General features: G+C 34.5%; 10 protein-coding genes across 13 annotated transcripts in view; 8 read left to right on the top strand and 2 right to left on the bottom strand.

Annotated features, from left to right (window-relative positions):
• LOC133305053 (nuclear pore complex protein NUP133) overlaps positions 1 to 7,539 on the top strand; it is a 7,587-nt gene extending 48 nt beyond the window's left edge. Inside the window, exons 1-8 of one of the 2 annotated variants that reach the window (XM_061505175.1) lie at positions 1 to 201; positions 279 to 391; positions 485 to 2,311; positions 3,151 to 3,869; positions 3,952 to 4,104; positions 5,357 to 5,693; positions 6,375 to 6,445; positions 6,747 to 7,539. The exon at positions 1 to 201 is cut by the window's left edge and continues 48 nt beyond it. In XM_061505175.1, coding sequence (XP_061361159.1) covers positions 20 to 201; positions 279 to 391; positions 485 to 2,311; positions 3,151 to 3,869; positions 3,952 to 4,104; positions 5,357 to 5,693; positions 6,375 to 6,445; positions 6,747 to 7,298 — 3,954 coding nt within the window. In that variant the 5' untranslated portion in view covers positions 1 to 19 and the 3' untranslated portion in view covers positions 7,299 to 7,539. Of the gene's footprint in view, positions 232 to 278; positions 392 to 484; positions 2,312 to 3,150; positions 3,870 to 3,951; positions 4,105 to 5,356; positions 5,694 to 6,374; positions 6,446 to 6,746 lie in introns of both variants that reach the window. The other variant, XM_061505176.1, reaches the window with a different exon arrangement.
• A 7,164-nt stretch (positions 7,540 to 14,703) lies between these two features.
• LOC133305055 (putative calcium-transporting ATPase 13, plasma membrane-type) lies at positions 14,704 to 18,181 on the top strand. 2 transcript variants are annotated; one of them, XM_061505180.1, is made up of 3 exons: positions 14,704 to 15,347; positions 15,523 to 17,880; positions 17,957 to 18,181. In XM_061505180.1, the coding sequence occupies exons 1-3, from the start codon at positions 15,048 to 15,050 to the stop codon at positions 17,960 to 17,962; spliced, it is 2,664 nt and encodes an 887-aa protein (XP_061361164.1). In that variant the 5' UTR covers positions 14,704 to 15,047; the 3' UTR covers positions 17,963 to 18,181. The 2 variants fall into 2 exon arrangements, with proteins under 2 accessions (XP_061361164.1, XP_061361163.1); XM_061505179.1 differs by having other exon boundaries at positions 15,523 to 18,181.
• A 1,765-nt stretch (positions 18,182 to 19,946) lies between these two features.
• LOC133305062 (chlorophyll a-b binding protein 151, chloroplastic) lies at positions 19,947 to 21,321 on the top strand. The gene is made up of 2 exons (XM_061505186.1): positions 19,947 to 20,160; positions 20,519 to 21,321. Exons 1-2 carry the CDS (start codon positions 20,015 to 20,017, stop codon positions 21,168 to 21,170), a joined length of 798 nt encoding a protein of 265 aa, XP_061361170.1. The 5' UTR covers positions 19,947 to 20,014; the 3' UTR covers positions 21,171 to 21,321.
• A 27-nt stretch (positions 21,322 to 21,348) lies between these two features.
• LOC133305061 (pentatricopeptide repeat-containing protein At1g08070, chloroplastic-like) lies at positions 21,349 to 23,963 on the bottom strand. Its single transcript, XM_061505185.1, has 3 exons — positions 21,798 to 23,963; positions 21,517 to 21,592; positions 21,349 to 21,434 (listed from the first exon to the last, which is right to left on the bottom strand). Exon 1 carries the CDS (start codon positions 23,917 to 23,919, stop codon positions 21,886 to 21,888), a length of 2,034 nt encoding a protein of 677 aa, XP_061361169.1. The 5' UTR covers positions 23,920 to 23,963; the 3' UTR covers positions 21,349 to 21,434; positions 21,517 to 21,592; positions 21,798 to 21,885.
• A 2,246-nt stretch (positions 23,964 to 26,209) lies between these two features.
• Positions 26,210 to 26,841, top strand: LOC133305041 (uncharacterized). Its single transcript, XM_061505149.1, has one exon. It carries the CDS (start codon positions 26,286 to 26,288, stop codon positions 26,640 to 26,642), a length of 357 nt encoding a protein of 118 aa, XP_061361133.1. The 5' UTR covers positions 26,210 to 26,285; the 3' UTR covers positions 26,643 to 26,841.
• A 4,968-nt stretch (positions 26,842 to 31,809) lies between these two features.
• LOC133305040 (heat shock protein 90-6, mitochondrial) lies at positions 31,810 to 37,646 on the top strand. Of its 2 annotated transcripts, none has more exons than XM_061505148.1 (20): positions 31,810 to 32,059; positions 32,540 to 32,731; positions 32,826 to 32,899; positions 33,330 to 33,455; positions 33,533 to 33,626; positions 33,726 to 33,809; positions 33,888 to 34,031; positions 34,133 to 34,246; positions 34,398 to 34,457; positions 34,568 to 34,642; positions 34,728 to 34,832; positions 35,038 to 35,178; positions 35,268 to 35,360; positions 35,483 to 35,560; positions 35,773 to 36,027; positions 36,129 to 36,231; positions 36,448 to 36,622; positions 36,708 to 36,813; positions 36,918 to 37,007; positions 37,222 to 37,646. In XM_061505148.1, the coding sequence occupies exons 1-20, from the start codon at positions 31,952 to 31,954 to the stop codon at positions 37,387 to 37,389; spliced, it is 2,385 nt and encodes a 794-aa protein (XP_061361132.1). In that variant the 5' UTR covers positions 31,810 to 31,951; the 3' UTR covers positions 37,390 to 37,646. The 2 variants fall into 2 exon arrangements, with proteins under 2 accessions (XP_061361132.1, XP_061361131.1); XM_061505147.1 differs by having other exon boundaries at positions 31,811 to 32,059; positions 32,543 to 32,731.
• A 1,840-nt stretch (positions 37,647 to 39,486) lies between these two features.
• Positions 39,487 to 42,746, top strand: LOC133305045 (OBERON-like protein). Its single transcript, XM_061505156.1, has 3 exons — positions 39,487 to 39,613; positions 40,304 to 41,426; positions 41,869 to 42,746. The coding sequence occupies exons 2-3, from the start codon at positions 40,340 to 40,342 to the stop codon at positions 42,483 to 42,485; spliced, it is 1,704 nt and encodes a 567-aa protein (XP_061361140.1). The 5' UTR covers positions 39,487 to 39,613; positions 40,304 to 40,339; the 3' UTR covers positions 42,486 to 42,746.
• A 42-nt stretch (positions 42,747 to 42,788) lies between these two features.
• Positions 42,789 to 43,708, bottom strand: LOC133305046 (uncharacterized). Its single transcript, XM_061505157.1, has one exon. The coding sequence runs from the start codon at positions 43,482 to 43,484 to the stop codon at positions 42,900 to 42,902; it is 585 nt and encodes a 194-aa protein (XP_061361141.1). The 5' UTR covers positions 43,485 to 43,708; the 3' UTR covers positions 42,789 to 42,899.
• Positions 43,709 to 54,356: 10,648 nt separating this feature from the next.
• LOC133305037 (histidine kinase 2) lies at positions 54,357 to 64,335 on the top strand. Its single transcript, XM_061505144.1, has 14 exons — positions 54,357 to 55,283; positions 55,717 to 55,992; positions 56,683 to 57,153; positions 58,228 to 58,503; positions 59,040 to 59,209; positions 59,335 to 59,547; positions 59,636 to 59,822; positions 60,044 to 60,095; positions 60,185 to 60,414; positions 60,517 to 60,615; positions 60,857 to 61,521; positions 61,823 to 62,320; positions 62,871 to 63,385; positions 63,803 to 64,335. The coding sequence occupies exons 1-13, from the start codon at positions 54,993 to 54,995 to the stop codon at positions 63,121 to 63,123; spliced, it is 3,681 nt and encodes a 1,226-aa protein (XP_061361128.1). The 5' UTR covers positions 54,357 to 54,992; the 3' UTR covers positions 63,124 to 63,385; positions 63,803 to 64,335.
• A 788-nt stretch (positions 64,336 to 65,123) lies between these two features.
• LOC133305038 (glucan endo-1,3-beta-glucosidase 12) lies at positions 65,124 to 66,468 on the top strand. Its single transcript, XM_061505145.1, has 3 exons — positions 65,124 to 65,225; positions 65,357 to 65,611; positions 66,380 to 66,468. The coding sequence occupies exons 1-3, from the start codon at positions 65,159 to 65,161 to the stop codon at positions 66,412 to 66,414; spliced, it is 357 nt and encodes a 118-aa protein (XP_061361129.1). The 5' UTR covers positions 65,124 to 65,158; the 3' UTR covers positions 66,415 to 66,468.
• The last annotated feature ends 2,387 nt before the right edge of the window (positions 66,469 to 68,855 follow it).

Genomic DNA, 68,855 nt, shown 5'->3' with positions numbered 1-68,855 from the left:
CTGGCGATTCTGAACGATCATGTTTTCTTCTGGAAAGAAGAAGAGCAACGCGAGCTCTTGGAGAGAGCAAGGTCACGGTCCCACACCGCTGGATTCTCCGATCACTCCTCTTCGAACCTCCGTCATCGGAAACGCCATCCCTAACCGCCCAAGCACCGGAACACCCGCTCCTTGGGCTCCTCGCTTATCTGTCCTTGCCAGGTACTCGCTATTCACTCCTTCATCGAACGTGCTTTTGGTCAACATATTTCAACGTTATCTATTTCCCCATTGCGTAGGGTTCGAAGTGGAAAAGGTGACAATACAGATCCAATTAAACCTGTTTTTGTTGCGGAGTTTCCTCAAGTGGTTCGTGATGAGCAAGCCACGTTGCTGCATAAACGAGTTCCTGGTGAGAACAATTGGATGTATTAGTTGATTTCATTAGCATAGCATGTGTATTCGGAGTTCGATTATTTTTGAGATATGATGTAATGCAATGCAGTTGAATATTGCGCGTCTGGTGGGATCGACAAGAGTACATCCCTTGCTTGGATTATTTGTGGAAACAGGGTCTATCTTTGGAGTTACTTGTCTCCTGTGTCTTCTACGAAATGTGTTGTTCTTGAAATTCCTTTGAACGATGGAGACATTGGCGAAAATGATGTTGTTGGTAATTGGTTGTTTTGTGTGGTTAATTGTGATGCTGCGTCTGCGGGGACGAATAAAGTTGCAAAACATTGTAACTCTGTTGCTGTTGTTTTGTGTAATCGAAAAACTCGGGCTGTTGTATACTGGCCTGACATCTATTCTCAATCACACAATGCTCCGGTTACCAGTCTTGCTTCTTCTGATGAGTTGGAGGCTATTTTGACTCCTGATGGGAAAACATCATCCTTCCACAGGCAGCGGCGGCAAAGTAAGCTGGGAAGTAGTTTGAATGGATTGCACACATTTAACTCTTTGATTGCTTCTGCAGTTCCTGGTTGTGAGTTTGTATGCATTGCCCTTGCATGTAGCTCAAGTGGTGAACTTTGGCAGTTTCAGTGCGGTCCTTCTGGCATTCGTCGAACGAAAGTAAATGAAAATATTATTCATTTCCTTCCCCAAGGTGGTGATTCAGGTCAACCCATTAGCAAAAAAGGGTACCCGAGGTCGCTGACATGGTGTTTTCCGCACCATTCTTCTAAGGAGTCAAATTGGCAATTTTTGGTATTGACTGACCATGAGATACAGTGTTTCAGGGTAGAGTTTGGTTCTGATATACATGTTTCAAAGCTTTGGTCTCAGGAAATTGTTGGAACAGATGCTGAGGTTGGCATTAAGAAGGATTTGGCTGGTCAAAGGGGAATCTGGCCTCTTGATGTGCAGGTAGATGATCATGGTAAAGTGATTACCATTCTTGTTGCAACCCTTTGTAAGGACCGGATTAGCAGTTCAAGCTACTTGCAGTATTCTCTTCTGACCATGCAATATAAATCATGGTTGGGTGTAGAGACTACAAATGACAGGATTTTGGAGAAAAAAGCCCCGATTGAGGTGATAATCCCTAAAGCTAGAGTTGAAGATGAAGACTTCTTGTTTTCCATGAGGCTTCGGATAGGGGGGAAGCCTTCAGGATCTACAGTCATAATATCTGGGGATGGAACAGCAACTGTCTCCCATTATTATAGAAACTCTACACGACTCTATCAATTTGATTTACCCTATGATGCTGGAAAAGTACTAGATGCTTCAATCCTTCCTTCTGCAGATGATTATGAAGAAGGTGCATGGGTTGTATTAACAGAGAAAGCTGGAATATGGGCAATACCCGAGAAGGCTGTCATACTTGGAGGGGTTGAACCACCTGAGCGAAGCTTATCTCGCAAAGGCAGCTCAAATGAAAGATCTGCACAAGAAGAGATAAGAAATCTTACGTTTGTAGGTAATTTTGCTCCTAGAAGGGCTAGCTCTGAAGCATGGGGTACTGGAGATAAACAAAGGGCGGTTTTGAGTGGGATTGCACGTCGAACTGCGCAAGATGAAGAATCAGAAGCTTTATTGAATCATCTTTTCAATGAATTTTTATCATCTGGGCAAGTTGACAGGTCTCTTGAAAAGCTAGAAGCTTCAGGTTCATTTGAAAGGGATGGAGAAACCAATGTTTGTGTGCGGATGAGCAAATCAATCATTGACACCTTAGCTAAACACTGGACAACAACTAGAGGTGCAGAGATTTTGGCCATGGCTGTTGTTTCCACCCAACTCTTGGAAAAACAGCAGAAGCATCAACAGTTCCTTCACTTTCTTGCCTTATCCAAATGTCACGAGGAGCTGTGTTCTAGGCAGAGTATGAAATTTGTAGTCTATTCACCAAAAGTGCATTTGTTTTGGTTTGAGCTTCAAACCATCCCTTTTACAATACTACCATATCCAACTAACTTGTTTGCTATGTGTTAAGTTGGTTGTTATATGATGTGGGGGTTATATGAGTACAAGTGTTTATTTATCTACCAACCTTATTTTATTTAAAAATAAATAAACCAGCTACCTCATAATAATGTTTAGATGATCAATTTAATTCAAATTGTGCAGATGGAAATAATCATACATCATAGCATGATTTCATATGAAGTATATCTAAAATAACTTTAGCTGAGTGTTTTTTCACTAATAGGATTTTGAGGTTTATAAATTGGATAAAACGAAGATAAGCTCAATCATCACCTATCTGCTCCTCTGCCTCAGCATGTGTGAATGAGTGAAAGGTAGGAGGTTTATACTGTGACTAAATGAATAGGTGCTTAATTATCTTCTTTCTTTCCCTTTGCCTCACATGTGAGATTTAAACATAATATAAGCTTAATTATAGAGGGAAGGAGTGAATAAATCAATCAAGCAGCTTTGAAAGTTGTTGTTAGATATTTATATTTTTTATATTTTAGATTTGCACGAGGATTGTTAATTCTAGTTGTCATTAGACTTCTTAGGATGGGATTTTTTGTAATGATGTGTTTGGTTTATTTAGCTAATAATTGTGTTTTCCCAGCCATTTTTGTAAAAAATTGATTAAATAAAGTAAGGCAGTAAAATAAATAATTATAGGTTTAGGAAAATGGTAGAAAATAAAACACACGGGGAACAACAGGTAGACATTCCATGACTATATTATTTTTTCCCGATTTCCAGGACATGCATTGCAAATTATCTTGGAGCATGGGGAAAAGTTATCTGCAATGATTCAGCTGAGGGAACTGCAAAATATGATTAGCCAGAATCGTTCAACTAGTGTTGCCTCCTCAAATTCTAGTTTGGATATTCAGATGTCAGGCGCCCTTTGGGACATGATACAATTAGTTGGTGAGAGAGCTCGTCGGAATACTGTCCTTCTGATGGATAGAGATAACGCTGAAGTGTTCTACAGCAAGGTTTCAGATCTTGAAGATTTCTTTTACTGCTTAGATGTAGAGTTGGAATATTTTATAAAACCAGAGCACCCATTTGGAATCCAGATACAGAGGGCATGTGAACTCTCTACTGCATGTGTTACCATAATTAAGACATGCTTCAACTATAAGAATGAGAACCGTTTATGGTATCCACCTCCTGAAGGTTTAACACCTTGGTATTGTCAACCTGTGGTACGCAAAGGGATTTGGAGTGTTGCTTCCGTCCTACTTCAGTTGTTAAATGAAATATCTGGGCTTGATAAAAAAGCAAAATTAGATTTGTATAATCATTTAGAAGCACTAGCTGAAGTGCTACTCGAGGCATATTCAGGTGCTGTTACAGCTAAAATTGAGTGTGGAGAAGAACACAAAGGTCTATTAAATGAATATTGGGAGAGGCGAGATGCTCTTCTTGAATCTCTTTATCAACAAGTCAAAAAATTTGAAGCTACCCATAAGGTTATTATTCTATTTTGGTTACCTTATCCTTGCAATCCTGGTGTGGAATACGATTACATTGTTCAATTGGTTACTTCTGCAGGATTCAATTGAAGGAGCTGATGAGCTGAGTGAAGAAGCCATTATGAAGGTTACTTCACATCTGCTATCAATTGCCAAACGTCATGGATGCTACGAAGTTATGTGGACAATATGTTGTGATGTAAATGACTCAGAAGTACTGAGAAATATAATGGTATGTGTATGATTTTTTTCCTTTGTTATCCCACCCGTATTGCTTCTATTCCCTTTTATTTCTAGATATTTGATATGATGATTTTGTTAGCATAGCAAACCAAATATTCTGTTATGGATAGGACTTTAAGGCAGAATTGAAGTCCACTGAGAAGCAATATTTGCAGTCCTAAAACTGAAGGCCATATCTTTTCCATAGCTAGAGTTTAGAGTTGGGAACTCCTTAGGGGGCGTTTGGTAGAAGAGAAATTTCTTTTACCCGGGAATCATGATTTCCAGAAATATAATAGAAAAATGAGTTTTTCCTGGAATGTTACCAAAAAGTTGTTTGGTGGGCCAAAATATCCCGGGAATTTTGGGTTAATTTTCTTGATGTTATGTTTGGTTGTGTTAAATTTTTCCTTGCCATGGGAATCCTAGAATACCATCCTCTGGGAGGTATTCTTGGATGGTCTTTTCAGAAAATTTTACACAATAAAATTCTGGTAAAATCAGGTTCCCGGAAATTTTTTAGAAATTTCGTACCAAACGTGGGTAAATAAGATTATCAACCTCAGTTTCTCGGGAATCCTAAAAAAAATCTTCTACCAAACACCCCCTAAAGATCTCTTCATTATGATCCAACCACAAACCCCACAGCTCAACCAAAGTTACAGAACTCCACATATCTATTCCATAGCTAGAGTTTAGTGTTGGGAACTCCTTAAAGATCTCTTCATTACGAACCTACCACAAACTCCACAGCTCAACCAAAGTTACAGAACTCCACATAATTTTTTCTCCCTTCTTCCATTTTAAACCTTTTTAATGTTGTTGGAAGGAACTTCTAAAGAAAGACTGTGCAAACGAATGTGCATGAGGTATACCATGCATTCCTCGCGGTTGCACAATGCAACATTATTGTTTTGTGAGCTCTGAGAGCACAATACATATTCCAAAAAGGTGCCGTATTTTCGATGCAGCACCTGAAATGAGTCACTAGTATTCATCTAAATAAGTGGTTTACACTTCCTACACCTGCAATGTTGAATAGAACATCAGCCTTCCACACAAATTTGGCTAGTTGGAAATGATCATTTATGGTTACTATTGGTATCATTTAATCTTAAAGATTCTATATGTACTTTGTGTTGCGTGTTTTGTAGAAACTGTATTCTTGCTTATTCTTGGTAGTATTGATATTTTACTCTCGGTTGTGCTTTCATCAAATGTTTTTTTCCCTTCAATAATGTCTCTGTGGTTTGTGTGCACAGCATGAAAGCTTGGGACCTAATGGGGGATTTAGTTACTATGTCTTCAAGAAGCTTTATGAAAGAAGACAATTTTCGGAGCTTTTAAGGCTAGGGGAAGAATTTCCAGAAGAGCTATCCATTTTCCTGAAGGAGCATCCAGATCTACTTTGGCTTCATGATTTGTTCCTTCATCAATTTTCCTCTGCTTCAGAAACACTTCATGCACTGGCTCTCACTCAAAACATGCAGTCTAACTCAGTTGCTGAAGAGGAAGAAGAACAGGTGTCTATGAAGTTGAAACTAAAATTGTCTGACAGAAAGAATCTTTTATATCTCTCTAAGATAGCTGCCTTTGCAGGTATTGCTGCTGGGTTGTTTTTCATTCCTTATGCATATTATTTCCTTTCTCTTCATGCTATTTTATATTTCTTTAGATGTTTTCCTTCTAACTGTGATAGCTACTAATGTGCGAGATTTTGAACTCATTTTTGTTCACCTTGCAAATTGAAGTTAAACTTGCTCTGTTTAATTGAAGTTAAACCCTACTTTTAATATTCAGTTATCTGATAAAAAGTGAGTTTTTTGGTCATATGATAATATCATTTACCAAGTTGTCTTAATGGCAGCAGCTTTGCTGTTGCACTTTTGCTTATGGTAGGGAATTGATGGATCACAATCTAGACGCATGGAAATTTTTTATTTGCTTCTACCATAAATGTGTTCCTGTGCTGACTGTGTGTTAAAATCACAGCCAATGCCTCTTAACATAGATAAAGCAAAAATTGTCACATTGCTTAAGCATTGACTGTACCCATTTACATGTGACCCATTGCCTTTTATCTTGTACTGCTTTGGGTCTGGTTTTGAAATCACTGGAAAATATTGGTGTTGTTCTCAGACGTGCCTTTTTTTATCTATATGTAATGTTTCAGTTGGATACTGGTTGTTTAATAAGTTAAATGCCTTCTTTTTTCCTGGTAAATAGATGCCTGATAAATTGCAGTTATGATAATTACTATTGCCTTTTCTTGTCCAACAGCTGGTAAAGATGCTGGTACTCAGGTGAAGGTGGATCGCCTTGAGGCTGATTTGAAGATTCTAAAATTACAGGTAGATTTGAATTGTCAACTTGAACATGAAGTTGATGATTTTTTCCTCAATCACATTTATCGTTATTCTTCATGAATATTAGGCATCAATGAAAATTGGGGACCTCATAAAACCGAAGTTTGAGAGGCAACTTGCTATGTTAAGAGCCAACAGAAAGCCTGATGCTAAAATGCTATGATTTTTCAATTCTAGTAATGAGTATGCTTATAAAGTTGTTTAGGGGTTGGACACTAATAGATGAGGCTTGTCACACCTTTTAGAGTCCTTTTTATCCATTTGCACTTAAACATTTGACCTGCAGGTGGAAGTAATGAAACGTCTACCTTCCATTGGAGATAAGCAACTTGTTGAAGATGAGCTGCTTCATCCAGAAGACTTGATTAATTTGTGTCTGGAAGGTGAAGAGCGAGAACTGTCATTGTGGGCCTTTGATGTGTTTGCATGGACCAGTTCCTCATTTCGCAAAATCCACAAAAAACTTTTGGAGGATTGCTGGAAGAAGGCTGCCAGTCAGGATGATTGGAGTAAATTCCATGATTCATACATAGTTGAAGGGTGGAGTGATGAGGAAACCCTGCAAAACTTGAAAAATACTATTCTTTTCCAGGCTTCAAGCAGGTGTTATGGACCCCGAAGTGAAACCTTTGAAGAAGGATTTGACCAAGTATTGTCCTTGAGACAAGAAAATATGGAGACTTCTTTTATGGGGGATATGAGTTCTTCAGTTGAAACAATATTGATGCAGCACAAGGATTTCTCAGTTGCAGGCAAGCTTATGCTAATGGCAATCATGTTGGGGAGTGAGCATGGTGGTGATATCAGAATCGAAGAATGGCCTTCCCCTATGGAATAGTAGGGCCATAGATCGTTCCTATCCGTAATACAAATTAAGTTGGTGTGGTTTTGTACTAGCATGACTTGTGGAATGCATTTATTGTGTTCATTCCTCTTTTATAAGCATGCATTGTATTCACACCTTGACCGTGGATGATATTGATGATTCTGCTGAATAGAAGTAACATATAGTACAAATACACCAATATTAAAACTTAAAAGAAGAGAAATCTTAATGTACTCCACAGACAATTCTTTAACATCACATTTGGTAAATAAAAAGTAGTGTTAAAATGTGTTTCTTTATTTTATTATCCAATGTAGAAGTTTTGTAAGTATATTATATAATTAAAATGCCATGCAAATAACATCGATATTAAAATAACTTAAACTAATTAGACTAGGTCAGTATTTCTAAATAATATCAAATGTTTGCTGCACAAATCATCATAGATCAATTTGTGAAAAAAAAAAGGTTAAAAAAAGATGGATTTTTTTTGTAATTATAGTACAAATATATTATCTATGAAAACGAATAAAACATCCTTGATATCTGCAAATCAACTGTTTTTCAAATTTATTTTTTTTAAAAGAGGAATAAACTGTATTTTTTTGGCATTGTATCGTCCTTTTAGATCCGGATATCTTTTGACTTTTTTGTTTTGTTTTGGTTAGATAGTAACCTGTGTCCGAAATGCAAACTTCATTAATTCAGTTGCGCATTTGAATCTCTTTTTCAGGAGTTACGATTCTTAAGAATCGAGTTCATTATCTTTGAATAGGTCAAATCTCAATTTATAACTGAGACGTCAGTAAACTAATAACTTTTGAGTGATTGATTTTTAACTATACAAGTTCCAATCTTAAAACAGCGTAAGAGCATGCTTCCATTCCCAATTATTAATCATCAATTCAAGGGTTCAAAAATTACCATATATTATGAATAACTGTTTTTAAGAGTAACAAAAGACTTCGTAAGGTTTTTTATCAAACAACATTGACTTATGTTATTTTTTGTTAACTCAATTATTGATTTTATTTTTTATTTTTTTACACGACCCAAATTATATCTTTAAAGCGGCTATTAATATCAAGTTTGGATTTAGACACACTTAAATCGCCCTTTTTCCAAAAATGTATTTAATGGAAATCAAATTTAAATTCTCTCTACTTACTCAGCTTATATTACCAATTAAACTGTATCCATTGAATTTCAATTATCAGTCTATATTACCAATTGAATTACAATTATTGGATTTCAGTTATTGCATCCTACAGTTAGTATGTCATGTCTAACATTAATTAATCACTATCACTGTACATAAGAAGCGGCTCCATAATCCCTAAAATAATATTGGTAATTCATGGCATTGCTTCTTGTGATCCTAAAGCTTTCGTTGCTTTATTAGGAATAGTAGGGCCATAGATCGTTCCTATCCGTAATACAAATTAAGTTGGTGACTTGGTGTAGGTTTTGTACTAGCGTGGCTTTTGAAATGCATTTATTGTGTTCTGTTGGTGTTTCAAGGTTGCTGTTGATGTCCTATTTTTTAGGAGTTAATTAGTTGTTTTTTAAATTGATTAGTCTTTTGTTTAGGAGTTTGTTTACTGCATTTTACTGTTATTGCTTTGTTAGTTTGTTGCTGATTTTGTGGACCAACAAAATCAGCTGGTTAGTAGCAACCGCATGAGCTCAGTTTTGTATTTAAAAATAAGTTCATTAGTCAAAATAAAATAAGCTGTTGCACAATATTGTTTCTGATGTTTGTTTTTCTCATAAAAGATCAACATTGGTATCAAGAGCCTTCTTGATCTTAAGGGGCTGTGAGTGACTTGAGAAATTAATGGAGGGAGGATCGAGTGGTTTTTCAGCAATGGCTCCACCAATATTCGATGGAGAAAATTATCAAGCATGGGCAGTGAGAATGCAAGCCTATCTAGAGGGTTGCGATTTTTGGGAAGCTGTAGAACAAGATTATGAAGTTGCTCCCCTTCCTGATAATCCAACCATCAATCAGATCAAGTTTCATAAGGAGAGGATAACAAGAAAAGCAAAGGCAAAGTCTTGTTTATATGCTGCTGTCTCACCTGCCATTTTTAGCAGAATTATGGCTTGTGAATCAGCTCAAGCTATTTGGGACTTCCTCAAAGATGAGTATAAAGGAGATGAGAGGATTAGAAGCATGAAGGGGCTGAATCTAATCACACAATTTGAGAGATTGCAGATGAAGGAGTCTGAAACAATTAAGGAGTATTCTGATAAGTTGGTAAATATTGCAAATCAAGCAAGAGCTCTAGGCACTGACCTCTCTCATAATAGGCTAGTGCAAAAGGTTCTTGTCTCCTTGCCCGAAAGGTTTGAAGCAACCATTGCATCTTTGGAGAATACCAAGGATTTGTCTCAAATCAAGTTGGTAGAATTGCTAAGTGCTCTGCAAGCACAAGAGCAGAGAAGGTTAATGAGGCTTGAAGGAAGTACAGAAGGAGCTTTGCAGGCTAAAGAACAACATAATGTAAGATGGAAGAAAGGAGATGACAGTAGTGGTTCAGAAGCTGCTGCAGGAGAGAACAATGCAGTCAACTCTAAGAACAATTGGGGCGGGCATTCCTCATGTAAGCATTGTGGAAAGCAGAATCACCCACACTTCAGATGTTGGAAGAGGCCAGATGTGAAGTGCAGAAAGTGTCATAGGCTTGGACACATTGAAAGGTTCTGCAAAGAAAAAGGAGATCAGCAGCAAGGTGAGGCACATGTTGCAGACCAGCATGAGGCAGATCAATTATTTGCTGCCTCTTGTTTCTCCTCTAGTGCTCCATGTGATAGTTGGCTTGTTGATAGTGGTTGCACAAACCACATGACAAGTGATGAAAAGCTATTTAGAGACCTTGACAAGTCATTGCAGTCAAGAGTGAGAATTGGAAATGGAGAATATCTAGAAGTGAAAAGTAAAGGGACTGTAGCAATAGAGAGCTATGCTGGAACTAAGCTGGTTTCTGGTGTGATGTACGTGCCTGATATTGATCAGAATTTGCTGAGTGTGGGGCAGTTGGTAGAAAAGGGATTTAAAGTGATATTTGAAGAAGGGAAGTGTTTGATCTTTGACTCAAATGGTCAGGAGCTGTTCATAATAAAGATGCAACAGAAGAGTTTTTCTCTAAATCCCCTTGAGAAGGAGCAAGCGGCATTCAAGTGTCAGGCTAGTGATTCAGAAATATGGCACAAAAGGTTGGGGCATTTTCATTACAAAGGCTTACTATTCATGCAGAAGAATGAAATGGCAACTGGGTTACCAATCCTGGAGGAGCAGATCACAAGGTGCAAAGCTTGTTCTTTGGGCAAACAGACAAGACTTCCTTTCAAAGAATCCACCTGGAGAGCTACAAAGAAGCTACAACTAATTCATACAGATCTTTGTGGTCCTCACGTGACTCCTTCACTAAATGGCAGCAGGTATTTTCTTATCTTCATTGATGATTATACTAGAATGTGCTGGATTTATTTTATGAAGCAAAAGTCAGAAGTTGCTGAGATATTTCTGAAGTTTAAGAGATGGGTTGAGACTCAAAGTGGCTGCAAAATTCAAGTCATCAGATCTGATAATGGAACAGAATACACTTCACAAAGGTTTAACACTTTCTGTGAGGAAGCTGGAATTGAGCATCAACTTACTGTTCCTTATTCTCCACAGCAAAATGGAGTTAGTGAAAGAAAGAATAGAACCATTATGGAAATGACTAGGTGTCTGCTGCATGAGAAGAATCTACCAAAAGAATTTTGGGCAGAAGCAGCAAACACAGCTGTTTTTTTGTTAAATAGACTGTCTACAAGGGTACTGGAAAAGAATACACCTTTCGAAGCTTGGTTTGGTTTCAAGCCATTTCTAAAAAATTTGAAAGTGTTTAGTTGTCTGTGTTTTTCTCACATTCCACAGGTCAAGAGAGACAAGCTGGGAGAAAAAGCTGAACCTGGAATTTTCATTGGCTATAGTCTGGTGTCAAAAGCCTACAAGATCTATCAACCACAGACAAAGAAGGTGATCAATAGCAGGGATGTTCAGTTCCTAGAAGATGAGCAGTGGGACTGGAGAGATGAGCCACAAGCAAAGCATAAGGAGGTCTCACTGGATTATGATGAGCTAGTAGATGATGATCCAATTAGAGGTACCAGATCTCTGACTGATATATATCAGAGGTGTAGTGTGGCTGTTTTGGAACCTTCAAGTTATGAGGAAGCTAAAAGTGATCAGAGGTGGATGAATGCTATGAAGGAAGAGTTGGCTATGATAGAAAAAAATCAGACATGAGAGCTAATAGAAAGACCTGAGGACAGGAAAATGATTGGAGTAAAATGGGTTTTCAGGACCAAACTCAATCCTGATGGCTCAGTGAATAAGCATAAAGCCAGGTTAGTGGTGAAGGGATATGCACAGGTTTGGGGAGTTGATTTCTCAGAAACCTTTGCTCCGGTTGCAAGACTAGATACAATTAGAATGATTCTTGCCTTGGCAGCTCAACAAGGATGGAAAGTGTATCAGTTAGATGTGAAATCTGCTTTTTTGAATGGAGAGTTGCAAGAGGAGATTTATGTTGAGCAGCCAGAAGGCTTTGTCACACCAGATCAGGAGGAGAAGGTTTATTTGCTGAGAAAAGCTCTCTATGGTTTGAAGCAAGCTCCTAGAGCATGGTACAGCAAGATGGATGAGCACTTGCTGGGTTTGGGTTTCATAAAAAGTCTTAGTGAATCCACTTTATATGTCAAGAAGTTAGCATCTGACTTAGTGGTGGTGTCTCTTTACGTGGATGATATGCTGGTAACAGGGAGTAATAATTCTCAAATTACTGCATTCAAAAGGGAAATGATGAAAACGTTTGAAATGACTGATCTTGGTGAGATGTCATATTTTTTGGGGATGGAGGTTAGACAAACTGAAAATGAAATTTTTATCTATCAAAAGAAGCACTTGAAGGAGATTCTGAAAAGATTCAACATGGAGGAGTGCAAGAGTGTAAGTACTCCAATGGGTCAAAAGGAAAAGTTTCAAAAGAAAGATGAATCGGAATCTGCAGATGAAAGAGTTTATAGGAGTTTAATTGGCTGCCTTATGTATCTCACTGCAACTAGGCCAGACATTATGTTTACCGTAAGTATCTTGTCTAGGTTTCTTAATTGTCCAAGTGAACTGCATATGGTAGCTGCAAAAAGGGTGTTAAGGTACTTGAAAGGTACTCTTTTATATGGAATCAAATTCTGCAGAATTCAGAAGTTTAAGTTGCAAGGGTATTCTGACAGTGACTGGGCTGGATCAGTGGATGATATGAAAAGTACTTCGGGTTATTGTTTTACATTTGGGTCAGCTTGTTTTTCTTGGTGTTCAAAGAAGCAGGAAATAGTGGCCCAATCAACTGCAGAAGCTGAGTTCATTGCAGCTACTGCAGCTGTAAACCAAGCATTATGGTTGAAGAAGCTGATGGATGACCTGCATTTGGAGCAAAAAGAAGGCATAGAAGTATTTGTGGATAATCAAGCTGCTATAGCTATTTCACAGAATCCAGTATTTCATGGAAGAACAAAGCATTTTAAGATCAAGTATTATTTTTTGAGAGAAGTGCAGAAGGCTGGAGAAGTGAAGCTAATGTACTGCAGTTCAGAAAACCAAATTGCAGATATATTCACCAAGTCATTTCATGTTAGTCGATTTGAATTTCTCAGGGAGAAGCTAGGAGTGTGCAGCACTTGATCCAGGAGGAGAATGTTGGTGTTTCAAGGCTGCTGTTGATGTCCTATTTTTTAGGAGTTAATTAGTTGTTTTTTAAATTGATTAGTCTTTTGTTTAGGAGTTTGTTTACTGCATTTTACTGTTATTGCTTTGTTAGTTTGTTGCTGATTTTGTGGACCAACAAAATCAGCTGGTTAGTAGCAACCGCATGAGCTCAGTTTGTATTTAAAAACAAGTTCATTAATCAGAATAAAATAAGCTGTTGCACAATATTGTTTCTTATGTTTGTTTTTCTCATAAAAGATCAACATGTTCATTCTACTTTTCTATGCATGCATTGTGTTGTTCACACCTTGATCCTGGATGATAGTGCTGGATAGAAGTAACATACAGTACAAATACGCTAATATCAAAAGATAAGGGAAATGTTTAATGTATTCCGCACAACAGCACAATTGGTAAAAAAAAAAATGTGTTGAAATGTGTTTCTTTATTTTATATCCACAGTAGTTGTGTAAGAATGATATAATTAAAATGCCATGCAAATAACATTGATAGTAATAAAACTTAAACTACGTAAAAAAAAAAACCTTAAACTAATTAGACTAGTTCAGTATCTCTAAATAACATCAAATGTTTGCTGCGCAATCATCATAGACAAAGCTGTAAAAAAGAAGTTAGAAAATAAGATGGTATTTTTTGTCATTATAGTAAAAATATATTATCTTAAAAAAAAAAACATGAAAACAAATAAAGCATTCTTGATATCTGCAAATCAACTGTTTTTCAAAATTATTTTTTATGGGAAAATAAACTGTATAATATATTGATGATTCATGGGAATGCTTCTTGAAATCATACTTAAGGCTTTCGTTGCTTTATTAGGAATTTTCTCCAATAATGGTGCTTGCACGAGCCTTCATTTATTTGTGATAGTCTAATAGAAGACACTAGTATGAAGTTCAAGTGGAGCCATTTAGTTTTAACCATGTTTGTAATTGCGTTTGGATTAGATATAAACCTAAAAATAAAATGAGCTTTTCTGAATCTTTAAAATTTTGAGGATTTTGAAGGGATGCTGAATGATAACACTCTACACTCCCTAGGTGCATGGGTTCAAAATTCAAATCATACCTAAAGTGCATACTTCAATGTCTCACAGAAAACTATATGATTAGATTGATAAAGATTATAATATATAGTTCCTTTTTAAAATTCTGTTTAGTGTTAACTTTGCAATGTTTCCCCTTGCAATATACATAGTGCAAGATAAATGAAGAAAGATGTGTAAGGAAAATTGGTGTCTGTAAATTGCTATATTGTTTCCTTGGCATCTCAAAATTGTGGCCACATATTTTCATTGACAAAAAATTTGTGTATATGTAAATATATGGTAGCACTAGCAGCCCCTTTTTTCCACACTCTCCGCGTCTAAACCGCGTCAGAGTTTTAAACCACATTTGTAACAAAAATTTTAGTGTTAAATATGAGAATCTACTGTTACACCACTTATATTATAACATATGGACTTGTCATTATAAATAAATAAATACATATTAAGAAAATGAATGTAAATATAATTAGGTGAGTTACTAAATTTTTTCCACTTTTGTCCCAGTTGAGTCCTATAAATATAATGACCACCCTTTGCTTCGTACTCACATAAAAAAGTTTTGAGATATGTTTAAGCTTTTAAATCACTCTCATTTGAGCTTAAGCCCCTTCTTCTCATCTTATTTGAGCTGGTAATTTTCCACAAATTCTCATTCATCTCAATCACTGAGTTTGAGGAAAGAGTTACCTTCCTTGTTAAACCCCATTGGTGTATATAACCAAGGTGGACTTCTCAACCTCCTCCTTAGAACACTAAAGCCATTTGGTCACATAGTAAGATGGGTGTCTGAAAAACCATTTCTTGAGAACTGAGTGTTTACAAGAAATGTTGAGTTGTTCAGTTTGAATCATTAAAAGGGCTGTCCAACCATTTTGGTTCTTCCCAACTTTCCTGAGCATTGTACAAAACTACAAATTAACTGTCACAACTCACAAACATGTCCGAAGCAAGCAAGTCCTCAGCTTGTGCTGATGGTGCCAATATTGATCTTGGTGCTAGCTTACTCCTCACAAGCAAGTACACCAAGATATGGCGTAAAAGCTTATACATAGGATTCCTCATCTCTCTGAAGAAGCCAACAACTTCCAGTGGCAGCCATGAATCTCCACTTTCTTCAGTACCATACACATCATTGCCTCCATCGGAGCCTCCTGCTAGAACCTCCTCTGCCAAATCTTTTGTTGCAATTGAAATAGTCTCTGATGCCGAAGAGGAGAAAGAAGAAGCTGTAGAACATGTAGGATGTTATGTTTTTTTATAAATCCTTTTTGGTTTTGGTATATTTGGGGTATCATTACTCTGAGCTGAATTATCTAAATGCTTGAAAGTGTTAAGGATGGATCTACTAACTGTTGTTTTTAGATGCTTGAGAAAGATGTATTTTGTTGATGGAATTTTCGTTTTATGAACAGGAGAGCTCTACTGATAATGGGAATCTTAGTATCAACAAGACCCCTTTTGCAATTCATGGAAGAAGCTTGTCTAGCTTTTTATTGAATAGCTGCAAACGCAATTGTTACACAATTTTAATGCTGTTGATCTCAGCAGGATTGTCCTTTGCCACAGAGTTCAAGCAGGAGGGAACTAGATATGGTTGGCATGATGGTGTTGCCATAGTTTTTGCTGTTTTCCTGCTGATTGCATTCTCTTCAATAGCAAACTTCTGGCGTGAAAGACAAATTGTGAAATTGGCAAAGGGAAAGGACAAGTCTGAGATGCAAAGCGCAATGAGTTATAATCCTGAAAAGATAGACCTATTGGAGGGACTAATTGAGAAGCCAATTTCTTACATTGACAAGTCTGCTCTTTTTATCTCTGTGCTGGTTGCACTTGTGGTGTTCATTCGCCTAATTTGTAAAAAAGATGCGGACAGTGGTGAGTTGCCAGAAATCAAGGGGAAGGTCACAATTGGTTTGCTGATGGAAGCCCTTGAAAGAATTTTTTGGAGACCACAAGGAAGGATTTCCATTTTGACAGGTTTTGTTACTGTTGCCATACTATGTGTGCAACATGGAATGCCACTTATGGTTACAATTTCTCTCAATTACCAGATTGATAAGGTAGAGCAAAACCATGATGCAGTTCTTAACGATTTATCAGCTTGTACAACAATGGGGTTGGTAACTGTCATCTGCATTGATGTGTCAGGTGGGCTCATATCAATGGAGGTTAGCAGAATCTGGATGGGGGAGAAAGATATCAGCAAGGTTGAAGGATCAGAAATAGATCAAACAGTACTTGACTTGCTTAAACAAGGAGTTTCTCTTTCTCACATGTCCAATTCACTTATTTCTTGGCCAGAAAAAACATTGGAAGTGAACATGCAATCTTTCACAGAAAAATTTGACATTCTAAAGCAGAAATTTGACAAAGAGGGCAGCGGAGTTTTGGTGAGAGAAGTTGGTGACAATAAACAAGTTCTGCACTTGCACTGGAGTGGGGCCGCATCCACAATATTGGAAATGTGTTCACTATACTATGATAGTAAAGGGGAACGCCATGCCATGGAAAATCAGAAAATCAAATTTGGGCAGGTGATTAAAGAGATGGAGGATAGTGGCCTCAAGCCTATTGCATTTGCTTATAGACAACCAAATGAGGGAGAACTTAAGCAAGATGAGGGAGAAATTAAGCAAGATGAACTGATCTTGTTAGGACTGATAGGTATCAAAGAAGAATCGACAAAATTAGATTTGGATGATCTCAGAAATACTGGAATAAAGATCAAATTGGTCTCGGAGGATGACATCATGGTAGTGAGAGACAAAGCTTGTGAACTAGGACTAGAAGTACCAGAAGATGTTCTTGTGCTTGAAGGAAAAGAACTTCAAGATTCGAATACCAGTGCTAGATTAGATAAGGTGGGTAAAGCCCTTGTAATGGTGAGTTTCAGTCCTGAAGACAAGCTTCTCATGGTACAATGCCTGAAACAAAAAGGTGATGTGGTTGCATTTGTTGGAAGAAGGTTGATGACTAGTCATCCTGCAATTCTAAAGGTAGCGGATGTTGGGATTGTTCATGATCCTCTGAGCAGTACAGTGGATAGAGAGAGTTCCAGTATATCTATCAAAAGTTTCAGTGCATTGATGCCAATTGTGAGGGCTGGCAGAAGTAAATATCACAATATTCAGAAGTTCATTCAACTACAGCAGACATCTATCATATCAGGGTTACTCATAACCTTGATTACAACAGTAACTACTGGAAAATCTCCCCTTACAGCAATCCAATTGATTTGGGTGAATGTGCTAATGTGCCTTCTGGGTGGCCTAATGATGGTAATGGAGTTAAATAGCGCGGAAGAGCTTGCCAATCCACCATCTGATAGGAATCAGCCAATTATAACCAAAGAAATCTGGAAGAACATAGTTATTCAGGTCTTATATCAGGCTTCTGTATCCATGATACTTGAATTTGGGGGACAAGTTACTGGGAGCGAAAAAGAAGTTAGGAAAACCATGATCTTCAACACATTCCTATTGTGCCAGCTCTTCAATCAGCTCAACACCATGCAAATGTTGAAAACGGAAGTTTTGAAGGTTGTTCTTCAGAGCTACTGTTTCTTGGTGGCTTTAGGTTTTTGTTTTCTTGTGCAGGTGCTGGTGATTGAGTATTTAAAAGGCCTAGCAAATTGCATGCGGCTGAATGCTACTCAATGGGCTATCTGTGTCCTGGTTGGTGCTCTTTCATGGGTGTTTGAATTGGCCCTGAAGATTCTTCTATATATTCTCAGCACTAATTCTGCTTCAGAACCAAATACTTTTCCCTTTGTACTCTCCAGTCATCCACCTTGGTTCTATGTTTCTCGGGGTTTTCCAATTCTGATGCTCCTTTTGTTCCCTGTAGGACTAATATTTAACCAAATGGGCATGACATTTCGTTTGTGGCAGATCAACTAGACACGCATTGGGAATATCGGGGGAACTCTACTAGATAGGTAGTCTCTTGTAGGGGGAGCTAGAGGGTAAATCTTTTCTGGGTATTCTTTTATTTGTATTCTAATTTTCTGAAGTCCGTAACTCGAGTCATGTAATCTCTAATTCCTTAATGTTGCAGTTAATAGTTGTTTGTTACACTGAATTGGTTGAATATTGAAGGAGCTGTCTCCCACATTTGTGATTAATAATTCAATAGTTGATTTTGTTTCTGTAAAATTGGTACCATCGGTCATCTTCATGTCATATACCACTTTGGTCAGTGCATACTGCTGCTGCATATGCATATAATCATTTTTGGTTAATACCTTTAATTTGTTTATAGTCTCCAAGTAGGATAATCATTTGTTTGCATACTACCTATGTATATATATAAACTTCATTCAGCCATCACTTCACTGCAGTGAATGTGTGAAGGTAAGCACTTACAGTTTTAAGCTCATGAATTTCAGTAGAACTTCTTGCTTCTGCCCATTAGCTCCATATCTCTCACTCATTAAACTACTTCAGGATTTGAATACCAATTGGGTTCGTAGAGAAGCTAATTACCTTCATGATGCTATAGGCAATCGTGCTCATATCTTCAGTTTTGAAAAATGTTCGAACGAAACTTCATATTTTATGTTAAAAATACCATCTATTAAGCAAATCATCAAGCATCTCATGGTCGAATTGTGTTTTTATATACTCTTAATAAAGATTAATTCTATATGCCTAACAAAAAATGAACTATTTTTAAAAGATAATTTAAAACTATTACTAGAGTTACATATTATAAAAATTCTATAGTAAATATGTAACCACGTGTAGAGTATATCAAAAGCTTGAGTTTATATTACAAAAAAAAAAAAAAAAAAGCTTGAGTTTATAATCACACGACTCTTTATGGAATTTTGACGTACGTGACAACAAATAAAATTAATGAAACTATTATAAATAAGGTCTGAATCGAATATTTAATATCTTTCATATTTTTTAGCTACTAATAAGAGTATAATTAAGAAACTTTCATATTTAAGTAAAATAAATAAGTATACTTAAGAAAAAAATTGATAAATTTTGTTTTGATAAATTTTCTCTAATTAATTATGTCCTTTGTTCACTTAAATTTAATTTATTTTCTTAACTATTGTGTTACAGGAGGTTGAAATAGAATTTTTTTCCCAACTATTTTGGTGTTTTTAACTGTATTGAATTTTTTTTTCATATTAATCATGCTAATTTTTCATTTAAATATACTTTTTTCTTAATTATGATTTATTGAGGGTTGAAAAACTAATACTGTTATACTTAAAAAAAAAACAGTATATTAAAACTTCATTTTCACACTTTTTTTTTTTTTTTACTGTTTGCTTAACGAGAGTGTTTTTAACACCAAGGAGGTCATCTATCTCTTCTCAAACCCTAATTCCCACACAAGTCTAATTTGTAATTTAGCGACAATGAGCTGCCACCTTGTATTCTTGAGGTTGAGGTGCCGGCAGCAGTCTTTGCCAGTTTGTGTTCTGCACCCTGATTTATATGTGGTTCCAGTGCTGTTTTTTATTTATTTATTTAACTAACAGTAGCAGCCGGTAAAAAAGAAAAAAAGATGTGAGGGGCTGTAGCCTCAACCCAATCCAAACACTCTCCCAAGTTTTAATTTTTCTTTCTGAACTTTGGTGGACCTGATTTCTGTGGCTTACATTCACCCTCTCCAAAACATCTCTGAGCAAGTAAGTAGATCTTTGTATCCACATGGCAGAAGGAGAGCATCTTTATGATTACAAAATATCAGGTTGGGAATCCACATCCAAATCCACCACCAATGAGAAGTTGCTGAGTTGTGCATATCCTCATCCACAATATCATAGGATTTCCACCGTGGCCTCTCCCCACACTTCTATAAACCTTTGTAGGCTTCTTTCATTCTGCACAACACTATCTATCACCAAAGGGAATACCAAAGTGCAAGAAGCCTAACATTATCATGGCTACCTCTGCTATCCAGCAATCAGCATTCACTGGTCAGACTGCTTTGAAGCAGGCAAATGAGCTCGTCCGGAAGACCGGTGGCTTTGGCAAAGGTCGCATTACCATGCGCCGTACCGTGAAGAGTGCTCCTCAGAGCATTTGGTAAGTAGTTCAAATTTGCAATAAACGTTAGCCTTCCCAGTAGTTAAACTACAAAATATTATAAACTTCTTTTTATTTGATATTAGTAGTTATGGATTTTAATATCCTCTATCTCATGTCTCTGGAGAACATAATTACTAATTCTCAGCAAGATGAGGCTAACTAACCAGAAAGCCAGTGATTTATTTTACAAGTATAATAGATTATATAAAAGGTTAATAGCTCATGATACAGCCAAATATAGTCATTACCTTGTCTTGTAAAGGTCTGTAATAACATCCTCTGTAAATATTTGAAGTGAGAACCTGACAATTTGTTTCAGAATCTGACTTTGCATGAATTGTTGTCAAAAAAACAGGTATGGCCCTGACCGTCCCAAGTATTTGGGTCCCTTCTCCGACCAAATTCCATCATACCTGACTGGTGAATTTCCTGGTGACTACGGATGGGACACAGCTGGATTATCAGCTGACCCTGAAACCTTTGCCAGGAACCGGGAGCTTGAGGTAATTCACTGCAGATGGGCCATGCTCGGTGCACTGGGATGTATCTTCCCAGAAATCCTTGAAAAGAATGGTGTGAAATTTGGTGAGGCAGTCTGGTTCAAGGCTGGTGCCCAGATCTTCTCTGAGGGTGGCCTTGACTACTTAGGCAACCCAAATCTGATTCATGCTCAGAGCATCCTTGCAATCTGGGCTTGTCAGGTTGTGCTCATGGGATTTGTTGAAGGATACAGGGTTGGTGGAGGACCACTTGGTGAAGGACTTGACCCAATTTACCCCGGCGGTGCCTTTGATCCACTTGGTCTGGCTGATGACCCTGATGCATTTGCTGAGTTGAAGGTGAAGGAAATCAAGAACGGCCGTTTAGCAATGTTCTCCATGTTTGGTTTCTTTGTTCAGGCCATTGTTACTGGAAAGGGACCTATCCAGAACCTTTTCGACCATGTTGCTGATCCCGTCGCCAACAATGCTTGGGCTTATGCCACTAACTTTGTCCCTGGACAATGAGGATACCAAGATATACCCTTTCAGTTGCCATCTTGTGCTACCATTTGCAGTTCCGCTGTGTTTAACTCCATTTTCACTGATGTAACTACCTGAGCAGAAGAATCTGTATGAGAGCGATTATATATTAGAAATATCAACTCTTATGCATGAATTCAGAATATTTATTGGGTTGTGTTACCTGGTTTTCTAGTTTTCGCATAAGCTGAGCCACCCTTCCTCAAATGTTAATTTGTTCAAACATTGCAACCAAGTTCAAGGCCTCCACTAAAAACAAAAATTCCTAACTATATGAAGGTAAATTACAAAAAAAAAAACCAACCAAATGCACAAATTTAAACTTTTGAACCTCTGTTATCACGTGTTTGACAATCAATGTTAGATCGTTTGCTTAAACTTCAAGATCAGTCTCAAAATGCAGAAACCTTCAAAAGAATAGATGCCTATTAAAACTGAAAGACCGTAATTGTCACTTTGGGATTATAATAATTCTAAACAAAGAAAATGACAGGTGGGAGCATAATATAAAACGATCATAGCACATGTTCATGAAGTTTATCATCTTTATCAACTGAAAAAAGGCCATAATGAATTTCAATTACATAACTATAACCATTCTAAAACCAATACCTCGGCGGGGAGGTTGGGAAGCTCTATAGATGTGTGTCAAAAGCTGCACAAGGATCCATGACATGCGAATGTAGTAATGGAAAGGCAGTCACCAAAAGTCATTGCAAGAGCATAATCCATTTTTGAAATGATGGAAGCGCCTATTATCTCTCACTATAATTTCCCGATCGTATATAGCAGAGAGGAGTTTAGTTACTACATGGCAATCATTACAGACTCGAAGGTTTTTTATAATGCGAATAGGGGTTCTGCCTTCCATATTGCTGAGACCAAAAGAGATGGCCAACCTCTCACTATGGTTCTCTAATTCAGATTCTTTTTCTTTCTCCCCTTCAATATTTAGCAGAACTTGGCTTGTGTCAGGAACATGTCCCGCCAGTTTCAGTTTCTCTCTCATCTCCCTCAACTTAGCATATATACCCTCGGTTTCGGGATGTGATTTATCACCCACAATAAACCGATGAAGTTGACCTTTGTGCTCAATGAAGCTGCATCCAGCATCCTTTATTACTCCTCTCTTCTTCATTATTTCTCTTACATGTGAAACTTTATCCCACTTACCAGCTGCAGCATACATGTTAGAAAGTACAGTATAGCATCCAGTAGCATCTGGATCCGCCTCGATCAAATTATGGGCTGCATATTCACCAATTTCCAAGTTTCCATGGTTCCTAGAACCACCAAGTAAGCTCATCCAAATGAATTTGTTAGGTCTCACTGGCATGCTCTCAATGATATTTTTAGCCTGTTCAAGATACCCAGCTCTGGATAAAATGTCAGTATAGCAACCATAATGTTCAACTGTGGGCTCAATTTTATATTCATTTATCATCATATGAAAAATTCGGCTTCCCTCATCTACCAAGCCTGCATGACTACAAGCATTTAACAACCCAATGAAAGTTATAGCATGTGGTTTCATTCCAATTCTGCGCATTTCCAGAAAAAGTTCAAGAGCTTCATCAGCCAAACCATGCATTCCTAAGCCCACAATTATAGCTGTCCAATGCCCCAATTTCTTGTTGGCTATTGCATTGAAAACGGCCATAGCACTCTCAATGCTGCCACACTTAGAATACATTTCTATCAGCGATGTACCAAGTAAACCATCTAATTCAAAGCCATGCTTAACCATAAACGAATGAATCCATCTTCCATTACCAATAACAGCTAAACCAGAAACTGCGGAAAGAGCACTGAGTAATGTAACATGGGTGGGCATGAGTCCCTCTTTCAACAATTCTTCAAACAATTCTAAAGCTTGGAAAAACCACCCATTGAGCTGGTATCCGGCTATCATGGAATTCCAACTTATTAGATTCCTCATTGGCATCTGGTGAAACAATTGAATGGCCAAATTGATTTCACCAGACTTCATATACCCGTTAATCATGGCATTCCAAGAAACCAAACTCTTATTAGGCATTTGATCAAATATCTGTCTTGCAGCCTCAACCTTGCCACATTTGGATAACCCATCAACCAAAGCAGTCCAGGTAAAAGCATCCCTGCTGGGAATTTCATCGAACAGCATCATTGCCACTTCAACATCTCCATTTCTCGCATAACCATCAATCAAAGAATTCCATGACACTATATCTTTATCAACCACGCGATCAAACACTTTTCTAGCCAAACCCATCTCACCCCATTTAGCATACATACTGACCAAACTACTCTGCACAAACTTATCCGAACCAAACCCAGTTTTCAAAACCAACCCATGAACCTGGTTTCCTTCGTGAATGGCGTTCAAGCGAGCACAACCCTTGATCACGCATGGCAGCGTGAAACCATCCGGAAGGAGGTCGTGAACCATTTCGCGAAACAGAACAAGGGCATCGTTTGAACGATGGTTGTCAACGTAGCACTTGATGATCAAGTTCCATGAAATCAAAGTGGGTCGTTGCATGCTGTCGAAGACGGAACGAGCAAGTTGGAGGTCGTTCATTTTGGGGTCAGCGTAGAGAGCTAAAAGGCGAGAAGATACATCAGGGTGGTTCAAAATGCCTCTTTTGATATACAGAGCGTGAAGTTGGTGTGGTTCTTGTTGTGGTGTTTTGCAGTGATTTTGAGGAAGCAAAATTGGATGCAAAGCGGAACAATGAACCAGTGCCTGCATTGCAATTGCAATTAGCTCACAATCACAACCTTGTAAGCCTTATCGTACCTGCATTCTATGTACTTAAATGTTCTAAATATTGTTATTGAAAGACTTTATTTATTTCTTTTCTTTTTTTGGTAATCTGAGTTTATTTATTTCTATTTGCAAAGTAAGGAGAACGGAGTTGTATTGTAAATTAGGAAAATATTTTCGGTAATCCTGAGTACTTTTATATTACTCGGTACAGAAGTAATATTTTTATACAATCCTTATCTTTATAATTATTTTCACTCATATTTTTTCTTTTTTCTTTTTTGAAAAAGATGTATATACTCCTGATGGAGCTTGCAAATTAGACCACTAATCATTCTCAATTTCTAATATTGTAAATTATAAGCCTCGCTTAATTTATATTTTAAAACAAAAGGCATGATCTAGGCTTATTAAATTGTTTAAGCCATTTAAGAATTAAAAAAAAACTAAAATAATATTATTTAAAATAAATAATATAATATAAGAAAAATCTTGTAAAAAAAACTTATTGCTTGTTTTCTAAGTAAACTTTTTCTTTTAGGGGGTGTTTGGTAGAGGATAATTTTTTTTTTACTAGAGAAATATAATAACCGAGAAAATGGTAAGAAAGTCAGTTTGATGGGAAAGTTTAAAAAAAGATGTTTGGTTGACCGAAATATTACCAGAAAAATTTATTTAAATTGGCAAAATCTATATTCGGGAGAAACTTCGCACCTGTTTTTTCACTTCTCTAGTTATCTCAAAATACCACATCTCAAGTGATATTTTGTAACAGTGAATTTCATCCAAAAATAAACACAAAAGTCATTTCCCCATCCATCCTACTTGCATAGTATTTTTTTCAAAAACCTGAACCAAACATGATATTTTCCAATATCCACTTACACTTTCTCATCAATCCCAAAATAAAACTTTTACCATACACTACCTTAAGATTTTAACCCGTTCTATTTTAATTGATATAATAATTTAAATCTGGCATGAACCGGGAGATAAGCCTTTTGCCCCATTTACATCTTAGTTTATTGGTTCTTGATGGCATAAATGACTTTTCCATGGTGAAAAGTGTTTCCTGTAGTTATGGGCTTGCACCCAAAAAAATAAAAAATGTTTGAGGAGCAGTTATATTGTTCTACATTCCATTTCAATCTGATCAGAGTGATTTAGAATTTTAATGGATCTTCAAGCATATTAAACAATAAAATAAAGTAGGAAAGTACTACCTTGTATGCAAAGTTATTGTAAAAGATTTCTTTTGTGAATATGATATGGTTGGCCAAGAAAATAAGATGGATGTGTGTAGTTATTTTCAAAAACCATCCCCCAATTTTTATTTTTTATTTTTTTGAATTCTAACACAATGTCATGCATTTCCTACACTGAAGGAAGAAAAATTTATGTTCATCTGATTGGGGGGAACTTCAAAGAGATGCACCGGGGAAGGAGTCATCACCATCGTCCTTGTTTTGGCATTCTTTTTTGTTTACAAAAATCATGATTGGATTCTTATAGTTATAATTTATATGAGTGATGTCAATATAAGAACTATTTGACTACAGAAGGCACGCTATTGGTCAGTCTATACGATTATGCGTGTTCTGTGGCTTTAACATCACTTTAACTATAGTTTTAAAAGCATTTACTGTATATACCAAACCATATGTTTATAGTTTATACAGTATAGTTAGTTCTCTCTCTTTCCTTCATAGACACAGTGACTAATTAATCATTGATGGCAAACACCAAAAATATTCCTTCTCAATTCCTTTTGTCTCTTGTGCACAACACGACCCTCCCTCTTAAGCTCCAAAACAAGAATGGCTCCATCAACAGTTGAAAACATATAAAATAAAAAGAAATATTATTCCACCAAGACCAAACAAAGATGTACCATCTTCTCCGAAGCAAACAGTGGCTAAAATTGACAAGCCCAGATAAGCATTACCTAACCATTTATTCTCCAAAATACTCCCTTCCAAATGCTACTATGCATCATCAATTTGGACTCTACCTCTTACCATTTTCCTCCTTGAAAAAGTCCCTTTGGCCACACATCTAGCAACCCTGCCTTCCCCCCTATACTAACTTTTTAACAATTATCTCTTTGTCTTGTTGTCAAACAGCAGTCGATTCTAATCTCTGTTGCTATCATCAGGAATCAATTATAAGGACCCAAATGCAAAAAATAATGCTCAACAGCTAAAATATGATGATCTCCTATATATGCACTTCCTTGTATTATATACCACTTCCAAACCACTACATTCCAAACCCACCAAAATATAGATCCCCTCCTCCACTCCAGTCCCCAAATAAAGAAGACCCAAGATTGAAATTTTTCTCATTGCCAAATGGGTAGGCAAGATAATGATCCTACCATGGTGAACTCCTCCATTGCTCTTCTTCAAGAAAGGTTTAGACAGTTGGAAAAGGTGAAAGAAAGGAGAGAGGGGAAAGAACTTCTTAACTTGTTGTCTTCAGAGAATCAGAGGAACACCTCATCATCAATGAACTCTCTACAACCAAGGTTGGTGGTTCCACATAGGCCAACTCTTCATGATTCTCTTTCTCTTGGACTCAACTTGACAAGCAAGCAAGGTGATCACAACAACATGAAATCACCGCCATCTTTGAATTTATGGTCACAGGGTGCATCAACATCAAGAAATTTTGACAGCTCTGACGTTGATACTTCGCTTCATCTGTAAATATATTTACTTTTGCTTCCCTTATTCCCTATATATATATGTATGTATAATAAACCTATGTTCTCCATCATTTTGTAGCAGTAATCAAGGAGGATTTGTATCAGTTATGCTTCTTCTTCTTCTTTTTTCCCCCTCGAAAGTATGTGTATGATAAATTGTATTTAAAATAAACAATACATATTACGAAAGGTAGAAAAAAATGCCATTGATGGTATCCCATTTTTTTATTTTTTATTTTGTTGAACATATTACAACATTTTGAACTTAAAAAATAAACTTATGACTACCTGCTTCCAGAAACTATTTGTGACTTCTACATAATTTTTTTTTTTTTTTCAAAAGTCAGGATAAAATGCGTATAAATATTTATTTATGATAATTTCTTTTACAAACAATGCTAAATCAAGCGTATTTTTACAATAATTTTTTTACCATTGAAACACTTTAAAATTATGAGTTTTAATATTAATGAATTAAGAACTGGTTTCAAAATTATTAAGTGAAACAAAATTAAAATCTATACCAAGCCTTTTATACAAAGGTTTTTACATGATTGTTTGGTTATCGGAAACAATTTATTTAAAAACCCTGTTTCAATTGATAAAACTTGTCCTACTCCTACCTATAATGTTGATATATAACACTTGTCGCGCATTTACCAGTCAGAATGGGGGAGGGGATTTATGAGGTTTATATTAACATTGTGGGGCATTTGGTAGGGAAAAAAAATTATTCAGGAATTATGAATTTTCTGAAATATGATGAAAAAATAAGTTTTTTGATAATGTTACTAAAAAATTATTTGATAAGTTAAAATATTTCTGTGAATATTGAATTAATTTTCCTATGTTATGTTTGATTAATTATAAAATATTGGCAGGAACGTGTACTAAATTTACAAAATTAACTCCTTACCACCAAAGCCAGACAACTTCAACTTTATTTTATCCTCTCGCCATATTTTACCTTTGCCAACCATAGCTAGTTCTTGCTGCTAAACAAGTCCTGGAGGCCACCAATTTGAAGCCATCAAACACAGTTTCTGCATATTTTATTTTAGAGAGAAAAAAGGTTTTGCAAACTGAAATTCCCCTCCTTTGGTTGTTCTGTCACACCAACATCGACTTATCCCTTCCTGAACCTCAAATCCTAAAGACTTTCCACGGCATGAAATTTTTGTTGGCACTAAAAAATTTAAAATAAACCCAATTCAGAAGTGGGTTTGCCCGGTTTGGGAAAAGTCTCAGAAGGAGAGTCATTTCGTCGAACAGGTCGACGACAAGTTTGAGTGAGGTCAGAGTTGACTAGACGGTTGATGATCATATCGTACTGAAGCGAATAACGGGTGGGATTTGTGGAGAGAAAACACAAGCACAAAGGTTGTTGCGCCTTCTCTGAATGAAATGTGATTTGAATGTTGTGTGCACAAATGCTCAATTAAATCATACATAACCAAAAAAAAATTTGTTGGCTATTATCTCAATGGAGTTGTTGCAAGTCTCTCGTGCCTACTGGTGCATGGAGCAAACTGGCTTGAGGAGCAAACGAAGAACAAAAGAATAAGAAGATATTAGTCATACAAAATTGTTAATCCTGGGAAAATAAAAATACCATGGGTGAGATGGTATTTTGGTTTGGGAAAATATAATGTAAAATAAAATCAAATGATAGAAAAAAAAATTCGATTTTTTTTTTCAATTTTTCTCATACTAAACTTGGGAAACTATTTCCCCCAACACTTTCCCAAGATTTCAAAAAAAATCTCCATACCAAACATCCCTATAGGTAATTGCAATTTGAAAAAGTGGAATTTATAACTTGCCTTTTATACATTTGGATAACTTGTATAACTTACCTTTTACATTTGGATTAATTTATTTATTTTACTATAACTTACTCTTTTAGTAGGTAAAAGTACTAAAAGGCAAGTTATGCAAGCTAAACTGGCTTATAGTTATAGCATTTGAGATGGAAAAAAAATTAATATATTATTATTTTAATAAAAAATTATGAAAATATAGTTATTTTGAACCAATTTACGAATCTATTACACTTAGTCATCTCTTACACAGGCATAACAAGTCGCACCTTACATAGGCATAACCTGTGCAAAGTTGCGCCCCACACAGGCGCTACTCGTCCGGTAATGACACGTAACACAAAAAGTTAATAGTTTAACTGTAAAACTTCGAAAGGCCATAACTGTTGGCTCGAGTGTCCGAATCAGGTTTTTTTTATTTCACATAATATTTTGAGATTTACGCAATAACATCTCATTGAAGGAGATTTAGTAAAAAAAATTAAAAATGTGATTGATGACACAATCTATTTATATTAATGGGAAAAACATCTATCCTTTTAAAGGATATAACCTTATATCATCTTAGATCCTAACCGTTGATTTTTGTCCATCAACGGTTATAATCTATTGGGTCAAACTTAATGAGCTAAATTTATTATTAATTAATTAATAATTTTGATCCAATAAATTATATTCGTTGATGGACAGAAATCAACGGTTAGAATCTAAAATGATATAAGCTTATATCATTTAAAATGACCGATGTTATTCCCTATATTTATATTGAGAAAAAATACATTTAATAAATAATGTATATTTAATTATAATAAATTATTATTATACTATGTCAAGAAGAAAGGAAAAAAAATTATCTATTTTTTCTAGCTATGTTGCACCGACACTGACACGAGACACGGGATACGACACGACACTTCAACACGTTAATTCTAAAAAATGTTAGATTTCGACACGTTTTGATATTAAATAATATTTTTAATTTATGTAGTGTATATTATATTTAATATTCAACAATTTAATAAAAAAATGAAGTTAAACTTATAATACCCACCAATTTTGCAAAGATACATAAAATATTTCAAATATTTATATTAAATTTAATAAAATGGTAATCGTAATCAAATGAATCTAATTATAGTTTGAACAAAAAACGCAACATAATACAAAATTTGATCTCTTTTTTGAATCTCTGCAACGCATGTTGGAGTGTCGAACACGACACGTCACAGTTTTTGAAATGTCGGTGCTTCATAGTTTTCTAAAGTATAAAATTAAACCGATCTCCAACATATTTTGTTTCATTGACCAGAAGTCAACAAATAACAAAAACTTTAAAATTTGAATTGTTTCAAGTCCCATTAATCAATTACACATAATTTTCCCCTCGGAGTGCACAGATTTTTGCCAATTATTATCACAAGCGGTACACCATAACCTAAAAATGTTAAAATTGGCAAATCACAAACTTGTTCTAGTTTTGGAAAGCATTATTAAATTCTTCAGTTATCCTTGGGTTTCAGGAGATAGTAAAAGAAAATAATAACTTCTAAAACCAACATATATTGCATTCACATATGATCTGTGTACCTGATTCTGCTTCTTATTTTATTTATTTTTTAGCTTATTCCTTGGTGGCTTGTACAAAGGTGCTGCAACTACTAAGATGGGTACTTGGTGAATAAATTCGGAGAACCGTAACTATATAAAGTAGGGGTGGCATATCGTGTTCGTGGGTCGGGTTTGGGTCGACCTGTGTCTGACACGAATACGAACAGATTCAACCCGAACATGACCCAATTAATTATTCGTGTCAAAATTCTCAACCTGAACACGACCCATTTTTTTTGCGGGTTGACACGACACGACCCGAAAAATCTTATAAGTGTGATCCATTTATTACACGACTCGCCCAAAAAAAATGCAGCAAATCTGATTGCAATATAACAAAAAAAAAATTCTTCATAACATGGTTATTGGTAGGTAATCTGGAGGTTCCAGTACATTTTGAAACACCGAAAAAAATAATTTTTTCTTCATAACTATGCAAAAGTATCAAAATTACAAGATTCTAAATGCTAAAACAAAAATAAAAAAACAAAAAAGCTTGCACAGACTTTCTCTGCGTTCTTCATGGCAGCATATGATTTGGCATGATCTCTAGTATTGAAAGCTTGCAAAGAAAATTTTGCAAGTGAAACTTTAGTAGATGGGAAAGGAAGATTGCAATATACGAAGGTGGGAAAGAAATAAAATTCAGGTACGGAGGTGGGAAAGGAAGATCCAAGCCTGAGAAGAGTGAAGACTGGGGAAAAAAAAGAAAATCCAAATACAAAGGGAGTCGAAACAGAGGGAAAGAGCGCCGCTGCGGATAGTGAAAGAGTAGTTTGAAACTTAGGGTGTATATTTTTGTTTGATATCATTCAATAAAATTATCATAATAACCTTAAAAAAATTAAAAAAAAATATTTGCGGGTCAGATCGGATTCACGGGTTGACCCGTGATCCGACACGAATATTTTCGTATTATATTTTTCTAACCCGAACACGACTAATTTATTAAACGGGTTGACCCGAATACGAAAATTTCGTGTCGGGTTCGGGTTGGGTTGGCGAGTCGTGTCATAAATTGCCACCCCTAATACAAAGGTGGATGAAAATATTAAATATGAAAATCACAATCAATCAAATCAATGGTGTAAAATTTATTGTTAGACGTTCGGAGCTGAAAAAATGATTTTATTATATATTATAGCAACAATACAAAATTCACATGTTTATCATTTCCATTTTCCCCCATTATTATTTTCATTAGTTTTCAATAATTTTTTTTGTAAATTATTTATTCATCAAAAAAGTTTGATGAGCCGGCATTTCTAAAATTGATTCATTAATAAAAAATTAATATAATTAATAGATCATTTTAGTTATTTTATTTTCAATAATTAAAGTGTAAAAAACTAGATATAATAATTTTGTTAAAAATTTATGTATGTTTTTTTATTCATAATAGATTGCTAATGTTCTAACTTCTAAGGTTGATTTTACAATAATGAGAAAAAAAATTTAAAAAAGAAAACCTAATTTTCCTGTTTAAATAATATTACAGTATTAAAAAATAATTTATACAGGTAGTTTTTATATTAAAAATCTATATTATTATTTAATAATGTTTATTTAATAAATTTAGTAACATTTAAATAATCAGATATATTAACAAATATAAATAATAATATATATTTTTTTTTTCATAATATCAGTGTATCAAAATTAATTGGGGAAAAAATGTGACGTTTCAGAATTTATTTATTTTTTCCCTGAAAATGGAAAAGTTTAGCGAAGTGTGGAAAGGAGGAGTATCCAGAAGCTTCCCAAACCCCATTTTGTGCTCTAACAAACCCCTTCTAAAACCCCACCAATTCGTTCCTCAACGCAGTTTCTGAATCTTCTAGTTCCTTCTTCTTCTTCTTCTCTGTCAAGCTTTGTCCTCAGTATGCACAGGCTCTCTAGGCGCTGTTCCTCTGTCTCTGCCATACTGCGCTACGGCGGCGCACTTCGCCGGGACGTAGCTGCCCCTCTTTCCTCTTCTTCCTTTGCTTCGGTATGCATCTCTTTCATTTTTTCTCGCTTTACTAAGAAGTTTCCTTTTGAAAATTCAATAATCTCTATTAATCGGTCCTAGCTTCAGTAACCAATCCATTTGGACTTCCATTTCTTTGTCCTTTCTGTTTTTACGCATTCTTCTGTTACTTATACAATTTTCTTTTTCTTTAAACATATTGGATACAGAAATTTTCATTGCTACTGTGAAACAATTGTTTCTTTGTCGTTTAATAGTAATTTTCGTAGTTTGATAGTTATTTCCTTTTGGAATTTACAGTTTCAGTGTTTGTGTTTGATTTTTATATCGCGGACATCACATATAAGCTCCATATTTATATCTTAGATTACATTATGTACTTTTCAAGTATAACTGAAGTGCTGTGATAAGGCATGTTGTTCTCATTTTGAACAGTTGTCGTGTTTTTTGAGGTAATCGGGTGTTATATTGTACATTTTTTTTTTTATTATTTGTTGCGAGCAGGTGAGTGAGAATGACACCAAAGCCAGATGGTATTCTGTCTTAAGTTCAGAGAAATTCAGCACCATTAAATCCACTAATCAGCCAAACTTGAAAAGAGATTTGTCTTTGGGCAAACGATATGAATCAACTGCTGCTGAATCAGCTGCGTCCAGTCCCCCTCCGGCTGAGCGATATGAGTACCAAGCAGAGGTATGTCCATTTTTCATATGTGCAGTTCATGTTGACATCAAGTACGCATGTTATATCATGGCCCATGATTTTGGGTAATATGAATCATTGGCAGGTTAGTAGGCTCATGGACCTCATTGTTAACAGTTTATACAGTAACAAGGAAGTGTTTCTCAGGGAACTTATCAGGTATATTCTATCACTGTTGTTGATGTTTGAGTGATATTTGCTTATTTCTTGTCTTGAAATCTTTTTGGCAGAACTGGAATTGGTTCATTAGGCGCCTGATTTGATGTGGAATTATATTATTAGAGCCTTGGTGTTTGTTATGTTTCATTGGTGCGGAACATATTCAACTGTATTCTTGATAATAATAACTTAAACCGCCTTTCAAGGGCTTACCCTGGTTGTGGTGTCATGGTTTTCCCCCAGATATACTGCAAGAAGTTTCAGGATCTGTTTTAAAAAATGTATTTTAGTTTCTGTTTTTTCTTTCAGAAAACTCTGTCTAAAAAGAAAGTTGAAAATCCAAATATAGAGGCATATGTCTTTAGTATTGATTGGCTGTTACATATTTCTGTGTTGTCCACTCTGTTAATCTATGCATTTTTGTTTACAGCAATGCAAGCGATGCCTTGGATAAGCTGCGGTTCCTGAGCGTGACGGAACCTGAACTGTCAAATGATGCAGTTGATTTTGTTATCCGAATTCAAGCTGATAAAGATAATGGGATTATCACTATTACGTAAGATAAATCGCTATAATTAGTGTTTGGTTATCTTTTTAAATTCAGTTGGTGCTGAAACTTTTGTTTTATTGCAGTGATACAGGCATTGGTATGACTAAGCAAGAACTAGTTGATTGTCTTGGAACTATTGCTCAAAGTGGAACTGCAAAATTTTTGAAGGCTCTGAAGGTCTTACCACTTCTGACTAATGGTTTACAATTTTATTGTCTTTGTACTCTTTTTCTCTTATGTATCTTATATGCTGACAAAGGTATATCATTTAAAAAGGATAGCAAGGATGCTGGCGGTGACAACAACTTAATTGGTCAATTTGGTGTGGGATTTTATTCTGCTTTTCTGGTTTCTGACCGGGTATGTATTTGCATAAAGGTAAAAATGTAATACTTTTTATTTAGTATCTGGTAGTTATATATTTTTTGTTGTTTGAAGGTGGTTGTCTCAACCAAGAGTCCAAGATCCGATAAACAATATGTTTGGGAAGGGGAGGCAAATGCTAGCTCATATACCATATCTGAGGAGACAGATCCTGAAAAGCTGATTCCAAGAGGAACTCGCCTTACACTGTACCTTAAGGTATGTTGATAATCTCCTTTTTTGACTTTTTAAATAATTTTTTTAGTTTTTCTAATTCATGAACTTACAATGTGTGCATTTCACCTGCTGCTTACTTTCAGAGGGATGACAAAGGTTTTGCTCATCCAGAGCGGATTCAAAAGCTTGTAAAAAATTATTCACACTTTGTCTCATTCCCGATATACACTTGGCAGGAAAAGGGATACACCAAAGAAGTATGGGCCATCTATACACTCCAGATCTTTTTAGTTCAATAACACTATATATCACCATATTATTTGTGTGTTGAGTTAATTTATCCTCCTCTGAAAAGCAAGATTGTAAAATAACTTTTGGAGCTTTTATTAAAATTTGCTCTCATTCCAGGTGGAGGTTGATGAGGATCCAGCTGAAGCCAAAAAAGATGAACATGATGAGAAGACTGAGGTAATTATCTGATTGTTCTGCATTTATACTGAATCAAGTGTTTATATGAGTGTTATTGTTAAGCTGCTGCATATTTACTGATTTATGGCTTTGACACACTGTTATGACAGAAGAAGAAAAAAACTAAGACTGTTGTTGAGCGGTACTGGGATTGGGAGCTCACAAATGAGACCCATCCAATCTGGGTGAGTTTTATGATTTCCAATTGCATGTTTTGTGCCTAATTTGGCAATTTATTACTTGAATGACGATTTAGACATTATTTTGCAGCTTCGCAACCCTAAAGAAGTCACTAAAGAGGATTACAATGAATTTTACAAAAACACTTTTTCTGAATACCTGGACCCATTAGCATCATCACACTTCACCACAGAGGTAAGAATTTTTCAGTCTAAAATCTCAAGTGTCATCTTGTTGTGCGTAGTGGATATGTTTATTTCTTTAATTCAGACTTCAGCTGGACAACATAGCATGATAACCTCAATTTTTTTCTAAAGGAGATTCATACTACTAATTTGGCAGCTAATATTTTGATGTTTATTTTTATTGACATATGTGCTGGGGATATTTGCTATTGCAGGGTGAGGTAGAATTTAGGTCTATACTTTATGTTCCTGCCTATGCTCCCTCAGGGAAGGATGACATAATCAATCCCAAGACCAAGAATATAAGACTTTATGTGAAGAGAGTGTTCATTTCAGATGACTTTGATGGAGAACTGGTATAAGCACTTTGCTATCTACCACCTTGAGTAACTGGATGGTGTTCTCATAATCTTATCATACACTGATGTGTTATTTGCTTGAACAGTTCCCCCGATACTTAAGCTTTGTAAAAGGTGTGGTCGACTCAAATGACCTTCCACTCAACGTGTCACGTGAAATTCTTCAAGAGAGCCGCATTGTAAGTAGATAGGGAGCACACATGTACTTAAAGTTTAAACCTGGAATTTTCTTTGACGATACATGTATGAAATTCCTTATTAGTTTTATCTTGCTTAATTTTTTTCTACATGGTGCTTGAAGGTGCGGATTATGAGGAAACGCTTAGTTCGAAAGGCTTTTGACATGATTCTGGGGATATCCATGAGTGAGAACAGAGAGGTATATTGTCATTCTGAAAATTTAGTTGATACAGTTTTCCTTTTTTTTTTTCTGTGTTTTATTGAAGAACTAGGATAAATTGAGCTTAGATACCTTAGCATTATATATATCTTACTCAGTTGTTTTACATACCTTTTTATATAACTGCTCTTTATACAAAGGACGGCATGCTTCCTGTTAGTATTTTACCAGCTGCTTTATTCTGTTTGCAGGACTATGAGAAGTTCTGGGAGAACTTTGGCAAACACTTGAAATTGGGTTGCATTGAAGACCGTGAGAATCACAAACGTATTGCTCCATTGCTTCGGTTTTTCTCATCCCAAAGTGAAGAAGAACTGATCAGCTTGGATGAATATGTTGAGAACATGAAACCTGATCAAAAGGATATTTATTACATTGCCAGTGACAGTGTGAATAGTGCAAAGAACACACCTTTCTTGGAGAGACTTGTGGAGGAAAATCTTGAAGTATGAGCTTATTTTTAGTAGATTTTGTAACTTTTAATCCTTTAATTAACTTATTTTTATTTATTTTTATATATTGGTGTTTCTGTAATATAATTTTTCAGGTGCTGTTTTTGGTGGATCCAATAGATGAGATTGCCGTTCAAAACCTCAAATCATACAAGGAAAAGAATTTTGTTGACATTAGCAAGGAAGACTTGGATCTAGGTTTACTTTTTTCTTTATGCTTTCTTTTGATTATTTGTTTTGGACTTGTGCTACATTGGACAAACACTCATCTTAGTCAAGGGTATTAGCATTTTGCTGACCTAATATTTGTTAGTCTCTCTTTCGAGCCAATATTAATATTGACAATGGTGTGAATTCATGATTCAAAGTTCTTTACTGCTCAAACATGTTAAATATAGTTAGTTATTTCTGCAGGGGATAAGAATGAGGAAAACGAACAGGAGATGAAACAGGAATTCAGCCAAACTTGTGATTGGATTAGGAAACGTTTGAGAGATAAAGTTTCCGAGGTTCAAATTTCAAAACGACTTAGCTCTTCACCTTGTGTTCTGGTGGCAGGAAAATATGGTTGGTCTGCTAACATGGAAAGGTGGGTCTTCCTTCTCTTAGATATTAAATGATGTATTTTGAAGATATAAGTAACAATCCCCGGTGTGTGATCAATTTTGCTGTAGGCTAATGAGGTCTCAAACTATGGGTGATGCCTCCAGCATGGAATTCATGAGAAGCAGACGGGTGTTTGAGATCAACCCTGAACACCCTATTATCAGGAACTTGGATGTACGAAATCCCCAATTCTTTTCTTTGTCATGAGTAATACGTTTAGTGTTATAATAAATTGCAAATTGAAATTATGGTAACTTACTTTAATGGGTAATTTTCAGGCTGCTTGCAAAACAAATCCTAACAATGAAGAAGCCCTCGGAGCTATTGATCTTTTGTATGATGCAGCTTTGGTTTCCAGTGGTTTTACGGTAAGCTCATGGCTTGATATTATTGTTATGATATGAAAGTTCCATTGTGAAATTAGACCATGTCAAGACTAGTTGCACTATGCTTGGGGTGCTAAATATTTTTGATAGCAGAGAGAAGTGTTTCAAAGATGCTCAATGTGCTAATCCTTTTTAGTTATTCAAACCGAAACGCTTTTTAAACTTGTGTCTTTTGGCTCAATCTGTTGGTGTGTAGCCTGATAATCCAGCAGAGCTTGGAGGAAAGATATATGAGATGATGGGTACTTTCACTGGTAAATGGTCAACTACTGATCAGTTTCAGTCCACTGGATCCCAGCCCCATGTCCCAGAAACTGTAGAAGCTGAGGTGGTCGAACCTACTGAGGCTGGCAGTCAGAAATGAACGGATTTTCATCCACATTTTTGTTTTCTCTCTTCCGTTCTTTCTTTCATGGCTGTTGACGGGCGAAATCATATTCTTGAAGAACATTGGTAGTAGTATTTTATAGATACCTGAGGATTTTTCAATATAATAACATATCGGGAAGCACTTGTAATTGATCCTTTTCGTTGTGATTTATGTAGTTAAAACATCCACAACCACCAAGTATTTCTTATATTTGAATTTAAGTAGTTTTTCTTTTATTTTGGAAAAGTATACTATATAGTTTGTGCGAGTGTTTTCCATGGTGTATAAGAATTATTAGAATTAGAACGGAGCATTTGCGCTTGCTCTGGCATACGCCCCATAGATCATTAGGCTGTGCTGTGCCATACCAACTCAATAATGGTACGTTTGATTTTTAAACAAGAGATAGCGAAATAATTATACTCTATTTAATTAGTTAAATTGTATAAAATCAAGATAGTAAGCAACTTGGATGGAATGTATCTTTAAATTTTTATTACTAATTACATTAGGTTATAAATTTTTATTTGCAGTAAAACAAATGGAAAAAAAATATTTTTTATTTTCTTAAATTTATTGCATATAAATTGTATGATTTATTCGGTATTATAATAAGTTCTCAATTGTTGATCAAATACGAAATACGAAAAAAAATAAATTGTTTGTGCAGTCAGTTAATGTGTATCAAGCGCAAGTGCTAACAGCGAGCAAAATTTTTAGCGTCTTAGATATTTATAATGTACATTGGTCAAGTGGATGAGATTGCTTACCAAAAAAAAAAGTGGATGAGATTGACGACGGAGTCTACCTCATCAATGTGAATGAACAAGCTTTGAGTTATTAGGTCAGCTCAAAAGGCAAAATGTTATAATTAATATAAATTTTAAAATAAATTATTCAGATTTGAAAGTATTTTCTAAGATGATACAATTGGATGAGATTATATTGTCCGATTCAAATTTCATTACCAGTTATATTGTTATTCCTTCTCTTCGTCTAAATATCAATTATTATAATATTATATAATAATTACGATCATAAAAAATTAATTATTATTTTCAAAATTAACTTTAAGTTTATTTAGTCAAATAATAATTATCATAATAAATGATTCTCAGGCTGGAATCCTTTAAATTTATAACCATTCATCAAGATTTAATAATTTTATTTTTATTTTTAATGAAATGATTTAATGTATGTTGAATCAGAATTTCAACTAACTTTCACTCTTTCTCTCTTTTCTTAATATTATGATCTAATTGTGTTTAAGATTAGTAGATTAAGTAAACATAAAAAAAAAGATAGGCACAATATTCTATTTCAAAAATAATTATCTAAGCCTAAAATAATTTTAAGGGGATATGTAATTCTACCTACTTTCTTTATTTATCTCCAATACTATTATTATATCAGAATCTCAATTAACTTTTATCATTTTTCTCTCATCTTGAAATTCTGATACAACAATATTAGAGATTGATAGACAACTCACAATGTGGACATAAAAAAAGGTAGGTAGAATAATCTATCTCAATTTAAAGATGTATTAAATAAATAATGGAATAAGATATTATACTTACCTTTTTTCATGCCTACTCTATCTACCCATCTCCAAGATCGTTAGATCACAATTTTTACTAACTTTCATTACTTTCGTCCTTTTTCTCTTTATCTTGATATTCTAATCTAATATTCTATCCCATAAACAATTTATTTTTAAATTTATATGAATTATATCATTTTGCCACGATCTAAATTGAACAAGTAAAACCTTTTAATTAAAAAAAATGAAAGTAAAAGGGAATGGGTGGAGAGACATAAGAAAAAGGTTGGAAAGGACAAAGAAACGTTGAGGCTCCAAAAAAAAAGAGTGCTACTACAATGCAACTGAATAAAATGCCTGTTTCGATCCTCTTATTTCCAACCACTTTTGAGAAAAAACGCGTAGACCGGCTGAACTGGTCATCCAAGACCGTGGCGTTGAAAAAGACGACCTCTTTCCCACTATCACAGTTCAAATTTATTATTCGGTTTTTGTCATCTTCTCCTTAGTTCGCCGGTTCAGTCTTTTCCCCGGTCTGAACCGTACCACCCGCGAGGGGTAAAATGGGTACACATGCAATTCTACTTTGACCTAAATCCCCGTCTCCTTCTTTGATCCCATTTGTGTGAAGACACTCCAATTGGTGAGTCTTCTGTTGCGTTTTCTTCTTCTCCGGTGAGCTTCTTCTCCTTTTAAATCTAAATTATCTCTTCTTCTTCTTTTTTATTAAAAGATATTTCTGCTGTGATTGCATGAATTTGTGTGAACATTTCAAACTTCCTTTGCAGCAAATTTTTATTCTTTTTAGCTGAACTGCTGAATTTTAGGGTCAACTTTGTTTGGTTGTGGCATTCAAGTTGCATCTTTATCGTTTGATCTGCTGTTTGATTTGATGAGTTAGCTTCTGTGAGATTGCATATATAGCTCTCTCTCTTTCTCTCAAGCTTCTTTTATATGATGAGAAGATATTACATAATAGCATCAGCAGTAGAATCCATAGTGTTAAACTGTATGTATTTTCTTGTGAATCCTGTGTTGATCATGAAATTATGAAAATTGCTTCTTCTGATTTAATTATTTTTGTTTTGGGACCTTTCATGGAAAAGTATTCTTTGTCTCCCGCTTGCTTTGTCTTTTCTTTTTATTTATTTACTGTTTCTGTATTTTGGAGGTTTGTATGGAATGGGGGCAGAGCTTCCAAGGATGCAACTTTTAGCTGATTATGAATTTTCTCAAGTTCCTCATCTATTTGTAACTTTGTAGTAATTCTAGTATAACAATCATGTGTGCTGCTGGTATAAGATGCATATTATCATATCTGCTATTTACTGGCAAAGTAAATCTTTTTTATGTGTATGTCACTAGGCTCTAACATAAAACAGGAGCCTTAGCAAAACCAAAATGCTCCCTCCACGACAGCAGAACCGGGTTGGAGGATTACAAACATCTTTGTCTCTAGTTTCTTCAGATCCTCGTCTTTCTCCGGAGGAACCTAGATCAAACTCTGACAATCTCCGTGAATCTCCTACTGAAAGTGCGAGTTCTCGAGAAACTTGGCCTACTGCCGATGCAATCGCTGCAAAGAAGATGGAGAATGGAAAAGCTGAGAACGATTGCCCTGATCAGTCGGTTATTCGTCGTGTTTCTAGTGCAGACAAAATTAGTCTCCAGGACATTGCAAGAGAAAGAGTTGATATAATATGTGAAAAAATGCATCGTCTACCTGATGAATTTCTAGAAGAGCTGAAAAATGGACTTCGAGTTATCCTTGAGGGAGGGAATGGCTCCCAGCATAGGGAAGAATTTTTCATTTTGCAGAAGCATGTTCAGAGTAGAGCTGATTTAACAGCCAAGACATTGATAAGATCACACCGTGTGCAGCTTGAAATCCTTGTTGCCATAAATACTGGAATTCAGGGATTTTTACATCCTAGCATCAGTCTATCGCAGACTTCACTGATTGAGATATTTGTGTATAAGAGATGCAGAAACATAGCTTGCCAAAACCAGCTTCCAGCTGATGATTGTACTTGTGAAACATGCACCAATAGCAATGGTTTCTGCAATCTTTGCATGTGCGTTATATGCAGCAAGTTTGACTTTGAAGTGAATACATGCCGATGGATTGGATGTGATTTGTGTTCTCATTGGACTCACACAGATTGTGCCATTCGTGAGCAACTTATTTGCATGGGCCCTTCTGTGAAGACTGGAGCAGGACCAAGTGAAATGGTTTTCAGGTGTCAAGCATGCAATAGGACTTCAGAACTGTTGGGTTGGGTTAAAGATGTCTTCCAGCATTGTGCCCCATCATGGGAAGGAGAGGCCTTAATGAGGGAACTTGATTTTGTTAGCAGGATCTTTCACGGTAGTAAAGACCCACGAGGGAGGAAACTCTTTTGGAAATGTGATGATCTCAAGGAAAAACTGAAAAGCGGAAAAGTGGAATCTAAGGCTGCATGCAGGGCAATATTGATGGTTTTTCAAGGTACTAGTTTTCTAATTTACCTTCAAATTATAGTCTTCCAATTTCTTCGTTGACATAGGCTTTGTATACATACTATTCATATATATAGTATGAATATGATATTATTGTAGTTTGCATTTTATTTTATTTTTCTCATTCACTTTTTCTGTATCATATTTCATTATGTCTAAAAGGATGAAAATTCTTTAAAACTGAGTTAGGAATGATTTTAAAAAAAGGCTTTTAGACTATATTTTGAAATTATTGTTTCATTCCAATTTTCTCTTCATTAAAACCTGAATTTAAACACATCTAGGAATAAAATGTTGGTTTGCAATCACTAGAAAAGCATGCATGATCAGTAAAGCTAATGCTATAGTTGCAAGTTGCAACTGATATTTGGCTTTTCTTTTAATTATGTATTTTTTCACCTTGTTCTAACCAATGATTTTCCTACATGAAGAGCTTGAGGTGGACTCTCCAAAGAGCCTGGAAAATGCAGAAAGTGGAAGGCTGATTGCCCCACAGGAGGCATGCAATAGAATTGCTGAGGTGGTGCACGAGGCTATAAGAAAGATGGAAATAGTAGCTGATGAGAAGATGAGAATGTTCAAGAAGGCTCGCTTGGCTCTTGAGGCTTGTGAACGTGAATTAGCAGACAAGGCCAGAGAAGCAGGAGAACTCAAGATGGACAGGCAAAAAAAGAAGATACAGATTGAAGAACTAGAGAAAATTGTGAGGCTGAAAAATGCAGAGGCTGATATGTTCCAATTGAAGGCTAATGAAGCTAAGCGAGAGGCCGAGAGGCTCCAAAGGATTGCTCTTGCCAAGTCAGATAAATCAGAGGAAGAATATACTAGCAACTATTTGAAACAAAGATTAAGTGAGGCTGAGGCTGAGAAGCAATATCTGTATGAGAAGATCAAATTGCAGGAGAGTTCTCGTGTATCACAGAGCAGTAGTGGTGGTGACCCCTCTTCAATGCTGATGTATTCCAAAATCCATGATCTTCTCTATAGTGTTCCTCCCAAGGCTGACAGTCAATCTAATGAGTGCCACCCCTTCCGAACAAACCCATGAGTACTGGTTCAGTGTATGTTATAATCTTTTACATATTATAGAAAGGCCATTCAGAATTGATGAAGAGTCAGTCTAATTCTATTAGATTCGAGACAGTATAAGCATTTTTAGAGGGAAAAAGGTACTGCTAGTGAGGGCTTAAAATCAGTTTGAAAGTAAGCTTTTTATATATGCGGTGTATGTATGAATGTACTTTTGTGACAAATTGTTGATTGTTGCTTAATTTGTGGAATCTAATTAGTTGGTCAATATTTTTAACATTGTGATGAGCTTAGTCTTATTTTTTATGTCCTCTGTGAGTTGGATCAGGGCTAGAGGCCAAATAGATCGAATGTGGAGACAGAAAAAGTGATGTTTTATTATATTGATAAAACGGTATGACATTACAGCAGAAGGGCAAGTATTTTTCTTGCCTTACTGGAAAGGTGGGATACTCATCTTTTTAACAGATGGAGCTGGGTTTGGCACATTGCTATTCTTTGGGGGACCCTTAGGTTCTGGACCTCGGTGAAAAGGAACAATGTTGTCAAATGTCATAGCAGCACTGATTCCATGGCACCTTATTAAAGAACTTTGGCACACATTTGGTGTGACAATCCTTGCGTTGTTGACAAACAAGCCTGATCTCCCGGTGTTGGTGATGCTGATAACCCTGCTTGGAATGCTAGAGGGAACCACAGAGCCATTTGGAAAATGTAATAGATGATTGAGCACTAGTGGTGTTGGAATAGAATGGCTGAGTACGAAATCATGGAGCTGATCTGGAGTTATTGAGAACTGAGATAGTTCTTCATCATTTGGCATTAGGAATGTCAGATCATTGTTTTGCAGTGAGTTGGGCTGGCTGTTGAGGATTTTGAGGAGGATAACAAAACCATAGTAAGAGCGACTTCTCATGTCAGCCATGGCTGCCTGCAGGTCGGTTTGGTTGAATGAAGTTGTGGACTGACATTTACTAACTGTAAAGAGTGTAATAAGCAGCACAAACCAGAGAGCCATTAGGGGAAAATAATGAGGTTTTGGTTGAATGTCTACTATTTGTGTGTACTGAATGGAATTAAATCTCACTTTGCTTGCTATTTATAGCCATGTTAGTAATTCACGCCTATGTTGCCACACTTTTTTCCCCTTTCTAGGTTGGTGGTATGCCGGTTGTGCATGAAGAGGTGCTGAGAATGTGTTAGCTAGAAAGCTGAGAATGTGCTTTGGAGGGTGAACAAAAATAAATCAATAATGAAGCCTTCTTGTTAATCATCCTGAAAGTTGAGTCTGCATCTTCATCTTATTATATCTCCATATTTTTCTTTTGTGCCTTAATGGTAGAAGGAGTGATACTGTCTTCAACCTCAAAATTCTACTTATTCTAATCAATTGACTGTATCCGAGTTAGACCCATTTTCTTATTCTACCTTTAGTATTTGTAGTGAAATAAGGATGAAAATTATATTAAGAGAGAGCAATCATAAGCTGATGGAAGATTGGATGGTGTGTTTTGTGTTTTGGAGCTAATGGGAGTAAATTAAATAAATGGTCATCATTTACTTTTTTTAATTCTTTTCCTATAGTTTCAATACATATGTAAACTCCTAGGAAACCCAGAATTCATCGTTGGTGACTGGACGAAAGCAGTTAGTTAAACAATGAGTAAATACCCTATTTGGTCCTCAGCAAATTTCACGATACCCGTTTTAGTCCCTAGCAAATAAAAAGGTCTATCGTGATCTCTAAGAAATTCAAAATGGATCCATTTTAGTCCTTTTAGGGACTAATATGGATCTTTTTTGAATTTGTGAGGGATCACGATTTCAACTAAATGGGTCTATTTTGAATTTTTTAAGGACCACGATGGGTCTTTTTATTTGTTAGGGACTAAAGCGGGCATCGTAAAATTTGCTGAGGACCAAAAAAGGTATTTACTCTTAAACAATAAAGGTCAGTGTCTAAAGGACCAGCTAGACTATTAGATTGACTTTATTTTATGGGAAAAAGGTGTGTTATTTTAAATGACACATTTTATATCCTTACACTCTCACAAAGAGGAGAGATTTATATCTTTAAAACTTTTCTCACTCGTTCTCTCTGTTATGATTTATCTCTTTTTCTCACTTAAAATAATACAATTTTATGTCTTTATACACTTTTTTTCCTTATTTATTGAAAAAACTAAATTTGAGAGTAAAAGGGAAAGTGGAGGGAGCAAAAGAACTATCTTTAACTTCCTGTTTTTACAGTTTACAGAAACGTATTCGCAATATATATATATATATATATATATATATATATATATATATATAGGATTTTATAAGAGTTATATTGTAGAAAAAATGATTATGTTATGTTATAGAGATTCGTTTTGCGTGCCGTAATTGTTTTTTCTTCAGAACATGCGGGCTCCACAAAAGGTTGTGTGTGTAGAAAAATTTTTGTGATCATGTTAACTGATGAATGCAAATATCATATATATATTTATTGTAAACGACAATAGGAAAAAAAAAAAACTTTACCGTTAGACTATACATCCTAACCAGTTATTGTACCAACAATAGGAAAAACAAACTTTACCGTTGGACTATACATCCTAACCACTCTGGTTTAGGTTTTGCACGGGTTATACATTTGACCCAAAATTGGTGAACTGATCTTGAACCGAGTTCAACTAATATTAAACCACATTGATTTTTTAAAAAAATCAAATTTGTGAAATTTTGAACAAAATGTTTAAAAAATACTATTAATGAAATTTAAACCTAGACAATGTGAATTATAACTTGTAGTACGTATTATTAAATTAACTCTATTATTGGTCAAATGCTCCGAATTTTATATCCATATATATATATATATATATATATATATATATATATATATATATATATGAACCAATGAACCACTGGTTAAATTGATTATTCATTGACCCAGTATCTTGATCGAATCGAAGACCAGTTCAAAATGATAACACTTATTCTAATAATCAGCCAAGTTTTAACTATAACTTATATCTCTCTCTCTCTTTTCTTTTAAGATTATTGAACAAGAATTAAAAAGTCATCATTTGACCAAATTACTTTTTATTTAAGTATTTAAAATATGAGGAAGGTTATATTTATTATTATTTTGATCTTATTACTCTTACTACATAATTGATTATCGTTGGATTAATTTGGAATTAAACAGTAGTTAATTTTTTCAATTTTTTTAACTGTTGATTTTAAATTAATCTAACGGTGACCAATTATGTAATAAGAGTAATAAGACTAAAATAATAATAAATATAATCGCCCTCTTAAAATATAATTATTTTATTAATATTTTCTCTCGTTAATCTTAATCACCAAATTAGTCCCTTAAAAACTGAGTGTTACCATATTAGCCTCCAAAGATTTTTGTCATTAAACTAATAATATATAAAATAGTTATCAAGTTCATCTTTGGTGTTACCTTTTAGTCCACCATAATAAAGTTTTAAATTTTTCGGACACTAAACTGATGACAATATATTTAAAACTAGTATAGTAATGCGCAACATTTTGATGGACTAATAGAAATTTTTTTAAAAGACTAACGTGGTGATATCTTAAATTTTTAAAAAAACAAGTAATTAAACAGTTTAATCTTAAAAAAAAATTAAGAAAAATTGTTTTCTAAAATAATACTATTAATATTTTTTAACTAAAATAAAAATAAAAAATAGCTGTGCAGCTCTACATGCTTGAACTTTCTATACTACATCATAAAATAGCAAGCCAAAAAATTTAAGATTGTTAAATGTTTAAACTATTTTCAGCATGTATTTTAATAATTTATAACACAAATTAATATCTTCTAATTGATTTGAAAAATAACAAAAGTATAGTTATATTTTTTTAATACATAAAAAAGTAAGATTATTGATTATATGACAACACAAAAGCAAGATGTCTGTACAATATAAATTAATAGATGTAAGATAAAACTCACCCGTCCTGAAAACTCCAAAGCTCCACCACGGCAGACAAACAAAAATCTATTGGGGCGTTTGGTTGAGGAAAAATTTTATGAATAATAGGAAAATGTTATTGATAGGAAAATGGGGAGAAGTGAGTTTGGTAGAAAAATGTGAAAAAAAAGTTGTTTGGTTGGAAAAAAAATTACCGAGAATATTAGGTAACATTTATAAAGTCTATGTTTGGCGGTAAGTAAAATATAGATGGAATAAAAAGTTGCTATTACAAAAATAACCCTGTTTTAAAATTTGAAATGAATCAAGATGCTACCCTCTACACGTAAAAGTTGCAATTACGATAATATCTTAGCGTTTTAGGAGGTTATTTTCGGTTGCTTTATTTTTTCATTTTACAATTTAGTCGTCTATCCTCGGAAAACCATGTCCAACTTCTCTTTTTAAACAGTGCAGATGGCTAACTTTCTAAGCCAAATGGGGAAATGCTATGCGAATGGCATAGATGGGCAACTTTTATGAATCTCTCTACCAAACAAGGACATTGTGTTTTGCCAAGTTGATTTGCCTAAGGAAATTTTAAGATCTCCTCAACCAAACAACACCTTATACTTTAATTACGTACTTTATTTTTGTGTGCGTGCGTGTGTGTGTGTATATATATATAAATTCTCATTCAGTTTAAAGCAATGTTATTTAACCGGCCCGGTCATTGATCTGGTCGAGGTACCGGGTTACTGGGTCACTAGTTCAACCAGTAGGTCACTGGTTCAACCGCATGACCAGGTAATTATATGTAATTTTATAATTTATATTAAAAAAATTTAGACATACTCAAATATCTAAAAAAAAGATACAAATTTCAAATATTTTTAATACAAAATATAATAAATCTCATATTATTATCAAATAAAAACCGAATTAAAATATAATGATCGTGATATGGGGTTTTAGGTTCAGAAAACGACATCTCTAACTATAAACTAATTCAAAATTTTATGCATAATACATAATTGAGATAATATTAGTGTTGTAGGTACGTAACTTATGTAAGTCAATAAGCAAAAAAATATTCAAATATGGCTATAATGATTTTTTTTTGAAAAAATAAAAAATTTGGATTTTTTTTGGACCGGGCCGGGTCACCGGTTTTTATGAAAACCAGCCGGGTTGGACCGGGTTGCGCCGGTTCTGATGCATGGCCGGTTCATTGCATCCACTGGACCGGTTATATGACCGGTTTACCGATTCCCGAGTCGACCCGGCCAGGTCGGTCCGGTTTTAATAACTATGGTTTAAAGTGTTAAATGATTCGATACCAGTATAAATTAATTTTTAATTTTAATTACTAATTTTATTTACATCTAATAATTTTTATTTATTAAACGTGTGAATCGTTAGATCTAAATAAATAAATTATTAAAGTTTAAGTATAAATTTTATTCTTCTTAAATCGGCACCGTTTTAAAAATTGTCAATCCAAGTGCTGCTCTCTTGTATCTCTTTTAAAACTTTTTCGTATCATTTTCTTTCTTGAAAACATCAATATGCTCTAAAATTGATTCAGCTGTTGAAATCTTCAACTGCCACTGATGTTCTAGTGGTAAGCGTGTCTCCACCAGAAGTGGGGGTGGGGGACACCCCCTTGCCCAAAAATATGTCTACAAATGCAGACTTTATTTACTCTCAAATAATGGATATATATATATATATATATATATATATATATATATATATATATATATATATATATATTATTAATCTAATGTTAAAGGAGATGGTTTATCTCATATTATAGAAACAAACTTATGAGCTCCATCACTTAAAAAAAAGAAAAAAAAATGTGGCACAGTTATCGAATGATGTGTAGAAAAAAAATTTATATTATGTAACATGAAAATAGTTTTTTTCTATATATATATATGAGTAGAATACTCTTATATATATAAGTAAGATATTCTTACACCGGTATAAGAGTTAGAAGTCTTATAATCAATTTTGATCTTTGATCCACTTGTATCCAATAGCTCACATTAGTAACAAATTTGAGCCCTTAGATATAAGTGAAATCAACGGATAAGATTGAAAGTGTAACTTACACTGGTTCTGAGAGGGATCTTGATGCTGATGTCCTGGTCAGCTCAGTTGTCTTTGCCGATGATAATTCCGACACCATCCATGCTCTGATGTCCATTCCAACACTGTCTCTTTATCAGCTCTTCAGACTGATGGTCATTCCAGTTGATTTGTTGTACTTAGTCATTTCATTTCGTTGATGTAGCATTGTTGTTTTTGGTTCCTAATGGGAGTATTATTTATGTATCAAGCTTGTAGCATATGATCTATATGCTACAGCTTGAGGGAAAGTGTTAAGAGTGTTAGTGTTAATAGTGTAGAAGTCCCACATTGAGCGTGTCTCTTTGTATTCTTCAGTGTAAAATGATCATGACTCATATATTTATATATATTGGTGGTTATAATGGCTATATTTTTTCAAAATAAAATATGAAATTATAAATATTAATATAATAATAATTAAGATTATAATAAAATACATACATACGTATGGATAGTAAACTATGAGTTTGAAATCTATTACTTTAATTTTTTCAATCAATTATAATTATGTACTTTATTTCAATGTACCCAATATTAAAAAAAAATCAAATCCCTAAATGTTAACTCCTATGTAGCTAAAAATAAATAAATTGGAAACTTATATTTGACGTGGAGTCAAGATGGTTAACCATTTAAAGACAAGCTTCGAGATTATGATATTTCGTACTCAATTTATAATAAAAGCCATTTGCGTCACCACGGACAATTCATACCCATTATAAAATATAATGTATGACAGACATATTATGATAGAGGTTGAAAATATGTTGAATATATCAAAGCTTACAGGAATAATAATCACAAGTTAATTAAAGGTTAGAAAAACCTGCATACATAAAAATCAGCAGAGCAAGGGTTGCTATCAAGCTTGGTCAAGACAAGGGTTGTGTGTCAGAAAAATAGATAGGTGAGCTAATTTATAATGTCCTTTGTCTTTTATCATTTTGTCTCTTTTTTGATTTAATTGTCAACTTCAAACAACTTGTACGAGTTACAGTTGTTAATTTATTTACGAAGAATTATAAATTAAAAAAAGTACGTTTAGTAATACATTTTTAAATAGAGCAAACAATCATGTAATACATTTTTAAATTCAAATTAAATAATCACATTAATTATGTGACTTTTACTCATCAAATATTATTATTATCTTATTTAATTTTTAAAGTTCTTTCTCTCTCTTTAAGTTGTAGTAGGCTAGCTAGGTAGCTAGCTGCATAGACAACCCTATAGCTTCTTTCATTGAAGGGAGCAGTGATTGTGCATCCAAGGCCCAAGGGCACACTACTTATGCTGGCTGTGGCTGTCATCTACTTATGTTCAGATCTTGGCTGAAGCATAACTCTTGTTAGGTACTCGCTTTGTATCAAACGTGTGATGTTACCCTTGAGGAGCTACATTCTAACGTAAGAGTACAACTCATCCCAATTTTGTTGGGACAATGTATATTTATTATCAAAAAAAAGTTTATTATTTTTATAATTAATTTAATTATCGTTGATTTCTATCAATCTAATGGTTATAATTTATTGAGAATAATAATTAATTAATAAATGCTACTCAATAATTTTCAATAAATTATAACCATTAGATTTACAGAAATCAATGATGATTATGTTAGTTGTAAATTTTTTTAGTGATAAATATAACCTTCCCCATTTTATTGTTAGAAAAGTTTAAAAGATATACTTTTATTTCATTTTAGATGATACGAAATTATTTTGGTATTTAATTGGTTATTTTCTATCTTCTCTTTCTTCCATTTTTTTCTTCCTAATTTTACGAAGGAGAAAGAATGTAAGAAATTATTAAATAGACATTAAAACAACGTTTTATTTAAGTGTCTGTTTGGATCATCTCTTTTCTGTAAGCTATGAGCTACTTATAAGCATAAGTTAGGCAAAACAGATTTTGAAAAAAACTCTTATAACGAAAAGCTCTTCTTTTATAATGAAGAAAAAAGTTAAAAGTTTTTAGGAGGATCTTTTTTTAATCTCTTATCTGTTTTTCTTGAATTGTGTTTTTTTAAATGAAGAGTTACAAAGATAGAGAGAGAGATAATTTTCTTGAAATATGTGTTTTTAAGCTAAATTTTTTATGTAATTACCAAACAGCTTTTAATTTTTTTTTTAAGTTCTTATTTTTAACTTTAGCTTATAAGTAGCTTCTAGCTTCAAAAAAAATAGAGGATTCAAACAGGCTCTAAAATGATACAAAGTTATTGATTTAAAATAATAAACAATTTTTTTTATTATTATTGATGGATCACGCCTTAGGTACATTATATTTGCCTAATTATCTCTAGTATGTAGTTGGAAAAAATAGTGAATAATTTATATTAACAAAACTATATTGGATGGTGATCATGAGGTTTAGCTTAATTGGATGGTGAAATTAAATGATAAATGGCATTTGTTCCTCTACGTCCTTTGTTATTTGCATTAGTAATCATGATTAACACCAGTTCATAATTTTCTAAACCCTTTTTCATTTCAACATGCTTCCGTGAATTCAAAATTAACGTTGAGAGTGAATTCTAATTGATAAGTTAATAATATTTACCGGTGATCGTATAAAATTAGACAATGACACAAAATATTATTTGCCTTTTCAATTTCTAAAATCTGGAGACTGCAGTCATCAATCCTTAAAATTTAATTTTATCTATTATTTTTTTTTCTATAGATTCATAAAAACTTGATTACATTAGTTCGAATTTTTTTCAGATTCATGTAAAAAATCAAATTTGAAATCTCTAATTAAGAAAAATAAGTTACTGAATGGTTTATATATAATTCCCTATCTTTGTCCTCAAGTTTACTGAATGGTTTATATATATATATGCGCTTTACTTTAAAAAAAGTACGTGCAGAAGATTATAAATTCCATGTATTGAATAGGTTAAATTAATAAATTAGGAAGAAAAGGTAAGAAATCCTGTAGGTGGAATAATTAGGAATAGAATGCATATTCTTGAAGAGAAATCTTCCTAGGGAGAATAATGGACATAGTGGTGGGTCTATGTACAACTGGATTTTGTAATTATTGAGCCTTCACATAGTTACTTGATGTGCCCCATACAGTAATGCACTTCCCACATGAACATAGTACTTAGCTCCAAAAGATGAATAAATTAATATAAATTAATAAATAGAGAGCATGGTAGTTTCCGTGGCAAGAAGTGAAAAGAAAAGTTGGAAAGGGAAAGTAACAAAGCTTCCAATGCCATTATGTCAAAGTGGATTACAATGAAGCACGGCCCCACAAGTTTAAACCATCTAAGAGTTACTTTGATGATTGGAATTCTTTCCCGGCAAGTCACTTTCTTTTTGACCCTTATATGGTAGGGTTTTTACATTTTTTTTTTTGGAATAAGTATATGTCTAAGAATGTAAAGTTATCTCATTTCAAGAGAGAGAGAACGAGATAGATAAAAAAGAGAGAGAATGAACAAAATAAAAATAAAAATATGGGTCTCACCTCTTTGTGAAAATGAATGACATGAATTATGTCATCTAAAAAGATAAACACTTTTTTCTTTTTTTCTTTGTAAAATTTACAACCACGCACCTCTATATATGTCGTTATTTTCGGCGAAGTTTATAAAACGATGGAAAATATTATTTTGTATTATTGTGAATAAAGATTTTATTTGCTAAACATTATTCATCGTAATGTTGCCACTAGCAAGCACAATTAATTCAGATTCTATTATTATATTATGATGTAATGTTATTATCTAATTAACGACTTGCATTTATAATACGGAAACATTTTTTAGCAGTTTTTGATTTTTTTGTTGGATTTATGTTCTTTCACCTAAAGTCCAATTGGCTCTGTGAATAACCCAAAAAACCTAAAGTTTATGCAGTTTAAGGCTAAATTTTCAAGTTACTTGTATAAATTCTACACTTTTAATCATCAGTATTTGATCTTTCACTATTGTTGATGTTGAGGTAAGATTATTTTTATGAAGGTCAGAGAATACATACACATTAGCACATCTTTGATATTATTGGAGTATGTACTCGTTTACTAAAAGTAAGAAAGAGTGATGGTTTAGAGAAAAATAATCATACAAGAAATGATAAAATGGTAAAAAATATAAGTTTTATTAATTTCATGTTAAAGGAGATAGTTATCTTATGTCATAGAAATAAATTTGTGAGCTCCACCACTTGAAAAAAGAAAAAAGAAAAGAAAAAAAAAATGTGGCATAATTATCGAAGGGTGTGTAGGAAAAAAAATTTATCTCATATAATATGAAAATAATTTTTTTCAAATTATATGTTATTTTTTCAAATTGAGTAAATGATGCAATGAGTCTTTGTTACTTCTGTAGTAGTGAAGATAATCTGGAAAGTTTGCGGATGCAGAGAAGATCAATTTACGAAGAGAGTTCATACATGTTTCCAAAAAGAAAAAAGAGTTCATACGTAAAGAAATCACTTATAAAACTGCGCTATAAGAGGTATACTTGTGTGTTTGTAAGATGATCATGATTTGATGTACTAAAATCGCTTATGCATAAATCCAATTTTTTCAACTATTCTCGCAGCATACAAAAAAATGGGGTATTTTACAAATTGTAAAATTGCAATTAAGGATAAGTTAATGCTAAAATTTAAGAGAAAAAACCGTACTTGTGAAAACAAGTGATAATTTATGCTAAAAACATAGTTAGCAGTTACTGTTTTGGCTAGAAATGACAAATCTCATCACCAAAACTAAAATAATAAAAGCAGGCATCACTTTGAAACTTAGTATAATTTATGGAAATTTTTTTTTCTCACTAATCATAAATCATCGTTTAATATGCTTAACCCTACGTCCCCATCCTATAATGATGATTAACCTTCATTGCAAGAAATTAAAAGATCTAAACCACAAGGGTTTTTGTGTGGTTGATAGCCACCTAACTAAGATTAACTTATTAAATGTATAGATAATAAAAAAAGATCAAGTTAATATAATAATATCCATGCAATGATGGTCAAACCAATTATGCTTTTAGATAGTAGTTTTTATTATCAAATTGGCACTTTGTTTAGTACCATTGCTTGTTGATTCTCACTTTCTTTCATTATTATATATTAGTGGGTAAGGTATGTAGCCGACATTCATTTTCTTTGATGCCCCCATTATATACCTGTATACCTCTCTCTCATCAAAACTGTATAATTGTCTCAAAACCATTGATTCCAACACACGGGAATCTCTTAACACCATGCGCACAATAGCCTTCATCACCTCTCTGATTAATGGGCCATTCTTCTTACAGTGTTACTTTCTATAAGTGACGGAACTGGAAACTAAAAATCGTCTTGCGTGCATTTCCATTTTTACCCTTTTTTTTTTTTTTTTCTCTCACTTCCTATCTTTCAAATTTTTATTCTCTCTCTCTCTCTCTCTCTCTCTGACATTTTCAACTCTTCACCGTTTCTTCTCACATCTTTTTTTTCTGACTCTCTTTATCTTTTCTGTCACTTAAATCCGTATTCTGCAGAGCGCAGTTGGGAGTACCCCATCTTTAAACACTGAAGCGTGCGGTCATTTTCGACCCTCAGAAAAGCAAAACACCAAAATAGAAGTAAAATTGAATTAAACCAATATAACAAGATAAAATAAAAATAAAACAGTAACAATTGATACTAAAAAAAATAAATAAAAAAATCAGATTTTTTTTTTTAGTATCAAAAACATTTGGCCTTGTTTTTTAATGTTGGATATTTGTTTGCTTTTGGTTTAACCTTCCCCACCAGATGATGAGATAATCATGATCCATCCTCAATTAGCTAATGCTGCATACCAAACTGGAGAGAGAGAGAGAGACATTTACTTTCAGAAAAACAAGAAAACGGGTTATATCAGCATTTGCAAGGTGATGGGCACTCTCTGAGGTTGTTCCACTCTTGATGTTTCTTTTGGCTGTTCAGAGTTCCAGTGAGGCAGAAAGAACCTGTTACAGAAAAGAACAAATTTTCCTATCTCATTCACAATTCTTCTCAGTGAGATTGCCTAAATGACAACTGGGTTTTATTTATCTTGTTGTGTGGTGTGATTATTACCCCATTCTACTCTTCCACATCTGGTTTTTTTTATATCTCTTCAAGTTCCACCGATATCTATAAGAAAAAAACAAACTTCTTTACCAACATGGAGACAAAGGTTGGACCACTTAGTATTCTCAAACATAGTGCTTGGTTGGAGCTTGTTCGTTGAGTTATGAACTGGGTCTCATGCAAGTTTTTTCCTTTAGGTTGGGTTCTGTTGATGAAAATATCATAAAGCATCAATCTTTATGAGGTTTGAGGGCTTGGATTGCTGAAAGAAATTTTGGGTTTGCTTCAATTTTGCTTAGGAGTTAAAAGATTCACGGTGGGGGTGCTTGGTGGTCCAGTTTATTTAATGTTCTGTTGAAGCCGGGGCTTACCTTGAATCTTCTGTGAAGGATGTCTGTGAATCGAAGACTTTCTGGTTCAAATGGAAGATTGCCACCAAGTATGAAGTCTTGGAAGGCAAATGAGCCTCTGCATGAGTCTAATTCTTCTAAAACATGTAGAAGGAAGCCGTTGCTCCTCTGGGTTTTTGGGTTTGTTGCTATAGGGAGTGTTTGGTTTATCTTGAGTTTCAATAGTAACGAAGCAGCTTGTGAAGATAGAGAAAGAATATTGCTTCAACGTTACAATGTCAGTAGGAAGCAGCTTCATGCTTTGGCTTCCTTGTTCTCTGGATCAGATCAGGTGACCTTCACTTTTGGCCACTGTTTCAATTTTATTCATTCTTGGCTTCATATTGTGATCGTTGACAACAATTTCTTCTTTTTAGAAACTTTAATTAGTTGGCTTCTTCTATATGCTAACTGTTCTTTCTGTTGAGTGTTATTTTCATTTAACAAACGACTTCTTGTTGTTTTAACTTTGCGCTGAAGTTAAAAATGTAAAATAATGAGAACCAAGAGATTGCCTTAAATGAAAGTATATAAACTATGCACTTCTGATAATTTTTCCACAAGGTTTTCTAGGATCACCATATGTTGTTCAATGTTTTAATTGCTAAAAGTGACATACTCTCTTGCTATATTTTCAAAATAAAGCTATGCTTGTTGCAGAGATGAATATGAGAAGTAAACAAAGTGGTGCTCTTTGTCCTCTGTCTTACTAGTCTATAATGCAGATTTTATCATCCAACTGTATTGATGAAAGAAGACTTCAAATGCTGTTAAGCAGTGGCATAGTGAGCACTCCACAGTTAATTTGTCCAGAGAATCAGGAGTTACAAAAGGAGCATAGATGTGTTGCAGAGATTGTAGAACCTGTTGAACAATGCCCAATTGTCGACGATAATGTCCAGACAAGGCTTGAATTATCATTCGTATTGAAAAAATATCTATCATTGACCTCACACTCTGCACTTTCGTCCAATTTGGTTAATTGTTTGCTTTGTGGAAAGGTAGAGACTTTACTAAAGCTGAGGCATTTATATGTTATGCCCAAAAGTTCCATAGTTTAAATTGTTGATTCTCCTCAGAAATAGTTAGTACCTATGAATTATAGCCTAACTTACAATTCCCATTTCTCACTGCTCAACCTATCCAAGGGGGTGTTATATGGCTGTTGAATGGAGATACAAAAGCATAGTGACGGAGCTTTAGGCTTCCTGCATATCATTTCCTGTAAGAGTGCTAAGTTTGTAGAAGCTGAGTGAGAAATAAAACTATAAAAAATGCATCAAATGGATCCTACAGTGGTACCATTTTATATGAGCTTGAACATAGTCAGAACACTGCCTTGAATTGCCTAACCAGCATCATAACATTCTTTTTAGCTTGGCAAGTGCTGTAATAAATTCTTGTCTCGATGTGTAAATGACAGAGTGACCAATGATAGCTAGCGTTTTGTTTCATTTAACCTATAGTTTAGTTAACATTATTATGTGAAGTCATATATCTATAGAAAAGTAGTTGATTTTTGTTAAAGTTGCTTCAGATATTGCCTTTCCTATGTTAGTTGTGGATTATACTACACAGACTCAGCATCTAAGCTTGAGCAGTAACTTTGAAATGTGCAGTCCATACATGCTTATTTCAAACATATACATCCACAATATAATTAATTTGCTTGTTTATTTTTGGCTTTGCAGAACATTTTGCAGTCATTTAAACTGAGGGTCTGTGCAATTAAGGATCATGTGAGTTCATCTAATTCGGTTAAAGGATGCTGGTGGATCCTTATTGGAATTATAATGTCCTGCAAGTTGTCTGGCTTCTATTTACTATGGAGGAGTCAAAAGCAGAAGCTAGTTTGGGGGCATCCAGCTTCTCAACAAAAGCGGCTGCAACATTCTGTGCAGGGTCCCTTAAAGAGTGCTGGGAGGTGGAGGAAAAAGTTGCTAATTATATTTGTGTCACTTGGAATAGTTGTGTCCGTTTGGTTATTCTGGCACCTGAATATGAACATTGTGCAGAGAAGAGAAGAAATGCTTGCCAATATGTGTGATGAGCGAGCCCGTATGCTGCAAGATCAGTTTAATGTAAGCATGAATCATGTTCATGCTCTGGCTATTCTTGTATCTACCTTTCACCACGGAAAACATCCTTCTGCAATTGACCAGGTAGTGTACACAATGTCCTTCTGTTCTCTTATTGGGGCATTGCCTGGTGTCTGATTGCTAATTAATTCCTACTCCGTTCCATGCAGACTTATTCATGGCTCATGTCAGATATTTTGAATTTCTTCTAGCCATTAGCTTTTGCTTAATGTACTTTACTTACATGAATCTAACTAAAAGATTTGTGTGGCAGCATAGTAATTATGGAGAAAATGTATGATTTCTTGTGTGCAAAGGAAAGGAAAAATTGATTTTCAATCATCTGTAAAACTTGGGGAGAGGCATGGTTGTTCTCTCGCATTTGGTTGCAATTGCATACATATAAAATAAAAAAAGGAGTAATGGGAAAGAAAGTGGGGATACTGAAAAATATAGACATAATATTGAAATATTTAACCAAAAAAATAAAAAATAAAAAATGGAAGATTTCAGGTGCTGGTATTGATCCGTTAATGTGTCAAAAAGTTGAGCTATTTTAAAAAATATGCAACCAAGTTAATCTCTTGCTTTATCATTAATTTCTATCTTCTATCTCAGTTTCTTTTGTTGCATTAAGGTATTGTTGTTACCAAAACTGAATCTCAAAAGGAAGTCGTTGTGGATAGGAGTGTCAGATGTATTTCTTTAGGCGTTTTTACATGCTATGCTAAGAGAAGCATATTTGACAGCATTATGTAGCATCGTTACCTTGGCATTGATATTAACTTTATTGTTGCTTTTGTTTAAGTATCTGTTAAATTTTACAAAAACGGACGAAGTTCAAACTGAGATCCTCTTTTCACTCATAATTCTGATGTGGTTTATTTGGTTAATTGTGATGCATTAGAATCGGGTTTGGATGTGTGTAAAGATTGCATGGATGTAGGTCACCAAGTTCAAACCATGTTAAATTATGTGCTTTCTTCAACTCTCCACCCTTAGTCATAAACGCACAATTCCAAACTCTTATGCTGTTAGGTGAAAGCATACAAATGATTTTTATATTACATCTCTAACATTATACATGTCAAGGGAAAACAAAAAAAAAAAAGAGAAAAAGTGAGGAAAATTAACATTGAAGCTTCTGTTTCACTGCAGAAAATTTTTGGGGAATATACAGAGAGTACAGCATTTGAGAGACCACTTACTAGTGGTGTTGCTTATGCTTTGAAAGTTCTCCATTCTGATAGGATGCATTTTGAGAAGCAGCACGGGTGGACAATTAAGAAAATGGAAACAGAGAATGAGACACTAGTCCAAGATTGTATTCCAGAAAATTTGGATCCGGCACCCATTCAAGATGAATATGCTCCGGTGATATTCGCTCAAGAAACAGTTTCCCATATTGTATCAATTGACATGATGTCAGGGAAGGTGTGCCTTGCTTAGCCTGCTGTCACCCTAACATAATTTACTTCTTCTTAGCAAATTGTGGGGCAATGGCTTGAACTGCTACTTTTACATTCCTGTGAATGTTCTAGCCACATGTATTTTGTACAAGAGAGAGAAAACTGGATTGTGAAATTATCAGTGGACTTTTGCTTTTGTTTTTCTATTTTCTTATTAAGCTGACAGCATTAGATACTTGAAGCTTTGGTGTACATGAAGCTAAATATTTGAACTAAAGACCTTACACTTAAAACTGTATCTTATATAATTTACTTTAAATGGTGAAAGTTAAATGTTGGGTAAACAGAATAATATATAGGAGTTTCAGTTACCAACATCAATAAGATGACTTTGAGCACTGGTATCACCTTCTTTTCATGCGTGGCTAGTTTATTTACGGTCATCTTAATGATAGATTAAGAAGAAATGAGATTAGGAGCTATTGTCTATGGAATTGTTCATTAAATTCCTCATTTATTTGGTTGTCTAAAATAATATATCTTTGTTGTATTGTTATATAGGAGGATCGTGAGAATATTTTGCGAGCAAGGGCATCTGGAAAGGGGGTTCTGACATCCCCTTTTAAATTACTAAAGTCCAATCACCTGGGTGTTGTACTTACATTTGCTGTCTTTGAGACTAATCTTCCTCCAGATGCTACACCAGAGCAGCGTATTGAAGCTACTGTGGGGTAATTATATCTAATAATAACTTTGATTAACCCCTACAACTAATTGTCTTCTAGTTAAAATATTACATGCATTTGTGCTCTTATTCCCCATCTTAATGTGTGTCTTGGTACCTATTTATTGGAAGGTATCTGGGTGCATCTTATGATGTTCCATCACTGGTAGACAAGCTTCTGCACCAACTTGCCAGCAAGCAAACCATTGTTGTAAATGTTTATGACATAACTAATGCATCTGCACCCATCACAATGTATGGTACTGATGTTGCTGATACTGGCCTACTACGCATAAGCAGCCTAGATTTTGGGGATCCGCTACGAAAACATGAGATGCACTGCAGGTTTGCTTTCACACTAAAAAGTTTGTGTGTTATGTCCAAAGAATTGAAATCTCATATCAGCACATTTCCAAATTTCTTTTCTTTTCAGGTTCAAGCAAAGGCCTCCATTACCTTGGACGGCAATCAATGCATCTGTTGGGGTACTTGTTATTACTTTGCTTCTGGGTCATATTTTTTATGCAGCAATAAATCGAATAGCAAAAGTAGAGGATGACTATCGAAAAATGAGAGAGCTGAAAGTTCGTGCTGAAGCTGCAGATGTGGCAAAATCTCAGGTGCTATATATTTCTGGGATTGTTTCTTTCTGTTATGGAACATAATTTTTATGTGATGGCAACAATATTGTGATTTCTCAAATCGAATTCATAAATTTAGTGCCTTATGTGATTATCATCATTCACCATCAGAATTATTTCTCATAATTTATATAGCCTTTAACTTAATTAAAATTAATAGTTCTGTGTTGATCTCCAAGGATTGGTTTCCCCTTTTGTAGTTTCTTGCGACAGTTTCACATGAGATCAGGACTCCAATGAATGGTGTTTTAGGTAATTGTAAAGTATTTAATGTTATCATAGATAATCCCAACTTGTCAATACTTGGTGATAATTGTCAACTGCGTCAAATCACTTTCCAGGTATGCTGCAAATGTTGATGGACACTGACCTTGATGAAAACCAGATGGATTTTGCCCAAACTGCCCATAGGAGTGGTAAAGATCTTATATCAGTCATAAATGAGGTTCTTGATCAGGCAAAGATCGAGGCAGGCAAGCTTGAACTTGAAGCTGTAGCTTTTGATCCGCATGCTATTCTAGATGAAGTTCTATCACTTTTCTCTGGAAAATCTTATGAAAAAGGAATTGAGGTGAAATCCTATCTTTCTGCTACCTTAGTTTTGTACGTCCTTTAATTTGGAGATTAGGTCTTGACATAAATTTTTGTTCTTTATACTTTTGAGTGAGTACAGTTGGCTGTTTATGCATCCAATCAAGTACCCAAAGTTGTAACTGGCGATCCTAAACGGTTCCGGCAAACAATTACTAATCTTGTTGGCAATTCACTTAAGGTTTGCTATATTTCACGCTGCATTTTTTGAGTTTGACCCATTTTATTCTACCCATTTTAAACTTTGGCTAGTAAATGACCCATGCAATGGAAAGACATTGTAAAAATACATAAGCAATTCAAGTTATTTATCTTTATATTTCCCTTCTTCTCTTTAGACTTGAAATAATCTTTCATAGAAAAAAGGGAATCTTATTTTTTATTTATAATCTTTGTTAATTAGCTCACTTGGTGCATTTCAGTTCACCCATGATAAAGGACATGTATTTGTCTCGGTTCATCTGGCGAATGAAGTGAAGAACCCACTTCATATTATGGACGCAGTATTGAGAGAAGGCTTAAACTTGGATCAAGACATGCCAGCCAGAACATATAATACGTTAAGCGGGCTCCCTGTAGGCAACAGATGGAAAAGCTGGGCAAACTTTAAAAAGTTTAGTATAAATTTGATGGATAAGCCTGAAATTATTCAACTACTAGTAACAGTTGAGGACACAGGTATAGGAATTCCTGCAGATGCACAGAGCCGCATATTTACACCTTTTATGCAGGCTGATAGTTCCACTTCTCGAACATATGGGGGAACTGGAATAGGACTGAGTATTAGTAAATGTCTAGTTGAGCTTATGGGAGGAGAAATTGGTTTTGTAAGTGAGCCTGGAATTGGAAGTACTTTTTCATTTACAGGAACTTTCAGAAAAGGAGAAACCACATCTCTGGATGCAAAGTGGCAGAAGCACAATCTTTTTGTTCCACAGCTCCAAGGATTGAGAGCATTAGTGATAGATGGAAGTAAAATCCGAGCTGAGGTCACAAGATATCATCTGCAGAGGTTGGGGATGTCTGTGGATGTAACTTTCAGTCTGAAATCTGCATGCTCTTGTCTATCTAGTACTTGCAACATGAGGTAATTTGTCATTTTTATTAGTAAACTGCATTAACTGGTTATTCTGAACCAATTTGGTAAATTCTAGCATCATCAAGATAATTTCCATTTCCTCAAAATTGGTAATTGCTTGCTATCAAAGGTAGTTAGTTACTTGGACGAACAAATAATTACAGTTCATTCATGCCTGTAGAAAGAGCATGTAGTTTGATTATGTTCATCATGAAGTAAACATGAAGATTTTGTATTTATAGGAAATTGCATATTAAACAATAGGTTATTATTTGCTAATTTATTATTCTTTTTTTTTTTGTTCCTTCAGTATGTCAACACAGTTCGCCATGATTCTTATAGACAAGGATGCTTGGGATAAGGAAAGTAGTATCTTATACACAATCAAGAATCAAAGACAGAATGGCATCAAAGGGGACCCAATAAACTTTCCAAGGATTTTTCTCCTGGCCACCCACCTTAGCCCCAATGAACGTGATGAACTCAAGTCCATTGGAATCATAGATGATATACTAATGAAGCCTCTTTGGCTTACTGTTTTGATTCGCTGCTGCAGAGAATCCCTTGGAACTGAAAAAAGGCAAATAAATAGGAAGAAAGTATCCAAACTTGGGAATTTATTAATACACAAACAAATTTTGGTGGTTGATGATAATGCAGTGAACAGAAAAGTTGCAGAAGGTGTTCTGCAGAAATATGGGGCAATAGTTACCTGTGTGGAGAGTGGCAGGGCTGCTCTAAAGATGCTCAAACCACCACATAATTTTGATGCTTGTTTCATGGATCTCCAAATGCCAGAAATGGATGGGTAATTGATCTGCTTATTCTATATTTTTTTAGTTTGTTTCTGACTTTTGAATGCAAATGGAGGCACCCTAGTTGCCTAAAATAATAGAACCAAGGATCATTGACTGGTCCAGTAAGTTTATTTCATACTAGAGAAAGCACATGTAAGACAAGGCATAATAATTAAAAGAAATGGTGCCAAAAATGAGGCCACTACCCTTATTTACTTTTGCTCATAACCTACCTAGAATATTTGAACTGAAACTGATTTTCCTGGGTCCCAAGGTTGCAATGTTGAACTGCAAAACTGTCTATTCCGGATTGAAATAATAGCTAAGGTATAATGTTTGGAGATTAAGCTTTGGCCTTGTAATTAACAACTTCATCTGATTTTTCTGGATCCAATGGCCGCAATGTTGACCTGTAAAGGTGTTTACTCAATCTTTAACAATAGCTAAGTAAAGTGATTTTGCTTTGTCTTTGTGTTAGGAATTGGTGTGAGTTTTTTATGCACTGTTTTTGTGTTGATTGTTCTGAAGTGACAATTATTCTCTTCATCTTAAATGGTACAGTTTTGAAGTGACAAGGCAAATCCGCCGTTTAGAGAGTGAGGTAAATGAGAAAATTGCATGTGGGCAAGAATCTGCTGAGACGTTTGGTAACATCTCTCATTGGCACACTCGAATACTAGCAATGACAGCTGATGGAACTCAGGCTTCAAATGAAGAGTGCAGGAAGAGTGGGATGGATGATTATGTGTCAAAGCCATTTGAAGAAGAGCAGCTCTATATGGCAGTGGCACGAATCTTCAAGTCTGGTTCATAGTGTGGAAGCATCATGTTTATAATGTTTGATTATTAGTGCAGGTGTCATGTTGACAAGTGTTGAATGGCCTCTACGACGAATGCCAAGTGTCAATTTTCCACTAAAAGAGCCAGCAGATGGATTAATTTTGGCTAAATTATGTCCAGATATTGTAGGAGTAGGACTCACCCCAGCTGATGTGTTTCTAAACAAGACCGGCATGTCAGCATCAAAGCTATCACTTCAGCACCATGGATCTCAGCTATGGCCTTGTTTAGTTATAGTAAGTGCCATGTTCATCATCCCTGGATTTTCATATTACAAGTGCATTTCATACATATTAAAATGAGTATAAAACTTAAAAGTTATAGCATGTGTTACATTTCTAAATTTGGTCCTTCTACTTAAATTTTTTAATGTGTCTTTCCATGTTTTCAATGTTGTTGCAAGTTGGTTTTTCATACACATCTACAATGTTGGATTTAAAACATTTAGGGTGTACGGAAGAAACAATTTGAAGCAAATTGAAACATTCAAGAGTTCAATTCAGAAAATTAGAAGTGGAAGGACTAAATTGAGTGATGTAGTTATTAAGGACCGAAAATGTAACGTTTCCCATTGCAATTCAGTTATCTATAACAAATGATGATGAGTTTAATAAGATTATTCACGAGTTAATAGTGTTTTTTTTCCTTTCCAGGAAGCTGATTTGAGTGCAATAAAATATCAATAGCTTTTTTTTTTTAAGGAAGGGGAGGATGCTACTTGGACCAGTGTCATCTATGCTAATTATCACTCATTGCAGGAGAAGGGGAGGTCAAGAAGGCACAATTGCATTTTTGTGTACATAACCCGTTTTTTGTTCCTGCTTTCTATTATTTTTCTTTGTATATATTCATATGGAGCAAGTAGGATAAGATAAAATGTTATAGTGATGAGTATTAATTCATTTTTTGGGCTAAGATTGAAAGAAATGACAAATCTTGAACCCTCAATGTTGAGATATATAGTCCCACATTGGTTGTATGAGCAACTAATGTGGAGTTTATAAGACTTTGGGCACTCCCATCCTTTACACAGGTAGGTTGGGCCTGTTGCATTGTCCACTCTTCAAGCTCAATGGGCTCTTGTGTGAGGGGACATGTTGAGATATATAGTCCTACATTGGTTGTATGAGCAACTAATGTGATCTTTATAAGACTTTGGGCACTCACATCTTTTGAGCTAGTTTTAGGGTGATGTATTCCAAAATTCTTTACACTCAAATTTTGTAAGACATGCAAAGCAAAACTGTTACATGATACAGTAGATTGGCATATGTACCAATATATTTTTGTTTTCATTTGCCACTAAGAAATGACAACCGGTGTTTTATTTCTCCTTTTATGTTTCATTGTTTCAAGGCTAAAATGTGCAATTCGTTACTGTTGAATATGGAGCTTCAAACAAGTAATGCTCCATATTTTGGTAAATGGGATAGAGCCGAACATGTGAACCACTAACGGATGAAGAATTTTTTTTTCCCTTTTGAAAAAGGCAATAAAGAAAAAGGGTTGTAAAACAGATAAGAGAGGGGGGAAAAGGATGTGAGATAAATAATCATTTAGTCATTGAGAGGGAAAAAAAAAAGTACACATCCTTGTTGAGTTGGAAGAACATCAGACAGCAGAGAAAGTTAAGAATATGACTCCTTTCTGTGTTTCTTTACGTGTTTGTGAAGCATGTGACAATTCATAACCACTGAAATTGGAAGCGGCATCAGAAATAACAACTAATCTTGTTTTGTTACAGCTCAGTTCTTTTTTTGTGGATCACATTTGTGACCACCTTTCAATACTATATATTGTATAGAGCTCACTTTCAATCTGATCCTGCATAGTCCACTTTGTAAGACAATATAAAATTGCTTCTTAGCCGTTAGAAGAAGAACTAAGAAGCACATAACTACATCGTCTTTTCTTTCGCTATATACTATATAAGTAACTAAATTGGTGATGTCTTGGCTATGATTTTTGGAGTCTTTATCAGCAAAGCCTCTCTTATCCTTTCTCCAAAAATGGCAACATTCATGCTGAAGTTAATGCTTCCTCTACTTTTTCTGTCCATAATTTCTCCAAAAACAGGTATTAGAAATATATATAGTTGTTTCAAAACATGTCGAACTGTTTCATTTTTTCACATTTTTACAATGTTAATGAGCCGTTTAGTGTTGCTGTAAAATGTTCATATTGAAAAGTACATTCATTATGTGCAGCATATGCCGAATTTGAGCAATGGTGTGTAGCTGATGAGCAGACCACAGACAATGAGTTGCAGGCAGCCTTGGATTGGGTTTGTGGGAGAGGAGGTGCTGATTGTAGTAAAATTCAAGTGAAGCAACCTTGCTATTTTCCAAACACATTAAAAGACCATGCTTCTTATGCCTTCAACAACTACTTTCAGAAGTTCAAGCACAGTGGTGGTTCTTGCTACTTTAGAGGTGCTGCCATGACATCAGAAGTGGATCCTAGTAAGTATTTAACAGATTCCTAATAACCACTCTCTGCTTTTGTGTGTGTGTGTGTGTATGTGCTTTTATTTTTTTAACTAGGACATGTGCATGTTCACATGCAATGAGTGCAAAAAAGAGGATTTAGAATAGGGTAGGCCATGTGACTTTAAATGGCTTGATGAATATTAAAATGAGCTAGTTTATTTGAATTATGTCAGTAAAAGAGGAAAAAGAAAACTAACTAGGAAAACAAGTCAGGTTGCACTGCATGCTGTTAGAAGCTATATTTAGTAAATCAACGTGTCAATGAAATTACTCAAAGTAAAAGCACTCACATTCTTGTGTAAAATCCATTAGGCATAACATGGGGTCGACTAGAAAAACTAGCACCACTTCTCAAGTGCCTGTACTCAATTCAAATGAACATTGAACCTGATCTAAGCCTATAAACTGATGAATAATTATATTTTGTATGCTCATAACCAATCTTTATAATCTCATTGCAAGTAGTTTGTTTCACCCGGTTAATCCGTCATAACGTGAAGAAATTATTCTTTTTACCATTTTTTTTGTTCCTTCCATAACCTTTTACACCACTTTTTTTTTTTTTTTTTTGGGCATAAGAATTGGTCCATGCAAATGGTCCCACATATAATGAGTCCCTTGTCAGGGATTGGGACAATTCAGAATTTAAAATTGTCTAACTTTTACACCACATAAGTTGTGTGTATATGAATATGATTAGCTGTGATTTATAACCTGTGACTGCTTAATGTTCATGTGCAGGTCATGGTTCTTGTCACTATGACTTCATCCCTTGATCCAACTTTCATTGAAGACTAAAAATAACTGCAGCAAAAATTAGAGCTTGGGCCTTTTTTTTTTTTTTTTGTTATTAAACCATTTTCACCCAAATATGTTTTAGGCACCAAAGTTATTAACCTCATTTCATGAACAAGCATTTATTAAATTTCGAAGAGAAAGATTTCTTAGCTTTTTATTTTCAAGTGCTATTCTCATAGTTCTTGTTATTGACATAGATACCTAAATCTGTTGTGTTTACAGAAACATTTATGTCTTTCTGTTGTAAGTCTATGCTAAATTTACGTGTGTAACAAATGGATGAATTATAAAACAAAACAAAATGGGCCTCCATAGCAATAGGTTGATGGGCTACAAATATTATTTATTTGGAGAGCTTTTAGCAATGAAGTCTTGGGCTACGAAAATTACTTACTTGAAATTTTTTTTAAGTATATTTAGAATTAAAAATTTCTCTTAAAAATATCAAATATTCACATTGAGTGATTATTAAATATTTAAGACAATAAAATTCTTCAAAAGTAGAGAACAGTTTTCATACAACACACAAAAAAGTGCAATATTTCTCTCTTTCTCCTTTTCATTTACAAAATGACTTTTTTTTTTAGAAACAACAAAATAACTTTGTCTCTCTACTTCTATGAACGACATTTCTTCTTATTGGTTAATAATGATTTGTAAGTCTCTGCAACATGTCACTCGTACTAACAATATGTTATAAAAACCGGACCGATCTGGCTGGGTCGACTTGAAAATCGATGAATTGGTCATGTAACCGGTCCGATTTTCATATTAGACCAGCTATATTACAGAACTGGTGTGACCCGGTCAATTTTTGTAAAAACCGATGACCCGGCCCGGTCTATAAAAAAAAAAAACTAATTTATTTTCATAAATTAATATCTTCTTTTTTTTTACTCTCAAATACAAATGATTTGTTTTCTTTTGAAAAATTTGAGTGATTTATAGCTTTTCTTTTGGTAGACAAAAGGCTCAAAGCCAGAACAAAACAAAACAGAAAAACTAACTAGAACTATGAACAAGACGATTTGTAGCTTATTAACTTACATAGATGATGTACCTACAACACTAATATTATCTTGATTATGTAATATGTAGGAAATTTTGATTTGATTTATAATTAGAGATGTCGTTTACTAAACCTAAAACACTAGTATCACAAATATTATATGTTTGATTGATCTTTTGTTGGACAATGATGTGTAATTTATTATTTTTATATTAAAATATTTGAAATTGATATATTCTTTTTACAAGTATTTAAGTATATTTATAATTTTTTTAATATAAATTATAAATTTACATATACTTATCTGGTCATGCGGTTGAACCAGTGACCCAGTACTTCGACCGGGTCAATAACCGAGCCGGGTTTAACAACATTGCATACTAACACTATTCTTGAATAAATAATTAAAATTAAGTAATCACACTGAAAATTATTCGATTCTTCGTTATAATTGTTATAACAAATTAGTCCTTAATTCAGTTTTTTCTCTTAGAATCGTTCGGTTTTTCATCCGATATTGCCTCAAGAACTTAACCCCAACGTTACGTCAAAAGGGAGGAAAAGCATATAACGTTAATAATCTTGTTTAATCTTCTATTTTTTTGACTCACAGTAGTTTCTCCAATATTCAAGGAACCAAAGATGAGAAGCCCTGCAACATGAGTCAACTAGAATATGATTTGATTGGCCAAGTATTCTAAGGTCACTGTTTATAAATTAGAATCAAAATTAACAGTATATTTCCTTTAAAGTCAAAGTCTTCGATGGACTCCGAAATTGAATAAATAAAGCGAACATCTGATCATAGGACCAAAAGTATACATTAATTGAGGAGTTATCATAGCTCAGTAATCTTACCAAAAGCATGCATTAATTGAGGAGTTATTCAAGTGAGGAATCGAAAAAAAAAAAAAAAAACCCAAAAAAAAATCATTATGCTATTATATGTAAAATTAATATATTTTTAAAAAAATGATTCTATACACATTTGTAAAAAGGAAAAATATTTTTGTTTTTAAAAATTTCTTTGTCACACTCACATAAAAATAAGTGGGTCACATTATAACAAGAAGATAAAAAAAATTAATGGAGCTCACTTTTTTTTTATATGAATATGACAGAGAAACTTTATTCTATAGCGAAAATATAAACATTTGTAAAATTATGATTTCTCTTGGTCAAGCGTATTCCTTTGAAAATTGAGTAGGAAATAGGCGATGAAGACATTGACTTGAAAACGGGCTTAGTTTACAAGTTAAAATTTGGTATTAGTGTGTAACTCATTTTCTGCAGTCCAATATTTCAACTTGAAATTCCCTAAATACTTTGAATTTTGAAAGAAAAACAGAGAACTTGCCAAACTATTTCTCTTGGTCTAATGTGTTCGAATGCCCTCAGCAATTATTTCTT

This window comes from Gastrolobium bilobum, unplaced genomic scaffold, assembly GCF_033153095.1.
Source record: "Gastrolobium bilobum isolate Gb01-03AN ecotype WA unplaced genomic scaffold, APGP_CSIRO_Gbil_v1 utg45939, whole genome shotgun sequence".
In the NCBI taxonomy this organism is placed as follows: Eukaryota; Viridiplantae; Streptophyta; class Magnoliopsida; order Fabales; family Fabaceae; genus Gastrolobium; species Gastrolobium bilobum.
The sequence above is the reverse complement of the archived record's forward strand: the minus strand, read 5'-3'. Positions and strand labels throughout refer to the sequence as shown.

Excerpts from the sequence above, each read along its gene's own strand:
- LOC133305061 (XM_061505185.1), bottom strand. The coding sequence starts at position 23,919 with ATGCAGGCACTGGTTCATTGTTCCGCTTTGCATCCAATTTTGCTTCCT.
- LOC133305038 (XM_061505145.1), top strand. The coding sequence starts at position 65,159 with ATGGCAACATTCATGCTGAAGTTAATGCTTCCTCTACTTTTTCTGTCC. Across the intron at positions 65,226-65,356 it reads CATAATTTCTCCAAAAACAG|CATATGCCGAATTTGAGCAA; the intron begins GTATTAGAAATA and ends CATTATGTGCAG. Across the intron at positions 65,612-66,379 it reads GACATCAGAAGTGGATCCTA|GTCATGGTTCTTGTCACTAT; the intron begins GTAAGTATTTAA and ends GTTCATGTGCAG.
- LOC133305040 (XM_061505148.1), top strand. The coding sequence starts at position 31,952 with ATGCACAGGCTCTCTAGGCGCTGTTCCTCTGTCTCTGCCATACTGCGC. Across the intron at positions 34,032-34,132 it reads GCCTTACACTGTACCTTAAG|AGGGATGACAAAGGTTTTGC; the intron begins GTATGTTGATAA and ends GCTTACTTTCAG. Across the intron at positions 34,247-34,397 it reads AAAAGGGATACACCAAAGAA|GTGGAGGTTGATGAGGATCC; the intron begins GTATGGGCCATC and ends CTCTCATTCCAG.
- LOC133305037 (XM_061505144.1), top strand. The coding sequence starts at position 54,993 with ATGTCTGTGAATCGAAGACTTTCTGGTTCAAATGGAAGATTGCCACCA. Across the intron at positions 57,154-58,227 it reads ATCCTTCTGCAATTGACCAG|AAAATTTTTGGGGAATATAC; the intron begins GTAGTGTACACA and ends GTTTCACTGCAG. Across the intron at positions 61,522-61,822 it reads TCTAGTACTTGCAACATGAG|TATGTCAACACAGTTCGCCA; the intron begins GTAATTTGTCAT and ends TTGTTCCTTCAG.
- LOC133305041 (XM_061505149.1), top strand. The coding sequence starts at position 26,286 with ATGGGTAGGCAAGATAATGATCCTACCATGGTGAACTCCTCCATTGCT.
- LOC133305062 (XM_061505186.1), top strand. The coding sequence starts at position 20,015 with ATGGCTACCTCTGCTATCCAGCAATCAGCATTCACTGGTCAGACTGCT. Across the intron at positions 20,161-20,518 it reads AGTGCTCCTCAGAGCATTTG|GTATGGCCCTGACCGTCCCA; the intron begins GTAAGTAGTTCA and ends TCAAAAAAACAG.
- LOC133305045 (XM_061505156.1), top strand. The coding sequence starts at position 40,340 with ATGCTCCCTCCACGACAGCAGAACCGGGTTGGAGGATTACAAACATCT. Across the intron at positions 41,427-41,868 it reads AATATTGATGGTTTTTCAAG|AGCTTGAGGTGGACTCTCCA; the intron begins GTACTAGTTTTC and ends TCCTACATGAAG.
- LOC133305046 (XM_061505157.1), bottom strand. The coding sequence starts at position 43,484 with ATGGCTCTCTGGTTTGTGCTGCTTATTACACTCTTTACAGTTAGTAAA.
- LOC133305055 (XM_061505179.1), top strand. The coding sequence starts at position 15,048 with ATGTCCGAAGCAAGCAAGTCCTCAGCTTGTGCTGATGGTGCCAATATT. Across the intron at positions 15,348-15,522 it reads AAGAAGAAGCTGTAGAACAT|GAGAGCTCTACTGATAATGG; the intron begins GTAGGATGTTAT and ends TTTTATGAACAG.